Raw genomic sequence first — 72089 nt, 5'->3', positions numbered from 1 at the left:
TCGTTTACACAAATATCAAGCATCCCCTGACGGCATAATAAAACCAGCTGTATGACCCTCATTACTGCAATATCGGGTCCTCAGTTAGCCACACCAAGTTCACAATGTTAACAAAATACTATGTCGCTAAGGTTAGCCCTCATTTACAGAAATCTCGAGCCACACCGTTGCTTGGCGACAAAAATACTATGGCGCTATGGCATAATGGCATAATGGGCCCCTTTTTACAAAGTTATCGAGCTCCACGAGAATTGGGCGCCATAAATACTATGTGCCCTACTGGTCTCTAAAGTTCCGGCCAGGCGAAAGCCGGTCTCGAACCCAGAGTACAGTAGTGAAAGAACTCTCACAAACGTGAGCTGGTGCACATAGTCTTACCTGAACACACATCCATTCTCAGCCGGTTACAAGCGCTCTTCTCAGGGATAACATGGGATAAATGGGCAACATAAAGATAAACACTAGGATATGTGACTAATCAGGTAAGAATCGGCTAAATTAAAATATAAAAAAATATCTAACAGAAACATCGCTGCATTCAAAGTTTAACAAACAGGGATTTATTACATAAAATTAATTATATACAAATGAAAGAGCTTTCAAAATGATTGGGTAAAATAACGTCGAGCCGATGACAACCAGTTCACTGCCTTCCCGAAAACAGCTGTGCTGTAACAAGCATGTTACAATAGTATAAGTAACGAATTCTAGAAAAACGAATATCTACTGAAATACACATCAAACTGTAATTCCCATAAAACTGACAATGCCTCGTACCATCGAACCCCGGTGTAAACAAATATCACCCCAAAATGTACAGTGTCCCGACTCGGTCACGAACCCTAGTCCCATGAAGTGTAAGGCGTATAATATTCATAAACAAATAATATAAAAGAACCCAACCAACATATCCATGGGTATCAATATCAAACGGGTCAGTGTAAAATTAATGTAGAGCAAATAGAACAAAAATATCTCCTCCTGCTTTCAAACATCACGGTCGTCTCTCCCCTTAACAAACTCGACAAGCTGCAGTCAGGAAAATGACCAAGTTTCAAGACTGTGACGTCATGCACAACGACCCTCACCCTGCCACCACTTCACCAGCGACAGTCCACATAATTGATGAGCTCAGCTGACTGCCAGCTAAAACATCTCGCCTCTCAAAATACTTCACGTAATCTGGCTGCCAAAAAGTACTCTTTTCGATACACCTGGGCGATCCGCCCTCATCTCAGTGTCACTCGCCATATCACAAATCTAACTTCCGCCTCTCATGGGCTCAACCTTGGTGCTACAAAAACACAAATCACTAAGCGACAGTCACATGGCCCTCATAAGGCATCTCCAATACATCAAATACACTCTCTAACTGTGCGGGCTTTCTCATCTCAAATACATACAGCCAGCTATCTGCATAATGCTCATATCTCTCAAATATTCGGACTCGCTCGCCCTGTCAGTGAAGCTGGGTGAATTACGGGTTCCATCCTGGTCTCAACTATACGTATCTATGTCTGCAGAAACAAACGCCTAAATGCACTACAATAAAAAGTGCCTGCCTGTTAGACTAACCTACCATGACCAAAGGCGTTCGGGCTGACCCATCAAGATAACACGTACGCTAATATAATACACTCCAAATGTAGTATAAACACACTAACAAGGAATCTACAAAATATCATCTACCCTAAGGTACGGGGTTCGAGCTTGAGGCCTAGCTCTTAATTCCAAGGACAATTTTCCTACCATAACTAATCTGTTGACTGACGGCCCCCCTTTTCCTATCTAAATTTAAATGACATGCTTGAAACAGAATTGGAAAGCTCTGACCTTATGTTATTGATGACATGACGGAGCAGCCCTCCCTGTGGACCACTGAATTTACCACATCATGACAGACTGCAGCGCTTGCACCTGATACTGTTGACCACTTGGATACATTCTTCCTTGCGTGACTCCTTCGTACAGCTCCTTAGGTAGTTGACAGATATCCCCTTCGACGTCGCGCTGATCAGGTGCTCCCAACGTTCCTGGATCGATGCCCGTTGTCGTGTTGGCTTCAGCTCCTGGTTGTGGCTTCCTCGCAATGATGATGTCAAAAACTCGTTCGGACTTGATGCTGGGGTAACTGAAAACAAATTCATTCATTACAGACTGTCCAAACTCGATGCCTGTTTCCACTACTATCGGGTCTCACACGTTACATTGACCAAGTCTTGTTCAGAATATTAAACCTGTTACACAATAGTTTCTTCATTACTCTAAGTCACTGTTATTTCATCCCTTCATTCGGACAACATGTAGTTCTTGAATGACCCTGAGCCTATATTTATCCTAGCCTTACGTCAGTTGCAACTTGACCTCACAGAAATATGAAATACTAGTTCATCAGTCTCTTACAAGCAGTACCTCATCTTCCCATAGCATATCCTCACAAGTAAAATCAAGAATTCCGCTGAATATTCAGGTTGATTACTTACTTCCTCGCAGGTACAGTCGTACTAGTAGTATGTGCAGCTCGAAGACAAAGCGTTGTTCTCAGTACCAACATGCAGTATGACGACTTGTTCAAGCAGCCTTCTGGTCAAAGAATGAGACTGATATGCCAGGCGGCCTTATTTTTATAATCCAGTTTAGCGTCATCACGCCGCTTGATCGCGTGCAGGCTAAGCGCGCCCGCGACTTGCCGTTCTCCCGCGCAACTCCCGCCAAGTACTCCATTTAATGGATGCATTTATGATTGCAGTCCTAATGCATATCAAAATTAAGCAGAAATTATGCCGGTTGCAATTCTTGTATAAAATCCAATGCAACTCTTCCGTAACCAAAGACATTAATTTAATTCTTTCTTCCCTCCTAATATAAGTTTTGCCGGGATCTGGGAAGCGTCCCCAATCTTCATCAAGAGGCTTGGCTTGGGACATAACTCCCTTTAATGAGGTTCTGGAGATTTCTCATAATGACGCTCTAGCTCACTTCACACAAGAACGCGTCTTCTGGACTCCTTTATGAAATATGCTATAAGACAATGACTTCGTGGGTGGTCTCATGTAATCCCAATCTTAATACTAAAATTGATGCTATTGGCTCATGAACCGTATGGTTCAATACACACATACATACATGCATACATACATACATACATACGTACATACATACATACATACATACATTTTTATATATAGTAAGATAAGATTGGTTACCCTTATTCGTTTTATCATTTTGATTGCTTCGTTTGGAGTTTTTTATTCCGTTTCTTTTTGAGAGATCATACTGTAGTTTTACAGACTCTGTTTGAATTTTGAATGCTATCTACATGAATATTTGGTACACAACTTTACACCAAGAATGGACAGAAGAGATACTGAGCTGTCGCAAGCTAATTGCACACTGTGTAAAAGGAATTTTAAGATTATTACTGGTCTGCGTATACACTTATCAAAGTCGCATCGAGACAAATCAAACCCTTAAAATATAGTTTATCATGTTAGCCACACTGATTAATTACTACTATAATTGACGTTAGACTCACCATCAAAGTCATCTTCGGACAGTGGAGTCAATTCTAACCTGGGTAGATATCATCGCCCTAATTATAAAGAATGTGATTCAGAATCAGATGATAGTTTAAATTCTTCTATCCATAATATATTTGAAACTATCAGCAACGGCGGTGAACACCATAGCCGTGAACGGGAACAGAGTAATCCTGAATTGGAAGAATCTGATGCTTTTCCATATTGTAGTAAAACATTTCGTTGTGTCAATATTCATATAATTCGTGCTCATACCGATATACAGTACACTGGCTAAGTATAACCCAGCGATATGGGGTGCAGGATGATCCGATACCCGTCCTGTCAATACTTATAATTCGGACGCGAATTCCGATGAAGATAAGTTCATGTTTCGGGAACAAAAGTTCTTAGAAATTAAAAATGGAGTTAAAGATGAAGAAAAATTTGACAGTGTAATAGAGAAGTTCACTGAATTTTTGCGTAAGAAAACATCTAAATGCAAAGGTCCTGAACATCCAGCTGTAAAATGTTTCAGAGCTCGAAAAGCTAGGCAAATTGAACGTGAACCTTCAACATATGATATTTGTAGCAATCCTCAGCGCCGTGATAAACGATTTAGGGATGAGAAACTAAATCAGTATAAATATGATCTAATTCAACATTATTACTATTATAGAAGAAGAAGGTTGTTGAAACTATTATGACAAATACTGAAAGTAAACAGTATACACTTCTGCTTCAGAAGTATATGACTTCTATTCAAATTCCATAGGGACAGAAAATACTGCTGTTCTAAGTAACTACACTTCTTCTGGGATAATGAATATGACTGTTCCGTGACAGACGAGGAGATTCAACAAGCTATGAAGGGAATAAATGTTGATACTGCTCCTGGCCCTGATCGAGTATTTCTTATGATCATAAAGGAAATCGAATATTCGAAACTCATCAGTATTATAGCAAATATAACTATAACCTGGGAATATGTTCCGCGAAGTTTTAGGAGAGGTCGTACTATCCTGTTATTTAAACCAGGAGATCCAAACGTAATTAGTAACTGGCGTCCAATAACAATTTATTCTATTTTAAGAAGATCATTGAAAGAAGCCTGGAAAGAAAAATTAGACCTTCCATTGACTTGTCAATCCAGCAAAATGGTTTTGTGTCTGCACCAGGTACATTCATAAATTCATCTTTGGTCAACAGTTGTCTTCAAGACGCGAAACTAAAAAAAAAAAAAAAAAAAAAAAGAAAGGAAGAATTGTTGCATCACTTTTCTAGATGAATCCAAAGCGTTCGATAATAATGGCCATAGTCACTTGGAATATGCACTAAATTCGGCATCTGTTCCCAAGAAGCTGAAGTTTTTAATAATATCTCTTTTCAGGAATAATTGGTTTCATGTGAAAATAGACGCGATCACTCCAACTAAGGGAATTGAAATTCATAGGGGAGTAGCTCAAAGATCACCTCCATCGTCTCTTCTGTTTAATTTGGCAATTGATTTCAACTTAAGGGAGTTAAATGACTTAGAACACGATTCTCATTTCGGCTACAATCTTGTGCAAGATATCGACAAAGTGGCAGCGCTAGGTTTTGCTGATGATATTGCGTTAATGTCTAAAGATAAAATATCAGCAGCGCGGTTACGTGAATGACGGTGATCCACAAAATATCATTGTAATATTTGTCACAAATCGAAGATAGTAATTGCTTTTACTCAAATAAAGTCTCAAATCCCAGGTTAATTAAGAAATAATACGAAATATTTTATTTTAGAGAATACATACTTTACTACCTTACAACAACTATTTCTGCTACGTCGCAGCGCTTCCGTAAGTGTTTTGTTTGTCCAACACTCTCGTCTGTGATGTCTTTGCTCACTGAAGTTCTTTGGTGTCGATTTATTGATTTTTCTCATTCGATGTAATTTGGTGGTTTGTCACTTCATGTGCATTAACTGATTCATTAAACGATGCATTGGTCCAGGGATCGTGCTATTTTTCAACAAAATACCCGCACTCCCATTCGCTAGAAAGAGAGCTCGTTGGTGCCAGCCCTGGACCTCAAGAAAGAAAAAAAAAAAAAAAAAGGAAAAAAAAACGACGGCGCGAGCAGCGGAATGCAAACCATGGACTCCTATTCACAGCCAGTAAATACGTATACATATTTCTTGCTAGTAACGATGGTATTTCTTAATCAACCTGGGATTTGAGACTTTATTTGAGTTAATCAATGATTACCTTTCGTTTGTGACAAATATTACAGTGATATTTCGTGGATCACCATCGTTCACGTAACCCAACAGCGCTTATGATTGACACAGCAGGAAAATGCCTTTCCAAAGTAGGGCTTACAATGAATACTTCTAAAACAAAATCTATAGTTATTGAGAATTGGCTATTGATAAACTTTGTTATTAGGACTATCAGTGGACTTCAGGTGTCATTTATTGATGAGCATTAAAACATTAAATATTTGGGTGTTACATACAACAATAATATTAGATGAAAGGAACATTATAACTAAACTAAACGATAATTTATCGAGACTTGTGAACTCAATTTCTTTTAAACCACACCAGAAAATTTATATTATTGATTTATCCTTTATAGTGTGCAACCTTATCGTAACTCAGACGCGGGTTTTTAGATGATGTCGATAAATTAATCAGAAGTAGAGTAAAGGAAATAATTGGTTTACCAACGGATTGCCCACCCTGTATGCTCTACAGCTCAAACAAGGTCGTGGATTGGGCATTATAACAGCGTCATGGGAAACTTTCCTTCAACAAATTAACATCTGTAACAGACTGGACTCTGTTGTTGTCCCACTTATAGTACAAACAAGAAATTTACAACAAGACGTGAAGGGTATTCTGAGAAGCCTTCGCTTCGCTCCCGATGAACAACCTAAGGTAAAGTCCGGCTCCATGGCTAAATGGTTAACATGCTGGCCTTTGGTCACAGGGGCCCCGGGTTCGATTCCCGGCAGGGTTGGGAGTTTTAACCATAATTGGTTAATTTCGCTGGCACGAGAGCTGGATGTATGTGTCGTCTTCATCATAATTCCATCCTAATCACGATACGCAGGTCGCCTATGGGAGTCATATTCAAAGACCTGCACCTGGCGAGCGGAACATGTCCTCGGACATTCCCGACACTAAAAGCCATACGCCATTTAACTTATTTCCCTTACCAGACGCTTTCTATCGAGCCATTTTATGCTGAAAAAACACAGCATCAAAACACCACAATCCATCCATCCATCCATCCATCCATCCATCCATCCATCCATCCATCCATCCATCCATCCATCCATCCATCCATCCATCCATCCATCCATCCATCCATCCGTCCGTCCGTCCGTCAATCAATCAATCAATCAATCAATCAATCAATCAATCAATCAATCAATCAATCAATCAATCAATCAATCAATCAATCAATCAATCAATCAATCAATCAATCAATCAATCAATCAATCAATCAATCAATCAATCAATCAATCAATCAATCAATCAATCAATCAATCAATCAATCAATCAATCAATCAATCAATCAATCAATCAATCAATCAATCAATCAATCAATCAATCAATCAATCAATCAATCAATCAATCAATCCGATTTTAGTGCTGTCGCCCAGGTGGCAGATTCCCTATCTATTGTTTACCTACACTATTCTTAAGTAATATCAAAGAATTCGGAAATTTATTGAACATATTTCGTGTTAAGTTTATTCCAGTCCCTAACTCCCCTTCCTATAAATGGATATTTGCCCCAATTTTTCCTCTTGAATTCCAACTTTTTCTTCACATTATGATGTTTCCTACTTTTAAAAGCTCCACTCAAGCTTATTCGTCTACTAATTTCATTCCCACCTTCTCTCTACTGACAGTTCGGAACATACCACGTAGTTGAGCAGCTCATCTCCTTTCTTCCTAGTCTTCCCAGCATAAAGTTTGCCACATTTTCCTAACACTACTCCTTTGTCGGAAATCAGCAATTAAAAACGGGCTCCTGACGTGTTCGGGACTGCAACATGTAAAGCCTAGATGAGTAGTTCTCGAACTGTGGTGCGGGAACCCACCTGAGACTTTTAGCGGGGTGTGCGAGCAGCCTTCTTGGAAAAAGTGAACAAAAATTAAAATATATATATATATAGACACGACATGGGTTTTTGGGCTTCTGCCATGTCAAGTAAACAAGGCTCCGCGCCTTCAGAAGAAAATCTCCGGAGTTCACGAGGAAGACTTATTGGGAGCCTAATGTTGTCGTCAGCTCCCGCTTGGAGCGCTGTGCCAGCATACAGCGAGCCACCTGGTGACGAACGAACGTACCACTACAGCTCCAACTGTAAAGCAGTCTTAAATAATTCAAACCCTAACTATTGTAGAAGACTTCCTCGTGAACATTCGGGATTTTCTTCCGAAGATGCGAAACAAATTTCTCTGTGAAACGTGAAGAGTTTCACCGTGGTTTCTTGACACGGGATAAGCCCAAAAGCCCATATCATGTCTACAAGTACGGGCCGTGAAGCATCAATGCTAACAAGTTAAATATGTAGATATGGAGCAAAGCTTGGCTTTAAAGCTTCACCTGGACTACAACACATCAGGCAAGTGTGTCGCTCCATACAGGCACAGCCCACTGAAATTGTGATAGTTCGCAATGTCTGAATTCCAGAATTAACACATTTGATTTTAAGGCTAAAATCTAACGTTTTTTTAAACTTTCATCCAAACAGGGTATCCTGTGTTACTCCCACTGTGGATGGAGGCGGTAGAATAACACCCACGGTATCCCCTGCCTGTCGTAAGAGGGGCCCCAGGGGCTCTTAATTTGGGAGCGTGGTTTGGCGACCACGGGGCCCTCAGCTGAGTATTGCCATTGCTTCCACTTACTTTTGCCAGGCTTCTCACTTTCATCTATCCCATCTGACTTTCCGACCCGGACGATATTAGGTATCAAGGCCTAGAGAGTCCTTCATGTTCACGCCCTTCGTGACCCTTGTCTTCCTTTGGCCGATACCTTCATCTTTCGAAGTGTCGGGTCTCTTCCATTTTTTCTCTCTGATTCCTTTTATATAGAGGAAGGTTGCCTATTTGAACATTTTAAAACATTAATCACCGCTACCACAACTACCACCATTCATAATAGTTTAAGAACCTCAGGTCAAGATCTCTCTGATGGTTCTGAAACTTCTGAGAGACGGCGCAATTAGAATAACAGTCAAGAAACTGTACTATTTGGGTCAGGTGAGTGAAATGACGTATGGCTTTTAGTGTCGGGAGAGTCCGAAGAAAAGTTGTACTTGCCAAGTGCACATCTTTTAAATTGACGCCTGTAGGCGACCTGTGTGTTGTGATGAGGCTGACATGATGATGAATACGACACATATATCCAGCCCCGTGCCCGAGAAATCAACCAATTATGGTTAAAATTCCCGATCCTGCCGGGAATCGAACCCGAGACCCATGTGACGCTAACCATTTAGCAATGAAACCGGACGTTTGAGTCAGGTGATGTGACGGGAGCACTGTACCGCTGACAATTCGAAGAAGATACAAATATGGGAACGTGTGTTAAAGGCACATATCCTGGCTGGCTAATTAATAAAAAAGAAATTTGACTTTACCACTCCTGATGTATTATGATGTAGTGGAATTATGTTGATTCTTTTTCACGTACAATCTGTTTTTTTCAGGTACTGTGTAAATTGTATTTATTCACAAAATATTTTCTATGGGTTGAATAACCTAACAGCTATTAAAAATTAGAAATCTCCTGATGTATTCAGGACTCCATCTCACTGATGTTAGCCAAACTTCACAGGTGGGAGATGGTCCATGAAGGAGAAGAGACATTAATTTGGACAGCAGAGGACAAGAACCTTGAGAGGCTACAGTTCCCGAACTTGATGACAAGCTTCAGAAGTGTAATTTTTTATTTTACTCACAAGAACATTCATATATTCACATGTGTAGAAGATTTTTTAAAATGAATTGCATCACTTTCTTCGCCATTGCATTTAACACTTTATTTCTTGAGGTAGAGTGGTTGCATTCTGAGTCCAAGGTGGTCAAGTCGATACCAGTCCAGTCCTATGAAGTTGGAACATACTAAAATAAAACACTCAACATATGTGTCGGGGAAGTGGAATCACACCTACGGTGTCTACCGCCTGTCGTAAGAGGCGACTGAGAGGGACCCAGCGGCTCTTAACTTGGGAGCATTTGGTGTCGACCACGGGGCCCTTGGCCGAGTCCTGGCATTGCTTCCACTTACTTGTGCCAGACTCCTCACTTATATCTACCCTATCCGCCCTCCCTTGATCAATAGTTGTTCTTCTCCGATCCCGGCGGTATTATGTATGGAGGCCTAGGCAGTCCTTCGTTTTCATGAGCATTGTGCACCTTGTCTTTCTTTATCCGATTCCTTCACTTTTCGAAGTGGCAGGCCCCTTCAATTTTTCTCCCTGATTAGAGTTAATAAAGGATGCTTGCCCAGTTTTTGCTCTTAAAATAATAATCACCACCACCACCACCACCACCACCACCATCAACACCACCACTACCACCACCACTCCCGTTCGTCGAAAAAATCACCAGAAATGGTGGTATACAATTTCGAATCGCTAGATTACGTGCCAAGAGCCTGGATTCAATTCCAAATTTTTTCCTACTGCTCATATGGAGTGACGGAATATGATGCAGTTGATGGTGACTCGTCCGCCAGATGGAGATGTTGGTGCTATTCGGCAGGAGTACGCTTTGTGCCGTCACCGGGTGTCACCCTCTCCCTTCCTGCTCGAACGGTAGAGTGCTGGCCTTCTGACCCCAATTTGGCAGGTTCGATTCTGACTCAGTCGGGTGATATTTGGTGTTGCTCAAATACGACAGTAGATTTAATTTCACATTTAAGAACTCCTGCGAGACAACATTCTGGCACTTCGTTGTCCCCGAAAAACCGTGAAAGTGATTAGTGGGAAGTGAAATCAATAGCATAACAAATGAAGAGTTCCTTTGTAACATGTTTGAAGGAACAATTGCTGGAAAAAGAGGAAGAGGACGATCCAGAGTATTTTATTTCGAGAACCTGCTTCTGAGGATGAAAACAAAAACCATGACAATGTGTAAATACAAGAAAACACCTCTAACACACTTCAAAATTGGCCCTGATGAAATTGGACAAGTGAATCAGTTTTGCTACCTAGGAACTGTGATCAAGAGTGATAATCGGAGCATATCAGAAGTCACAAAGAGGATAGGAATGGCAAGGAGAGAATTCCAAGATAAAAAGCATCTGCTGGCCAACAAACACATAGATATTCAAACTCGGAAGGCCTTTGCAAAAACCTTTGCATGGAGCGTGCTGCTGTATGGTTGCGAAAGCTGGACATTATGAATGCAAGAAAAGAAAAAAAACTAGAGGCAATTGAAATGTGGATCTGGAGAAGAATGCAGAGGATAAGTTGGACTGAAATGAAGAGCCATACCGAAGTCCTTAGAGAGATAAGAGAAGAACGGAATCTAATAACTGAAATTGAAAAACGGAAAATAATATTTATTGGTCACATTCTGAAATGAGGAGATAAAGGATAAATTAGGAATGAAATCAGTGTATGAAGCTGTGCGCGTAAACCGGCTTCGGTGATGGGGGCAACTGAGGTGAATGGAGGAGGGTACGTTACCTAGGAGAATAATGGACTGTTAAGAAGGGTAAGAGAAGTAAAGGGAGCCCAATTCGACGATAGTTAAGACATGTCGACGATAGTTAGACTCGGTCTCTAACGATTTAAAGATTAAACTGGTTTAAACTGGTTACAAATAGAGGATGTGGCGGCGGTTAGTAAATTCACAGAGGCTTACAGACTGAATGCTAAAAGGCATAGCAGTCTATAATGAAGATGTATGTATGTTTTATTATCATCATAATCATCGTTATCTTTGTATACCTGAATGTATGGGGTGTTTGAAAAGGGACTCCCTAGTTTTAATGTGTCCTAGAATCTGTACAAAGTGACATACACTCTTCTAGTTTCTGGTGTGTGATGCATCAACTCTCCAAGTTTGACTCCTCTGCAGTTGGCAGATCTGCTTGACCTTGGGACGGTGTCAGTGTTGTTCAACAATCGCTTTCCAGGAAGGTGGATAGGCAAGGCTGGTCCAATACCTTGGCCACCACGCAGCCCACTGTACTTTTCCTTTTGTGGCCACATAAAAGATGTTTTGTACGGTGTAAAGATCTGAGACATCAATCATTTACAGGAAAGGATCATCGTGGCGTTTGGGACAGTTACACCAGAAATGTTGGTGAATACATGGCAAGAAATGGAATATCTTCTCGACGTGTGCAGGGCAACAAATGGATCCCACGTTGAAGTCTACTAACATTAAACAAAACTTGAAGGAACTCTGTTTCATGGTATGTACTCACTGATGTACTTTTCATCAATTTCCCCATTAAATGTGTACTTAAAACTAGGAAGTTCTTTTTCAAACACCCTGTATTTTTTACAGCAGTATTAAGAATCCTTTACATTCGTGCTGTGTAATTTGATACTGGTGTAAATTACTTCACCAGCTATGGAATTCTGACGCAAATTAATTCGCAAAGGGAGATAATTATCCGAGTACTAGGTAGTGCCTACTACGAACCGAGTTCTTAATAAGAAAGCAAATTCCTTTGTGCGCACCGGGAATGTAATATCATTTATTGAGCAAATTTATGTTTCACTTCGCGCAAAAGAATTTCCCAATATCTTCGGCATATTCATTTTTAACTTAATTGTCCTGCATTGGTGAGTTCTCTATAGGTGCCGTTGTGTCTGTTGGAAGTAAAATGCTATGTCTTAAACACGATTTATAGTGTATGTAATTAATTACTCCTCATGAAGTATTTTCTCTAACAAATGAACATGGGCTCTGTAATCGCGTTAATTTAAAGTAGCATTTTTGTTCTCGTTCTTCGACGGCATTCCACAGCTGAAAATATGTTTTCTCCATTAATTTATACAAATTCATGAAGCTCAATCCACACGTTAATCAGGCATATTGGCTTTTGTTTGTTCTAGTTCGGGAAATACAGCAAGAATAGTGTGAAGTAATTCAATGTCGCAATGTCTAAAAAAGTGAAAAAATATGATTGTGACGATCATCAAGTGCCCGCTTTGTGGAAAGTTTCAGCACCATCTCATCAACGGTGTCCACTCCACCCTCCCTGTGGGTAGGGGTGCTAGAATAACACCCATGGTATCCCTGACTGTCGTAAGAGGCGACTAAAAGGGACCACAGGGGCTCTAATCTTGGGATCGTTGGTTGGCGAACATGGGGCCTTGAGCTGAGACCTGGCATTGCTTCCACTTACTTATACCAGGCTCCTTACGTTTATCTATCCTATCCGATATCCCTCAGTCAACTACTGTTCTTTTTCTGACCACGACGGTGTTAAGTTTGCGAATCCTAGCGAGTCTTTCATTTTCACGCCCTTCATGCCCGTGTCTTTCTTTGGCCGATACCATCATTTTTCGTAGTGTCACATTGCTTCCATCTTTCCCTCTGATTATTGTAAATATATATAGAGAATGGTTGCCTATTTGTACTTCCTCCTAAAACAATAATCACAACCTGTTCACTTCACCCTTTGTCTCATTGTAATGCACATGAACTATCAACCGCGGGAGGATAGAGGGGGTCTTCTGTGCCTACCAAAAGAAAATTGTCAAGATAAGTAATTATGCGCTTAGGTAAGCGGATTCAAAAGAGACGATAACTTTCCCTATCGTAAACGTAAACCACCACTCCCCGCCCCCCCCCCCCCCTCTACTGTATTACGGTTAACAGACTACTAACATCTTAGAAGGTATTTTAGTTGACTCTCTTAGGCTAGTCACCCTGTGCAGAGTTGAAGAAAGATCTTTGTTCATTTGATAACTGACCATTAAATAACAGTTCAATCGTAAATACTGGAAGAATTTGGTCATTTCAAACTTCAGTTTGGCGTGAGTGTCATTTCCACACACCATTATGTCATTTTAATGTTACCAAACGTTATGTACCGAACGTGTCACTGCAAAACAGCCAGCAATAGCAAATAATAAAATTGAATACGCAGTTGTTACCGTGATAAATGTGTTCATATTTTTGAGGTGTACACAACATTTGTTCCGGATGTATATCCACTTTGATACATGTGCATTTTTTGTTTTTACCGCCGATAGCCAAACCTCAACATACAAATTTGTAGTGCAACACAACGTCACTCACGAAGTACAATGATATCGATAACGATAGGATTTAAAAACATATTTTTAATTGATTCATTGAGGGCACCGAAGGAAATGAAACTAACATCATATATAAACGTTTGAAAGTATTTCGCGAGGATTGCTGTCTTTATTTCCTTTCGGAACCATCAATCATCAATCAGTCACCACTGATATGCAGTTAGGGCAGTCGCCCAGGTGGCAGATACTCTATGTGCTGGTTCCCTAGACTTTTCTTAAATAATTGCGAAGTATTTGTAATTTTTTATATCTCCCTTGGTAAATTATTCCTATCACTAACTCCACTTCCAATAAATGAATAATTGCCCCAATTTGTCCTCTTGAATTCCAACATTATATTCATCACTCAGACATTCGTTTAATAATGTCATTCGACGTCATCTCTCCACTGACAGCTCGGAACGTACCACTTAGGCGAGCAGCTCATCTCCTTTCGCCAAATTAGTCCCAGCTCAAACTTCGCAACATTTTCGTAACAGTACTCTTTTGTCGAATATCACCCAGAATAATTCGAGCAGCTTTTCTGTTGTGGTTTCCAGTTCTTGAATCAAGTAAACCTGGAAAGGGTCCCATACATTGGAACCATATTCTAGTTCGGGTCTTACCAGGAACGTATATGCCCTCGCCTTTACATCCTAACACCTAGTTACATACAGTGATCCCCATGAGAAACTCTCAAATTATGAACGCAGTAATTAAAACTGAGAAGACTTTTCCTCTTGGTGAAACTTACAACTTGACTTTTCATTTCATTTTCATTCATACCATTGTCTGCTGTCCATCTCACTACGTTGTTTAAGTCGCACTGCAGTCGCTAACAATCCGGCAACTAATTTACTACTCTATTCAGTATAACATAATCTGCAAATATTGTTATTTGTGCTTCCAGTTTTCTGCTCATATCATTTACATATACTGTATAAGAAAACATTAACGTCCAATACAACTGCCTTGGGAACGGGAACTCCCCTCTTAATGATTACAGGGTCCTAATCTAATTCTCTGAGTTCTATTTTCTGGAAATATAGCCACCCATTCAGTCACTCGTTTGTCTAGTCCAATTGCATTCAACTTTGCCAGTAGTCTCCCATCTACCCTATCGAATGCCTTAGATAGGTCAATCGCGATACAGTCCATTTGACGTCCTGAATCTAAGGTAGCTGCGATAACTTGCTGAAGTCCTACAAGTTGAGCTTCAGTGGAATAACATTTCCTAAACCCGAAATGCATTCTATCGAACCAGTTATTAATTTCGCAGTCATGTCTAATATAATCAGAAATAATACTTTAATAAAGCTTGCATAGAACACGAGTCAAACTGACTTTTCTGTAATTTTCGGCCTGATGTTTATGACCATTTTATTTATACACAGGGGCTACTATAGCAACTCTCCATCCATTTGGTATAGTTCCTTCATGCAAACAATAATCAAATAAGTGTTTATGATATGGTGCTATATCCCAACCAATTGTCTTAGTATTGCACTTGTCCCGGGCTCGGCAGGGCACTGATTACTAACTTAATTTCACAAATAAATGTTTGGATGGAAATTTTATGGATGAGGAACTTCAGAAATCAATCCCGAGCATCGAAGTCCATCCTCCCTAATTTCACTGGCAGAACGGCTAAGCTGAAGTGCATACGGGTCAATGAACTCTTCGCAAATAAGTGAGCACTTAATCTAGCTATTTGAAAGTAGGGTGCTATTATACGATGAATACACTACACTACTGAGTAAGAATAATAGTTTGTTCCCAATTCAAAAAATAAATTTAATACACTGATAGATTAACAGGAGAAATCGGTACCCACGAGAAAATGCCATATTATAAAACACACGAAATAGAAATGATATGGGAAATGCCGCTAACGTCCTTGTGAGTCTTTCTAATTTTCTGAATATCGTTTTGGCATTCCCAAATCAGCTCATTAACACTAGATACATGTATATTACACTTAACAATCAATAGGGATCTGTCCCTCTATCTAACATCGGTACCCGCTGGTATCTGTTATATTAATACCTAACAACACATGAATTATACACACAGAGATGGCATTCTTGTGATGAAAACAATATTATATGACAGAGTTCGTATTGTCAAGATACTTTTATAACATACAGTTCCGCACAATTATTCAACCACGAAAATCATGTCATCGCTTGTCGCAAATAGTTTCTACTTTATAACAGTAATTATATATCACACTATCGCATATACGCGCTTCTCCGGGGTACTATCTTATTCTACTATTTTACAAAGCGGACCAATACAACGCAGGTAACGTGTATGTCACCATAAATCACCATAAAACGATGTAATACATAAATGTAAACACATGAGAATGAAGCAATCACCTGTAAATACATTAACATACGATATAATTCACACACTTTAATGCCTTCTGGAAATGTGACTCTTCGCAGGTCTCCTGGTGTCAATCCAAGGGCACTGATACCAAGTGGTATCGAACCCATGTTAGTCTGACCTCGAGGTGCGTCCTGAAATCCCTATTCCGAGCTCATTTTAATATAACCTGGGAGGATTACTTCACCTATCGGATCATGGAACATACAACGCTGATGGTAATACATTATTGACACGTGAATAATCAATACAATGCGAAAGTGTGGGGAAATTCTTAAGTGATTCTTGCGAGCATTGTGACAGACATGACGGAAAAGCCTCTAAGACCCGGTCTTTTCGCCCCCTGTCCTACATTCTAAAGGTCATAAATTTCTCTCTGTCTAAACCAGCCTGCTGCCAGCTGAAGTGAACACTTTCACTAATCCCGAGACATAAATACATATTTTTCAGTTTAGTTCTCTCGCATTTCTCCAGGCAAATAATCATTCATTGCTACCTTCAGATTTTATTTTATCAATGCTTCGACCATGTTTTATTATTATTCTCACATTTCAGTCTGCCATATTAAAACATATTCACACTTACCGTTTCTCCCTTCACTTCGCACATGTGTATCTCAAAACCCACGTTATTTGCATATTGAGAAGATCCTCAATCGACAGGTATTTTAATTAGCAATACGTTCACTCGCACCTCGAGCGATTATCTCCTTCTTCCAGTTGTCAGCATCCATAAAATTAAATTGGGGGGTAGTTTGAACCATGCATTATGTCGTGAAACATTTCAATAATATGTATTTGAAAACAGCGACGACCCATCTCAACCAATTAGACTTGGAATGGATTATGAAATTTGCTGAATTATCAATCCCACCCTTGCGAATGCTTCACTCAACATCAAATACTGTGGGGCCTTAAACACTAATTCATGCAAAAATCCACGGAATAAATTCGTGATTACCCATAATCAAAGAAAACAAATAAATAAAACTTATAAAAAACCTTTCCCCATTGAAACACGCATATTGCGTCACCTACACATTATCAAATTGCATGCTGGAAATTTCTATATTTACAAATTTAAGTTTAATGCTACCCTTATGATTTTCATGCGCAGAAGTATGATGAAATGTACTTAACATTGCTGCGTGTAACTGCGCTGTTGTCAGAGGGTACACTTATTGGTTTAGGCCTCCATCACTGGTCCCGCGTTAGCAGATAGTCCTTGGTTCGTCTTCTTCAGGGTGGGGTTCATGGTGTCCTGTTCTGCAATCACCTACTGTCGGAATTTCTGGATGTTCCCCGATTGAATTAATACAGGCACACTGGCATGTTCTGGTAGAATAGAATCCCAGATTCGACAAGCACTCACTCACATGTGAACAAATCGGAAACTGGTTATTGAAGCCTTGTCTATATGCCTTCAAATAACATAATATGGCTAGACCCACTCGTAAGATCGAATGGACTACCCGAGTAGGGGTTGCAGTCCCTGGAGATCACTACTCGATTCCCCTTTGTTGTAACACAACACAGGTATTGGCTATCTTTATTCCTACACGAGCGTCACTTGTTCAATTATATAGCACTCCCTGGCTAGTCGAACAAATTTTACTGGTTAAGATGAACGTCTCACATTACTGCATACGCCTTACTCACGGCACAATAATTATTGGTATTCTATAGTCAATAACTCACTACGTCTTGGCGATTATTGAAATGTTACCCTTTCTTTGAAGATTATTTGTGTGGGCCAATACTAACTTCACTAGTGTACACCCACTTAATATATATTGGGATTAGAAGCGCATATATTTACACAGCACAATTATGATATCGCACTAGAAAAATGTGATTATGTCAGAAACGTGTATCAGTCTGTTCTGCCATTTCCTTTATAGGGAATCCGGGTCGTCGTCTATGGAGAGGTTAAACTCCGCCCTCAAGGCCCAAATTGGTCCGTTACTAATGATGCCTCGAAGTCGTATGAATATTCATTTTGTAGATTTATTCTTTTTACTGATCTAGTTTCATGTAAATCGTATCGCTGAATCTATAGTAATCTTAAAAGCTTTCTCTTGGATATTTGCTCGCGAGGCATTATGAGGTGAGGACCCCCTTATTTCCTTCACGATAGGCGCGCCCATCTGGTTTCCATTATGTACATTTGTCTAATGTGCGTCATTACTAATACGTTCGTTAAGTAGTACATCTTCTGACATCATTATATAGTGTAAATTATGCTGATTCCAATGAGCCTTACTTGTAAATTTCTAAGGCTTGTACCATAATTTTATTATTACTTGATGCGCGAACATTGTGAGTTGGCATCCGTGAATATACAGCGAAATCGCTGAGAATATCCAGTTCTCAAGTTAAAACCCTGCAAATTAAACTCCGCCTCCTGACCTAGGCAGTCCCTGCGCGTGGCTTGCTATGTCTTTCTCGTTCGCCGAATAGAGAGCGTAATTTCAAAGTTTCGCTGTACTGGGAGTTCTCTCCCTCTGTACGCGTAATTAGAGCTTCACCCTCCAAGCTAGCGCAGCGTCGCTCGTATCCCGGACCGGGCGTTAAATGTTTATTACGACCAAATATGTCGTAGATTGACGCGAAAAACGGCCTCAAGACATGTCTATTAGCATGGTGTTGAACGGTTACAGTATATTCCCAGAAATCTTATCAATTCCAACTGATTTTCTACTTCTCAAATATACCCTATGGTGAATTTCCTTGACATCGTAGGCATATTTCAATATTTCTTTAGTATTAGTCACCTCCTATATCTCGACATTATCGTAGTAACCAACCATGCTAGTAGCACCATAGCGTATTGAAAGAGGAAGTGAGTGCTCTTTCGTAGTTAATAGGCGGTGGCGGCAGATTGCGCTAGTGGAGCTATGGGCGAGCAGCGTTGCTCGCGTTAATACAATAAGCGGGCGCGGCACTATGCAAAACGTACACGAAATAAATTATCTAAGACTTCCAGTTGCCAGAATGACCTTTGAATTATTTCCTTTCATGTGCCAGGTATGTACAGTCTAGAAATATTTCAATAAAGGAAGCTGGTAAACACACTAATTTAATGACTTAAAGTTATCCTCTGAAAAGGTTTGAACATCAGTAATTCTGAAATGATTTACAAAGTATTGAGATATAGTTGAAACTATTATGCATTTCACATTATCTAAGACATACAAAAAGTTTTAACTCACCCTCGAAAGCGTTAGTTTTCCGAAACCTTGGAGAACTTCAGGGACGATTTCGCTAATTTAGACGATAGCAGCTCTTTCCTTGTTTATTTTGTACGGAAGAAGAATCGGCACTTAATGTAATGAAACACCAATTTTCCCACAAGGTCATATCTGTGATCACTGCTGCATCCAAAGTATATGGGTCGGACAAGTATAGACTCTATGCTGTCGTAACATGCAAAAAATATACCTCCCCATAAATTTTGTTTTGACCGCAATTTTTCTGGGACGACCTTTTCTACTTGCATTAGCAACCTAAACACACACGGTCAATTATTGCAAGCCTTTCTTCGTGCCATACTATTTAATGACTGTATATGTTGCCAGTGGAAGCTCAGGTGGCTGTTCAAAATCTAAGCACTCAACATATTTGTCACTTTTACTTGCTAAGTAGCCTGCCAAGTGAAACACTGAATTTTGTTTGGTGATGTTTCCCTCGTAAGGAAGTGTTATTTCATTTTCCCAGTTCGTGAGTACTATTTTTTTTAAATTTTGACCTCTGCTGAATCTTTAATTTCGTTATTCTTATGTTCACTTTCTTCAGCTATTGCACAGATATGACTAACAAATGAAGTGATGGGGAAGTCTATCACTGACTCGCAATTTGCGGTCGAAATTTAAGGCGAGTTTGGTAGGTATATACACAGACCGCAGCATGTGTAAATGTAAAACGTCCACAGTTGAAGGGTGATCGTCACAACTAAGCAAACACAAAATACCGAAATAGCGCTCCAAAGGATTTTGACTAAATTTTTGCCCTCTGGACATACCTAAATCCTCTGCTCCACAAGTATTCCGCCAATTCCAGAGTACTTTTAAAGGTTACTCTTTAGGATTCCAAAGTTCTTGAAGGTGCAAATGTATTCTTCGGAGATGTGATGTTTTCCAAAAATTCAAGTAATATTTTGTGAGACGGAGAACGTTTATAAAGCGCTTTTACGGGCAATGTGGTGTTAAGAGCATCTGCAAGATTATTGATTTCTCGTGTGAAAATTTCTGTGTGCTCACTATAACTGAATTCTTTAGGCTTGATTACTCTAGACAGCCTAATTGCGTCGGCTACACTAATACTGAATAACTGAAAAGCTGACCTGGCGTTCATCCTCTGAATTGAGGTTGGGTCTATGTGAGAGGATGTTATCTTAGAAGAACATCGAAGACAGCGAACTCAGAAGAATTGTCAATTTGATATAACTGTCTATAAAAGTTGTAATTCGCCTCTTTGCCTTTCTTTACAGAAAAATAACGTCATCGTTGAAATAATTACGTATGCACTTCAAAATAGGCACGGAATCAGAAAATGCCCACACTCGCCTTTGATGATCTGCCGGGTTTTCAATGGAGAATTTTATTTTAACATTCTTCCCTGAAATTCTCAAATTCATCCAAGCCCTTTTATTACACTGACTTCCATCACACGTAAAATAAATTACTTTCTCCCCAGCTTGTTCCAATTGAATTATGACCTGAATTATTATTTTTGAAAATAGTTCTCCAGGAGTTGCATTCTTATTAGCATACACTGCTTCAGGCTGGATCCAGCTGTGCAACAAAGGGGAAAATTAATACAAGCGCATGATCGGCAAGGACGTTCTTTTTGTCATAGGGAGTTTCATCTCCTAAATCAACAAATCTGTGAACTGTCAGTGTAGTTGTATCAAATCTGATGTCTACTCTCAATTTCACTTCATCAAAAATCACTATACCTAGTCGCTTATTTTCATCTTGCTCGTTGAAATAAAATTCTTTAATTGCATTCACGGCATTTCCATTAACACTATAATTACATTTGAACCCTTTGCGTAGTCGTCTCAAAAGAGCTTCGTAGGGAGAGGAAGTAACTCATGCTTCAAACAATATCTGTAACACTTAGGGGATTTGATTTTCAAAAGAAAACTATATAATATAAATTCATTAGAATAGCGCATAACTTTCGGGCTCTTGCTACAGTTTTTGAGTAGTGTGTCCATAATTACTTTTTGTTTCTTGCTGAGGAACTTAAGACTGTCTTCAGCTTCATTCGACACATTGATCGGTTTTAATTTAGCTCTGCATGCAACTAATTTCTTTCTGGTTCTAATTAAATTCCTACCAAGGTTTAGAATAGTTCTAGAAGTATCAGCGTCACTATCATCTTCCTTACAGGGCAAACAGAGACCAGGTTCTTTTATTTTTGCATTATCATCACTATTAAGTATTTTAGATGTCGAGGGAAAATTTAGTTCATTACATTCAAAGCTACAACTGTATATTGTAATTTCCAACATGCATTTTGAGCAAATCTCGTTTTAATGGGGTTTTCGAATTTTTCGGGACTTGCTTAAATGGGACGGCCGATATCTTCATTTTTCGAAATGTCGGATTGCTTCCATTCCTCCCCACTGATTAGTGTTATATAGGGGATGGTTGCCTAGTTGTAATTCCTCTTAAAATAATAATCACCACCACCACCATCACCCAAAACGATCGTTGCGATGCAGTGGCAAATCTTCGAACTGTAGCCTCTAATTTCTCCATTGCTGTAATGGGAAGCGAGTCGAAGTGCTCTCACTTCCTCTTTCTATTCGCTATGGTAGTACTCTGAAGCCTTTTCAGTCAACAAATGGATAACAATCACCAACATTCGTTGCAATATTTAAATATAACGATGAGTAAAGTCCATCGGAAGTCTGGTTCTTTCTTCGCCGAAGGGCACGGCAACACCTGGTGCAATACTGTTACAGTAACTGTCGAGTCATCACTCTATCATTGCATGCTTTTAGTGATTAGTAAATGTTTAGGGAGTTCCAAGTTTGCTTGAGGCTATTTCAACACAACAAGTAACATTTATAGCTGTGTGGGAGTGACATCATATCTGTTTCTAGCTCAGACGTGGCGGTGTTAGTATATAACAACTTGTGTCTATATATCTATATATAGGGCTGTATCATATAGCAGCTAACCAGTCGGAAGGAGAGTTAGGCCACAATAGGTCACTGATCAATCAATCACTACTGATCTGTATTTAGGACAGTCGCCCAGGTGGCAGATTCCCTAACTGTTTTTTTTCATAGCCTTTCCTTAAATGATTGCAAAGAAATTGGAAATATATTGAACATCCCCGTTGGTAAGTTATTCCAATCCCTAACTCTCCTTCCTATAAACGAATATTTGTCCCAATGTGTCCTCTTGAATTCCAACTTTATCTTCATCTTGTGATCTTTCCTACTTTAAAGACACAACTCAAACTTATTCGTTTACTGATGTCCGCCCAGGCCACCTCTCCAATGACAGCTCGGAAGATACCACTTAGTCGAGCAGCTCGTCTCCTTTCTCCCAAGTCTTCCCAGTCCAAACTTTGCAACATGTTTGTAACTCCACTCTTTTGTCGGAAATCACCCAGACCAAATCGAGTTGCTTTTCTTTGGATTTTTTCCAGTTCTTGAAACAAGTAATCCTGGTGAGGGTCCCATACACTGGAACCATACTGTAGTTGGGGTCTTATCAGAGACTTACATGCCTTCTCATTTACATCCTTACTATAACCACTAAATACCCTTATAACCATGTGCAGAGATCTGTAACCTTTATTTACAATCATACTCATGTGATTACCCCAATGAAGATATTTCCTTATATTAATACCTAGTTATTTAGAATGATCCCCAAAGGGAACCTTCACCCCAACAACTCAGTAATTATAACTGAGAGGAGTTTTACTATTTGTGAAACTCACAACCAGACTTTTAACCCCGTTTATCATCATACAATTGCCTACTGTCCATCTCATTATATTATCGAGGTAATTTTGCAGTTGCTTACTACCTTGTGACTTATTTATTACTCTGTACAGAATAACATCATCTGCAAAAAGCCTTATCTATGATTCCACTTCTTTACACATATCATTGATATATATAAGGAAACATAAAGGTCCAATAACGTTGCCCTGAGAAATGTATTATTAATTATTACAGGGACAGGTAAAGCTTCGCCTACTCTAATTCTATGTGTTCTACTTTTTAGAAACATAGCCACCCATTCAGTCTCCCTTTCGTCAAGTCCAGTTGCACTCTCTTTTGCCAGTAGTCTCCCATGATCTACCCTATCAAATGCCTTAATCCACGATATCTGCTATACCTTGCTGGAATTCTACAAGTTGAGCTTCAGTGGAATAACCTTTCCTAAACCCAAACTGCCTTCTATCAAACCAGTTATTAATTTCGCAAACATGTCTTATATAATCAGAAAGAATGCTTTCCCAAAGTTTACATGCAATGAATGTCAAACTGACTGGCCTGTAATTTTCAGCTTTATGTATATCACCCTTTCTTTTATACACAGGGGCTGCTATAGCAACTCTCCATTCATTAGCTATAGTTCCTTCGTGTAAACAATAATGAAATATGTATTTCAGATATGGTACTCTATCCCAATCCATTGACTTTAGTATATCCCCAGAAAGCTTATCAATTCCAGCAGCTTTCCTAGTTTTCAAATTTGTATCTTACTGTAAATGGCATTGTTGTCATAGATAAATTTTAATACTTCCTCAGTATTAGTCACCTCCTCTATCTGGACATTATCCTTGTAATCAACAATCTTTACATACTGCTGACTGAATACTTCTGCCTTTTAAATATCGTCGTATGCACACTCTCCTTGTTCATTCATTATTCCTGGAATATCCTTCTTGGAACCTGTTTTTGCCTTAAAGTACCAATACACACTCTTCCATTTTTCACTAAAATTTGTATGGTAGAATTTATGCTTGCCATCATGTTATCTTTAGCTGACTTCTTTCCAAGTAAGTTACTTCAATTTCTCCTTACTACCACAACCATTTCTAACTCTATTTCTTTCCAACCTGCACCGCCTTCTTAGTCTCTTTACTTCTCTATTATAATATAGTGTATCCTTACCACCTTTGAAGGTAGAAACCTATTTTCACTATCCACAATTGCTTTAAACCCATCCCAGAGTCTGTTTAGATTTTTATTTGCCGTTTTCCACCGATCATAGTTACTTTTGTAAAAACCCTCATGCCTGTTTTATCAGTCATAGGGTACTGCCTAATAGTCCTAATTTTAATATCGTCCTTTCTTTCAAATTTGTTTTTAACTACCACCAAAACTGCTTCGTGATCACTAATTACTTCGGTTTCTCTATAGAGCTCATCTGGTTTTACCAGCACCACATCCAGTGTATTCTTCCCTCTAGTTGGTTCCATCACTTCCTGAATCGGATGCCCTGTCCATGTTAACTTATTTGCCATTTGTTGGTAATGCTTCCTGTCGTTCGCATTACCTTCCCAATTGACATTTGGTAAATTGAGATCACCCGCTACAATCACGTTCCTTATCATTTCCCACATAGCTGATTATCTTATAAAATATTTCTGAATCAACGTCTGCGCTGCTCTTGCCCGGTCTCTACACTCCAAAGACATAGAGTTGCCTATTATCTTTAGAGATGAGCCTTACGCCTATAATTTTATGTTTGTCATCTTTAACTTTTTCGTAGCTTACAAATTATTCTTTCACCAGAATGAATACTCCCACTCTTACCATTCCTATCCTGTCTCTACGATACACACTCCATCCTATTACAATTCTCAGCCATGATTCAACTCCTATTACAATATCCGGTAAGTATATATCTAATGAATTACTTAATTCTATGTCTTACAATACTTATACAGTTGAGCACTAACATTTTTATGTTATCCCTACTTGATTTCCCGTTCCGTGTTCTCTTATCACCACTTCCTAGGCCACACCGTTGCCCTTAATGTACCTCCCTATAATCCTTCTAAACAAATTTCTAACTTATATGTACCACTGCGTTTTAAGTGAAGGCCATCTGAGCGCAGATCCCTATCTACTACCCACCCATTAGGATCTAGAAATCTCACTTCTAGAGAGTCAGGGAGATGAAGAAGAAGCGGTTGCATGGATACGTAATCGTCAGTGACCAAATGGATTATGTTCGGAGTGTGTTTCGTGTATCTCTTCGGTCGAGTTCTTATCTCAATTAGGTGACAGCCGAACATTGAATTGTCGTAATGCAGACTAACAGTTATCAGTGAATTACTTGTAAATTTGATTGTGAAGTGTGAATATAATTCCAAGTCATGCTATATCTCGTTTGTGAAACTAAAAGTATACAACACCGAATTAGGTTTGGGATACCTACAGCTGATACCAACTCAAAGGATTACGTCGTAATAACATTCAAAGTTTTCAAGGTACAATTAAGTGAACCAGTGAGGGACAAATTTCTTGTACAAGTTTTAAATTTCCGGTCTAGAGGATTTCAAATGTAATGCCTACAGTTTTGTTCAGTTAGTATTTCAGAATTTTATATCATATGTTTATATTGTAACAAGTCTAGGCATTTCAATTATCAGTTTAAAGAATATATTTTGTATAGTGTCAAATACAATTAATTGTTTCATTTCAATAGTAGATCAGATAACTTCACATTTTAATGGGGAAATCAAACTTCAATGCCCCTTTTCCAGAACCTATATGTTACGATGTCGAAGTAAGCTCATTACATTACATTACCGACCAAATGTCTCACGCTCCAAGACACTTGAGGTGGCAGTGTTGGAATAACTCGCTGAGTCGGGGGAACAGCCAACCCTGGAGGGTGAACGGATTAAATAAATAATAGACATGTCATATCTTACTATAAATAATTTTGACACATCGTTACTCTAATCATCCATGTCCGACTCATGCGGTGATTTTTTCGTTTTGTTGTATGTTGCTAAGAAACATGTAAGGGCTGTGTACATGGAATTATGTGATAAAACATCAACGTGAATGTTATTTGTAGCAGTGAACAGTCCACTAATTTACCATAGTCGTAATAATGGTCCTACGGTCCTGTATCAATAAAGGTAATACGAAATTTAAGATATATTGTGACATATATGGGTTATTTATCTGTTGTAAGTGGATTAACATTAGTCAACAACAGTTTGGAAGGTACTAGCAGTACGGTACAGAGTTATTTTCCGTACTTTTTTGAGTTCGAGAAGATGGCAATTTCGTCACAGTTCGAAATAACATATTTGTCGAGATTCATAAAAATTGTGTACTGTAATTTTCACGTTATGTTCAAACAAACAAACAAGCAAACAAACAAACAAACATGCATGCATACTAATGTAGCGCAACGGTGTGTTAAAATAGAACTACGACTATTACTGTCTCCTCGCATACGTTCATTGATAATACACAATTACACGCACAAACACTAAATCACAATTGATCCGTCGAACGGTATCGATACACGGTCGACTCGACCAACTTCAACTCTACACAAGCCTGTCTAACTTACCACCGTGTGTGTACATTTCTGACTAAGTTTCTGTAAAACTTTGGATTTGTCACGATATTATATTACCACAAGATATCCAGAAAGTTCTAGAATTAATACACAGACATCCTTGGTAAACCAATGTTCCAGAGTTCTCTTGAATCAGCCCAAGCACGCCTAGTAGTTTGCTGATTGTACTTGTAACACATAACGAAAAATTGTTTTCAAGTTATACACATAACCTAACGAATGTGAATACATAGGCTACATCCATAAATTCAGTCAGACAAAAATTGAACAGGTGGTACTGCAAATATTTATATGTGACGGAAAAATATATCTATAAAGGAGTCAGGTGATCCGACATCGTGGTTAGCCGGTTCGAGTCCCGTTGGTCGAAAAGTGTTCACCTTCCGAATGTTTGCCGACAGGGTAGGGAAGATACAAATTCTAATAACTAGATCCGCAGTGCTCGTATGGAGTGGGGGCTTATGACGCTATCGATGGTGATTCATCCATCGGATGGGGACGTAAAGCCTGGAGCATAGCTTCCTGGTGTTACTCGAGAAGAGTACGCTATGTGCCAACACCGGGTGTTGCCCTCTCCCATCTTACTATCATATATTCATTTCATCTTATTAACTCCTCTGATGAGGTTGACGTCAGGAACGGCATCCGGTCATAAAACCTCGATACGAAGATTTATCTCACTTCAAACCTGAGCCCGTAGAGAAACGGGACATACAAGCCCAATAACAATGCAGATATCTCGCATATTGAAGTGTCTAGTTGAACCAAACGACTGGCCAATAATAATTTTATATGAATAATTCAATTACGGGTTGGTTAAAACTCCATTACATTTAACAACTTTGTTGAACCTGAGTTCACTTAATCCACAATAACCTCACATTTAATGAATTCATTGAATAGGGTGGCGAGTTAATTCTAGTATTTTTTACACGATTAAATTAGAGGATTATTCCATTAACTCTCTATGCTAGACACAATAATGTTATTATAATTATATTCCTACGATGTTATAATTGGAATACTCCCCGGAGTAACCAACAAAGCAGCAATGTTTCAGGAGAGAAAAAAATTAGTTTCGGAGTCTATTACATGGCACACACTACTTGAACCAATTGCACAGAGTATTTCAAATGTCCCCATTGCCTCCCCCCTCCCACACAACCTATGCTGTGAGAGATCCGAAATAATTTCAAGATTACGTTTAATACAGCTTCACCACCGAAACCAACAACAGTGCGTTTAGCGAAGAAGCGATTTGGAGTGGGTTCCATGAAAGACAGACCGCGCTCTGGAAGATCATCCCCCTGTGGGTGGGGGCGGTAGAATAACACCAAAGGTATCCCCTGCCTGTCGTAAGAGGAGACTAAAAGGGGCTCTGAACTTTGGAGGGTGGGTTGGCGACCATGGGGCCCTTAGCTGAGTCCTAGCATTGCTTCCACTTACTTGTGCCACGCTCCTCACTTTCATCTATCCTATCCGACCACTCTTGGTCAACTCTTGTTCTTTTCCGACCCCGACGCTACTAGGTTTCCGAGGGCTAGGGAGTCTTTCATTTTCACGCCCTTCGTGGCCCTTCAATCAATCAATCAATACTGATCTGCATTTAAGGCAGTCGCCCAGGTGGCAGATTCCCTATCTGTTGCTTTCCTAGCCTTTTCCGAAATGATTTCAAAGAAATTGGAAATTTATTGAACATCTGCCTTGGTAAGTTATTCCAATCCCTAACTCCCCTTCCTATAAATGAATATTTGCCCCAGTTTGTCCTCTTGAATTCCAACTTTATCTTCATATTGTGATCTTTCCTACTTTTATAGACGCCATTCAAACCTATTCGTCTACTAATGTCTATCCACGCCATCTCTCCGCTGACAGCTCGGAACATACCACTTAGTCGAGCAGCTCTTCTTCTTTCTCTCAATTCTTCCCAACCCAAACTTTGCAACATTTTTGTAACGCTACTCTTTTGTCGGAAATCACCCAGAACGAATCGAGCTGCTTTTCTTTGGATTTTTTCCAGTTCTTGAATCAGGTAATCCTGGAGAGGGTCCCATACACTGGAACCATACCCTAGTTGGGGTCTTACCAGATACTTATATGCACTCTCCTTTACATCCTTACTACAACCCCTAAACAGCCTCATAACCATGTGCAGAGATCGGTACCCTTTATTTACAATCCCATTTATGTGATTACCCCAGTGAAGATCTTTCCTTATATTAACACCTAGATACTTACAATGATCCCCAAAAGGAACTTTCACCCCATCAACGCAGTAATTAAACCTGAGAGGACTTTTCCTATTTGTGAAACTCACAACCTGACTTTTAGCCCCGTTTATCAACATACCATTGCCTGCTGTCCATCTCACAATATTTTCGAGGTCACGTTGCAGTTGCTCACAATCTTGTAACTTATTTATCACTCTATAGAGAATAACATCATCCGCAAAAAGCCTTACCTCCGATTCCACTCCTTTACTCATATCATTTATATATATAAGAAAACATAAAGGTCCGATAACACTGCCCTGAGAAACTCCCCTCTCAACTATTACAGGGTCAGACAAAGCTTCACCTACTCTAACTGTCTGAGATCTATTTTCTAGAAATATAGCAACCCATTCAGTTACTCTTTTGTCTAGTCCAATTGCACTCATTTTTGCCAGTAGTCTCCCATGATCCACCCTATCAAATGCTTTAGACAGGTCAGTCGCGATACAGTCCATTTGACCTCCAGAATCCAAGATATCTGCTATATCTTGCTGGAATCCTACAAGTTGAGCTTCAGTGGAGTAACCTTTCCTAAAACCGAATTGCCTTCTATCGAACCAGTTATTAATTTCACAAACATGTCTAATATAATCAGAAAGAATGCCTTCCCAAAGCTTACATACAATGCATGTCAAACTTACTGGCCTGTAATTTTCAGCTTTATGTCTATCACCCTTTCCTTTATACACAGGGGCTACTATAGTAACTCTCCATTCATCTGGTATAGCTCCTTCGGCCAAACAATAATCAAATAAGTACTTCAGATATGGTACTATATCCCAACCCATTGTCTTTAGTATATCCCCAGAAATCTGATCAATTCCAGCCGCTTTTCTTGTTTTCAACTTTTGTATCTTATTGTAAATGTCATTGTTATCATATGTAAATTTTATTACTTCTTTGGCCTTAGTCTCTTCCTCTATCTCGACATTATCCTTGTAACCAACAATCTTTACATACTGCTGACTGAATACTTCTGCCTTTTGAAGATCCTCACATACACACTCCCCTTGTTCATTAATTATTTCTGGAATGTCCTTCTTGGAACCTGTTTCTGCCTTAAAATACCTATACATACCCTTCCATTTTTCACTAAAATTTGTATGACTGCCAATTATGCTTGCCATCATGTTATCCTTAGCTGCCTTCTTTGCTAGATTCAATTTTCTAGTAAGTTCCTTCAATTTCTCCTTACTTCCACAGCCATTTCTAACTCTATTTCTTTCCAGTCTGCACCTCCTTCTTAGTCTCTTTATTTCTCTATTATAATAAGGTGGGTCTTCCTTTGGCCGATATCTTCATTTTTCGAAGTGTCGGATCCCTTACATTTTTCCATCTGATTAGTGTTATATATTATTATATTATTATATTTGCCTTTAGCCTCCGTGGCTCAGACGGCAGCGCGTCGGCCTCTCACCGCTGGATACCGTGGTTCAAATCCCGGTCTCTCCATGTGAGATTTGTGCTGGACAAAGCGGAGGCGGGACAGGTTTTTCTCCGGGTACTCCGGTTTTGACTGTCATCTTTCATTCCAGCAACACTCTCCATTCTCATTTCATAGCATCTATCGTTCATTAATAAATCACTTTGGGAGTGGCGACCCCATCGTACTAACAGCCTATATTTGCTTCATTCATTACATCCCTGACCCGGTCAATGACTGGAAAACAGGTTGTAGGTTTTCATTTATATTTGCCTTTATTTGTAGTGGCGAAGTTAGGGCTCTGGTCCTCTCTTACACTTAACCGGATGGTTGCATAGTTGTACTTCCTCTTAAAACAATAATCACCACCACCACCATCTGGAAGACCAACAAGTGCAGGCTCGTGTGCGGAAGTTGAAACATCGGTGGAACGGTCGCCGGTCGTCCAAGTTTGGGAATTGTGTCGCATACCTCCAATACTGCGCACACGCCGGTTCTCCGGGTCTCGATCAATCAACGGTTTGAACGGCTTTAGGTGTAAATTCTTCCGCATGTGTCGCTGTAATGTCACTAGTGGAACGTTTCAGTTCCTCTGATCGCTTGCGTAGTGACCATTACGGGTCTCAAAGTTTCCAGTGTGATGTAGTTCATGAGCCCAGGTACTCATGGCAATTCGTTGCTCCCTGGCATAATTACATTCATCGGCCGTTACTTCCTCGAACCAATATCACCTGCAAGAAGAAAATACACAGTTGCAGCCCTCCAGGCAAGCAACTCAATGTTGGAGAAATCCTAGGGATACGAGCTACGATTTTTTATTTTTTTGCTATTTGCTTTACGTCGCACCGAAACAGATAGGACTTATGGGGACGATGTAACCGGAAAGTCCTAGGAGTTGGAAGGAAGCGGCCGTGGGCTTAATTAAGGTACAGCCCCAGCATTTGCCTGGTGTGAAAGTTGGAAACCACGGAAAACTATCTTCAGAGCTGTCGACAGTGGGGTTTAAACCCACGATCTCCCGGATGCGAGCAACAGCTGGGCGCACCTGACCGCACGGCAAAATCGTCCGGTGCTACGAATTTTAGATAAATATAATAAGTTATAACTAGCAGTTTCCCACTGGCTCCGCCCGCAATGTACAAAGTATGGTGTTGTTCGTTACTATCCTCACGGATGTATTTGCACAGTTTCGAGTCAGTGAAATAAAGCACATGTTCTGCTGTGGTAATAGAATGATATAATATGTCAACAAAAAAAATGAAAATACATCACACAAAGAAATTTATATTAAACGTTCCTTGGAACGACACTACGCACCGAACAGTTAAAAACTCCTTCAAAGATCTTCATCATAGGGACAAATGTACTCATAACATTTCTCAAAATCTACCAATTTAGATAATTATTACCTCAAAAGAAAGCGCCGTGAAACTGCCGTGAGACGATGTTATTGCTAGCCACGCACTATGATCACGCACACCTGCTCAGAGCTTTCTCATTGTTTGAGTTTGAGGTGAGTCCTACATACAATTACTTTATCATTATGCCGAATAGAGCCACAACACACTCAACATTGGATCGTTAACCGCGTTTTCATATATTCACAGGTTCCACATTTAACTAAGAAACATTGGTTTCATAAACATAATAAGAGCCACTTCAATGTTTCTACCTCATAGGCCTAGGACATAGAAGAAGATTTTATCCAGAAAATTCCATAAGGCAAACCTTCACGATTTTCAAGATGGTTCTGCAGTATACACATTGTGGTGGAATGGAACATAACATTTTATCAATCGCGCAACAAATTTAAGAACTCTACAACTGCTGGTCCATAAGGATATCATTTAACCAATGAATTTTTATAATACGACTGACTTGCAAGTCCTTTACTTGTCATAATAGTTTTTATGAGCAAAGGTTTTAATAGATTTAATGGGTTTTCTTACCAAACATTTTAAGATATGAATTTTATATATATGGCTGCCTATTTTCCGATAACAGCTGAAGATGACGCAAGTACGCGTTGAAACTAGTCCTGTGATATTTAATATGTTGTAATTGAATAACAGCCTTAAAATTGTATTGAATAGGTGGAGATATCAAGTTTATTTATTGTAAGACAAGGTTAGGTTAAGTTAGGTTAATGACGAAATTTCCTGCATTTGAACTGAACTGATCTTTATACATGCTGCTTTCCTTTTCGGAAGAGTTCTTACAGATTTTTCTTGCTTCTTAGACATCCTATTCGAATTTTATACGTAAACTTAAGTATTGGACGAAATAAGAACGTAATTCATGAAACGCTGCGCTCATCATTTCACGCCACAGTTCTACTTACCTAGTATTACCCAAAGAGATTTACAAATCCGCAGAAAAAGAAAAAATGCTTTAATTTTATCCGCAAATGAAACACTAGTGATTTTAACTGTAAGACGTTGTATCGGCAAGTAGGTTGTCTAAAATGTGTGGTAAGCGATAGTGAATCGAACCCGACATTTATAAAATAACTATAAATCACCACTTTCAGTATTAATACGGGAGGAAGAGTCAAGTTCTTCCCTTATTATATAGGATTACGTGCTCATGAGTATACAACCATCGCCTTTGTTGAAAATGTTCTGGAACCTCTTGGACATTACAGTACCTTAGACGAACTCTACCGCCTGTAACCATAAGAAATGAAAACAAAACGAACCGACAAGTTAACACTTAGATGCACTCATTCTGGCCACCCAAATTCTTTTTTAATCCAAAGAAAAAATCACCTTTGTTAGACAATAAGAACTCCGGCAATGTAATCATTCAGCGCTAGAATTCACGCACTAATTTGCCAGTTGGAACGCTAGAATAATCGATCTGATTGGACGTTCCAGATAAATACCAGCAAACTTGAGACCTACTGTGAGACTTTGAAAATAGCCACTAATTAGCAAACTACTGCCATAATTTTTAAATATAACTGAATAGGAAATCAGAAAAACAATACAAGTCCATTTTAGATTAGTTTGTCTTACGAACACAGTCACGCATTATAAACGTAAATGCGCCGCAATGACAAAAGTCCAATGATTTTCTGTCCCTAATTTCGCAATTTAAAAATCATGTTATTTTGAGAAGCAACACAAATACAGGACTGACTCTTACTAAGAATATGGTAAACGAACATGGAAATATTAGCAGTAAAATATTAATGTGGTGTACCAACAGTGTGCACAATGTTTTAGGATTTTTAAAGCACAGAAAATTAGAGATATTAGAACATCTTAAGAATATTAATGAAAGCTCCTGGGAATATTCTATTAGTTGATGTTGAGAAATCCAATAAACATTATGGATGTTAAAGGTGTTAGAATCAGAAACGATGTAAATTATTTACGGTTTGCGTGAGAAGCAGCACAAGCCCAACTTATATAATAGATTATAAACAATAATATTTTCGTCTATGATTCTTAAAATTTGATGGTGAAGTATCCTGTTTTTTGGAAAGGTGTAGCAACATCATCCTTGCATATTTAGGTTGGGTTGGAAACACACGTTTTTTTACATTCCTGGAATATATGCCCTTGTGGACTTGTGTCGTTTCACAAACAACCATTTCAAATGTGCGTGTATATTTGTGCGTATTGATTGGGTCATCCTAAATGAATGTAGTCCACTAAAGAAGTCAGTGTATTATTCCTAACAACATGAAAGGATCGAGATATTCAATAAATATGAGCAGGTTTCTGTAGCGACACAGATGAGCAAACTTCTTGTATTTCCGATTGGTACTAAATTGAGGACCAAAGGTGGAAAAGGGTGAAAGTGCCAGAAACATGTTTTTGAGTCTTCTTCTTCTTTTCCTACAGCTTTTCCCACACCTGTGGGGTCGCGGGTGCGAACTGGGTCGCACATGTGGATTTGGCCCTGTTTTACGGCCGGATGCCCTTCCTGACTCCAACCCTATATGGAGGGATGTAATCACTATTGCGTGTTTCTGTGGTGGTTGGGAGTGTAGTGTGTTGTCTGAATTTGAAGAGGAGAGTGTTGGGACGGACACAAACACCCAGTCCCCGAGTCAGGAGAATTAATCAGAAGCGATTAAAATCCCCGACCCGGCCGGGAATCGAACCCGGGACCCTCTGAACCGAAGGCCAGTACGCTGACCATTCAGCCAACGAGTCGGACAGAAACATGTTTTTGAGTAAACGCCGATAATAGTATTTCCGAGCACAATGGTACTTTGACCCTTCTCTACCAAAGAAGTGGTCCTATCGGTAAATGCTGCATAACTGAAGTTATATTGTATAACATATCCGATCATTAATGTCTTTTCCATTTTTACCGTACCGTCTATTATAACAGAGATATTCGTGAATTTGGATTTTTGTTGCTAAGTCCATATCAGCGCCGAGTCACGAGAAAATCGGTAAACAGAATTTAATGACAATCGGTGGGGTATAAGGAACTAAATCATGCGCTATAAATAATTTTATAAGATCCCCTAATATCACAGATTCGGAAGGAAAATAAATGTGAAGGTCTACAATATACGTAGAAAGCTCATAAAATTTATCAACAATAACATTACATTGACCATTGTTTGTTGTGATATGCTTTGTGTCTTCAGCTGCCACTCATCTCCGATAGATGGGTTTGCTGTTGCGTATCGAGTATAACTGTCTGCCTGAATATTGGCTGGAAGTAAATGGGTAGTTAGATTTCTTCCATTGGCATGCCATTCCACTAGTTCATACATTTTCTGATACTCATGGTACGTAACACACTGATTCATCATAACAGTCCAGCTATTCTGTTCCTACTCTGAGCACTGATTAGAATTAGCAGTGCACACAATTAAAGGAGTAATGGCAGAGGAGTGTCCGCGGCTGTCTGCAGCCTGGTCATTCCTGCATTGGAACTTTGGACTCTTAGATCGGTACCTTAGTACTGTTCGTTAAAAGTGAGAAAATTTGCGGCTTTTCATTTAATCGAGTATTTTATATGATAAAAGTAGTATAATTGGATGGTTCTGGCGCTTCCTCCCGCGGGAAATTTGAATTTTTGGCGCAAAATTTGAATTTTGGCGCGAGATTTGAATTTGTAAACAAAGCCACGTGCTTTTTGACAGCTGACATCGACAACAACATATCGCTAACCTCACTGCTGCCATCTTGACGGGCCTAAACCTCAGTTGTGCCAACTTAACCTAACTAGCGTGAGGTAAACAAAGCCACATGCTTTTTGACAGCTGTCATCGACAACAACGCATCGCTAACCTCAGTACTGCCATCTTGACGGGCCTAAACCTCAGTAGTACCAACTTAACCTAACTAGCGCGAGGTAAACAAAGCCACGTGTTTTTGACAGCCACGTACTTTTTGACAGCCACGTGCTTTTTGACAGACAACAACGCATCGCTAACCTCAGTACTGCCATCTTGACGGGCCTAAACCTCAGTAGTACCAACTTAACCTAACGAGCGCATGGTAAACAAAGCCACGTGCTTTTTGACAGCTGTCATCCGCCATCTTTAAACCACAGAGCACTGTGCTGCCCTCTTTATCGCAGTAGCTGCAAATTCGTCACCTGTCATCCACAGTGCTGCCATCTTGGCGAGCCTAAACCTTAGTGCTACCAACTTAACCTCACTAGCGTGAGATAAACAAATCCACGTGCTTTTTTGACAGCTGTCATCCGCCATCTTTAAACCACAGAGCACTGTGCTGCCCTCTTTATCACAGTAGCTGTAAATTCGTCACCTGTCATCCGCAGTGCTGCCATCTTAACGGGCCTAAACCTTAGTGCTACCAACTTAACCTCACTAGCGTGAGATAAACAAATCCACGTGTTTTTTTGACAGCTGTCATCCACCATCTTTAATCTATAGAGCTCAGTGCTGCCCTCTTTAGCTACTTACCTTTGAAATGTGATGGCGGATAATTTGAAAAATGCTTTTTGACAGCAGTCATCTTTGAGCACCGTGCTGCCCTCTTTAGCTAGATACCTTTGAAATGTGGTGGCAGGCAATTCCACATGCCAGCAGCCATCTTTAATCAAGAGAGCACCGTGCTGCCCTCTATGTGGTGGCGGCAATTTGAAAAATTCTACATGCTCTTGTTTGGAAACAAACTTACGCGCTTTTTTGACAGCCGTCATCCGCCATCTTTAATCAACAGAGCACAGTGCTACCCTCTTTAGCTACTTACCTTTGAAATGTGGTACGTCACAGCTGTCATCCGCAGTGCTGCCATCTTAACGGACCTAAACCTTAGTGCTACCAACTTAACCTTACTAGCGCGAGATTTGAATCGGTAAAAAAATCCACGTGCTTTTTTGACAGCTGTCATCCACCATCATTAATCCATAGAGCACAGTGGTGCCCTCTTTAGCAACTTACCTTTGAAATGTGGTGGCGGATAATTTGAAAAATGCTTTTTGATAGCAGCCACCTTTAATCCAGAGAGCACCGTGCTGCCCTCTTTAGCTACATACCTGTGGTGGCAGGCGATTCCACGTGACAGCAGCCATCTTTAATCAAGAGGGCACCGTGCTGCCCTCTTTCTGGCGGTGGCAAATTCCACGTGCTTTACAAACTCACGTGCTTTTTTCTGACAGCTGTCATCCGCCATCTTGCATCACAAACCTCAGTGCTGCGCTCTTTAGCTAGTTACCTTTGAAATGTGGTGGTGGCAATTTGAAAAATTCTATGTGCTCTTGTTTGGAAACAAAGCCACGTGCTTTTTGACAGCTGTCATCCACGATCTTTAATCAATAGAGCACTGTGCTGCTATCATGCAGGCAATTTCGTCAGCTGTCATCCGCCATCTTTAATCTACAGAGCACCTTGCTGCCCTCTATGTAGTAGCGGGCAATTTGAAAAGTTCTGTTAGCTGTCATCCGCCATCTTTAATCAAGAGAGCACCGTGCTGCCATCTTTAGCTAGATACCTTTGAAATGTGGTGGCGGCAATTTGAAAAAATTCTATGTGCTCTTGTTTAGTAAACAAAGCCACGTGCTTTTTTGACAGCTGTCATCCACCATATTTAATCAATAGAGCACTGTGCTGCTATCATGCGGGCAATTTCGTCAGCTGGCATCCGCCATCTTTATAATCTACAGAGCACCGTGCTGCTCTCTGTAGTAGCGGGCAATTTGAAAAGTTCTGTTAGCTGTCACACGCCATCTTTAATCAAGAGAGCACCGTGCTGCCATCTTTAGCTAGATACCTTTGAAATGTGGTGGCGGCAAATTGAAAAATTCCACGTGCTCTTGTTTAGTAAACAAACTCACGCGCTTTTTGTCAGCTGTCATCCACCATCTTACATCGCAAACCTCAGTGCTACACTCTTTAGGTACATACCTTTGAAATATGGTGGCGGATAATTTAAAAAGAAAAATTCTACGGCAGCCATCTCTCGACGCTAATTGCACAAGATGGGCGGCTATACATGACTCCTTAAATGTGCTTACGCAAGATGGCCGCTATACATAGGTTCTTATGAGATGCCCTTGGGATGTTTGCGCAAGATGGCGGTTGCTCTTAAGAGGTGGCTTAAGGGTCCTTGCACAAGATGGCTAGAGATGCCCTAAGGATGCTTGCGCAAGATGGCGGACGCAAGATGGCGGCTATACACGACTCCTTATGAGACGCCTTAAGGGTGCTTGCGCAAGATGGCTGCTGCTCTTATGAAGAAACCTAGCTTAGAGGCTAACGTGTCGTGCTAGTTCGATTCATTAAATTTGGGGCTTAAATGCGTAATGTTAAATATCTCGGAAACGGTACATCGTAGAGCAAAATGGACAAAATTTTTCTACCCAATACCTCGGTTCGCAGTATGGGGAACAAGTAAAACATAGTCTAATGATGAGATCAACGGTTCGGTTCTAACGTAGGCCCTTTGGCATTAGCTCTGTTTCAGCTTGTAATGAAGCAAGTCTTCGTAACATGATCAGGTCTAGCTATGGTAGAGAGTATAACGTACCGTGCAGGTTCGATTCATTACATTTGGGGCTTAAATGCAAAATGTTAAATATCTCGAAAACGGACAAAAATTTTCTACCTGATACCTAGGTTTGCAGTATCAGGAACAAGAAAAACATAGTCTAATGATGAGATTGACGGTTCGATTCCTACTTAGGCCCTTTGGCATTAGCACCTATCTATTTCTACAAGATGGCGGCTATACATAGCTTCTTATGAGACAGCTTAAGAGCGCTTGCACAAGATGACTGCTGCTCTTATGAGACGCCCTAGGGGTGCTTGCGGGAGGAAGCAGCGACAAGACGATGACTATACACAGCTGCTTATGATACGGCCTGGAGGTGCTTACACAAGATGGTGGCTGCTCTGATGAAGAAAGCTAGCTTTGCATCGTGCAGGTATTTTTACAGCACTAAACCTCATACCTTTGAAATGTGGTGGCGGGTAATTTGAAAAATTCGACGTGCTTTTTCATAAGCTGTTAAGGCCTCCTCTTATGTCAAGGCATAGCTCTATCGAACAAGTTTAAACCTACATCGGAATAGCTAGAGTAAGCACGTGCTGCAGTGATGACGTCATTAAGCATGTTTAGACTTGCAAATCACAGAAGAAACGTAACAAGGCTGGGATCGAAAACTGCACTCTATGCCGTTAACTTTATCATGTGATCGGAACATTGATGGAAGTGTTTAGAACACTAAATAAGTAGAACCGAACACTGTACTCGATGCAACATGTGTTTGGAGCACTGAACTTTTCAAGATGATAGCAGAGAGTTCAGCAATGTTCTGTTGTTGGATTATAAATTCCGCGCTACAACATGCATAAGGTGGCAGCCTTGAGGTTTACTGCCGTAAAGATGACAAGAGTGAGATTAACAATGTTCCGTTGTTGGATTTTAAATTCCGCGCTATAACATGCATAAGGTGGCAGCCTTGAGGTTTACCGTCGTAAAGATGGTAGCAGTGAGGTTAGCGACGCTCTATTGTCCTTCAGATTGAGGTTAGGGTTCGTCAAGAAGACAGCTGTCAAAAAAGCACGTGGCTATGTTTACCAAACAAGAGCACGTGGTCGTGACGTCACGGTCACGTAGTATGCTGCCTCGGAATACAAAGTTCATTGTCTACACCTACGTAGTAAACATTCTGCTATGTTCACAAGATTTTTTACACATAACTATTCTTTATGCTTTAAGTTCATGCACATAGGCTATGCTAAGATAGCAGCACAAACACATGCGAACTTTGTGTATTCTAATGGAATAAGGTTAGTACTGCGTGCATCATGGATACATGATGTGTACACGCTTTTAAACATGGCTATACTTAATGCTGCTGCTTTGTTTACAAGATTTTTATACTTTGCTATTCTTTATGCTTTAAGTTCGTGCACACACAAGCGATAGTCGTACGCTCTGGCAGGAGAAGTTTAGTACGATATTCGATACATACATTATCGATAGGTGATGTGTACACGCTTTGGAACATAGCTCTTCTTTGTGCTTTAAGTTCGTGCACATGGGTTAGGGATACACAAAAGCGATTGCTACGTGCTCTAGCGGAAGAAGTCTAGTACGATAGTCGATGTATGTAAAATCGATAGGTTATGCTAAGATAGCAGCGCACTTACATGATTTTAGCACAATCTAGTGGAAAAAGTTTAGTATGATAGTCGTTTCGTGCAAAATCATTAGGTAATGTGTACACGCTTTGAAACAAGGCTATTCTTTGTACTTTAAGTTCATGCGTACGGGTTATGCTAAGATAGCAGCACAATCTAGCGCAAGAAGTTTAGTACGATATTTGATGCTTGCAAAATCGATAGGTGACGTGTACACGCTTTAAAACATGGTTATTCTTCGTACTTTAAGTTCATGCGTATAGGTTAGGCTAAGATAGCAGCACAGTCTAGCGTAAGAAGTTTAGTACGAGAGTCGATGAATGCGAAATCGATAGGTGATGTGTACACGCTTTGAAACATAGCTATTCTTTGTACTTTAAGTTCATGCGTCTTAGTTATGCTAAGATAGCAGCACAATCTACCTGAAGAAGTTTTTGTACGAGAGTCGATACATGCCAAATCGATAGTTGATGCGTACACGCTTTGAAACATGACTATTCATTGTACTTTAAGTTCATGGGTATAGGTTATGCTAAGATAGCAGTACAATCTAGCGGAAGAAATATAGTACGATATTTGATGCATGCAAAATCAATAAGTAATGTTTACACACTTTGAAACATGGCTATTCTTCGTACTTTAAGTTCATGTGTTTAAGTTATGCTAAGATAACAGCACAATCTAGCGGAAGAAGTTTAGTACGATATTTGTTGCATGCAAAATCGATAGGTGATGTGTACACACTACGAAACATGGCTATTCTTTTTACTTTAAAGTCATGCGTATAGGTTATGCTAAGATAGCAGCACAATCTAGCGGAAGGAGTTTAGTACGAGAGTCAATGCATGCAAAATCGATAGGTAAAGTGTACACGCTTTGAAACATGGCTATTCTTTGTACCTTTAAGTTCATGTATATAAGTCATGCTAAGATACCAGCACGATCTAGCGGAAGAAGTTCAGTACGAGATTCGATGAATGCAAAATCAATAAGTAATGTGTACACGCTTTGAAACATGGCTATTCTTTGTACTTTAAGTTCACGTGTATAAGTTATGCTAAGATAGCAGCACAACCTAGCGGAAGAAGTTTGTGAACATTGCAGAATGTTTACTACGTAGGTGTAGACATTGAACTTTGCATTCCGAGGTAGCATACTACGTGACCGTGACGTCACGACCACGTGCTCTTGTTTGGTAAACATAGCCACGTGATTTTTTTAGACAGCTGTCTTCTTGACGAACCATAACCTCACTTTGAAGGACAATAGAGCGTCGCTAACCTCACTGCTGCTATCTTTACGGCGGTAAACCCCAAGGGTGCCACCTTATGCATGTTTTAGCGCGGAATTTATAATCCAACAACAGAACATTGCTAAACTCTCTGCTATCATCTTGAAAAGTTCAGTGCTCCAAACACTAGTTCGAAAAACGTAACTCATCGCACCTCGGGGATTTTAATAGGTAAAACGTAACCCCTAGGTTCCATTCCTTGTTCTGAACATGAACCCATTTACAAATAAAGATTAATTTTCTACACTTAACAAAGTACAAGCGTTCTTGCTGATAGCGATCGATGAGGTTGTTGTTCCTTTAGCCCTTTAGCCCTTTAGCCCATTAGCCCTTTAGCCCTTTAGCCCTTTTGCCCATTAGCCCTTTAGCCCATTAGCCCCTTAGCCTATTAGCCCAACAAGAAATGTGCGGTAAACTAATCTTCTTACAACAAAGGTATCCCCTGACATGTTCTAATCACATGTTGTATCGAGTACAGTGTTCGGTTCTACTTATTTAGTGTTCTAAACACTTCAATCAATGTTCCGATCACATGATAAAGTTAACGGCATAGAGTGCAGTTTTCGATCCCAGCCTTGTAACGTTTCTTCTGTGATTTGCAAGTCTAAACATGCTTAATGACCTCATCACTGCAGCACGTGCTTACTCTAGCTATTCCGATGTAGATTTAAACTTGTTCGATAGAGCTATGCCTTGACATAAGAGGAGGCCTTAACAGCTTATGAAAAAGCACGTCGAATTTTTCAAATTACCCGCCACCACATTTCAAAGGTATGAGGTTTAGTGCTGTAAAAATACCTGCACGATGCAAAGCTAGCTTTCTTCATCAGAGCAGCCACCATCTTGTGTAAGCACCTCTAGACCGTATCATAAGCAGCTGTGTATAGTCATCGTCTTGTCGCTGCTACCTCCCGCAAGCACCCTTAGGGCGTCTCATAAGAGCAACAGTCATCTTGTGCAAGCGCTCTTAAGCTGTCTCATAAGAAGCTATGTATAGCCGCCATCTTGTAGAAATAGATAGGTGCTAATGCCAAAGGGCCTAAGTAGGAATCGAACCGTCAATCTCATCATTAGACTATGTTTTTCTTGTTCCTGATACTGCAAACCTAGGTATCAGGTAGAAAAATTTTGTCCGTTTTCGAGATATTTAACATTTTGCATTTAAGCCCCAAATGTAATGAATCGAACCTGCACGGTACGTTATACTCTCTACCATAGCTAGACCTGATCATGTTACGAAGACTTGCTTCATTACAAGCTGAAACAGAGCTAATGCCAAAGGGCCTAAGTTAGAACCGAACCGTTGATCTCATCATTAGACTATGTTTTACTTGTTCCCCATACTGCGAACCGAGGTATTGGGTAGAAAAAGTTTGTCCGTTTTGCTCTACGATGTACCGTTTTCGAGATATTTAACATTATGCATTTAAGCCCCGAATTTAATGAATCGAACTAGCACGACACGTTAGACTCTAAGAGCAGCAGCCATCTTGCGCAAGCACCCTTAAGGCGTCTCATAAGGAGTCGTGTATAGCCGCCATCTTGCGTCCGCCATCTTGCGCAAGCATCCTTAGGGCATCTCTAGCCATCTTGTGCAAGGACCCTTAAGCCACCTCATAAGAGCAACAGCCATCTTGCGCAACCATCCCAAGGGCATCTCATAAGAACCTATGTATAGCGGCCATCTTGCATAAGCACATTTAAGGAGTCATGTATAGCCACCATCTTGTGCAATTAGCGACGAGAAATGGCTGATGTAGAATTTGTTTTAAAATTATCTGCCACCTTATTTAAAAGGTATATACCTAAAGAGTGTAGCACTGAGGTTTGCGATGTAAGATGGCGGATGACAGCTGACAAAAAGCGCGTGAGTTTGTTTACTAAAGAAGAGCACGTGGAATTTTTCAATTTGCCGCCACCACATTTCAAAGGTATCTAGCTAAAAATGGCAGCACGGTGCTCTCTTGATTAAAGATGGCGGATGACAACTAACAGAACTTTTCAAATAGCCCGCTACTACAGAGAGCAGCACGGTGTTCTGTGGATTAAAGATGGCGGATTACAGCTGATGAAATTGCCCGCATGATAAGCAGCACAGTGCTCTATTGATTAAAGATGGTGGATGACAGCTGTCAAAAAAGCACGTGGCTTTGTTTACTAAATAAGAGCACATAGAATTTTTCAAATTGCCACGGTGCTCTCTTGATTAAAGATGGCGGATGACAGCTAACAGAACTTTTCAAATTGCCCGCTACTACATAGAGGGCAGCACGGTGCTCTGTAGATTAAAGATGGCGGATGACAGCTGACGAAATTGCCCGCATGATAGCAGGACAGTGCTCTATTGATAAAAAATGGTGGATGACAGCTGTCAAAAAGCACGTGGCTTTGTTTCCAAACAAGAGCACATAGAATTTTTCAAATTGCTGCCACCACATTTCAAAGGTAACTAGCTACAGAGCGCAGCACTGAGGTTTGTGATACAAGATGGCGGATGACAGCTGTCAGAAAAATGCACGTGAGTTTGTAAAGCACGTGGAATTTGCCACCGCCACAAAGAGGGCAGCACGGTGCCCTCTTGGTTTTTTTTTTTTTTTGCTATTTGCTTTACGTCGCACCGACACAGATATGTCTTATGGCGACGATAGCGTAGGGAAGGCCTAGGAATTGGAAGGAAGCGGCCGTGGCCTTAATTAAGGTCCAGCCCCGGCATTTACCTTGAGTGAAAATGGGAAACCACGGAAAACCATGTTCAGTGCTGCCGACAGTGGGGCTCGAACCCACTATCTCCCGATTACTGGATACTGGCCGCACTTAAGCGACTGCAGCTATCGAGCTCGGTACCCTCTTGATTAAGGATGGCTGCTGTCACGTGGAATTGCCTGCCACCACAGGTATCTAGCTAAGGAGGGCAGCACGGTGCTCTCTGGATTAAATATGGCTGCTATCAAAAAGCATTTTTCAAATTATCCGCCACCACATTTCAAAGGTAAGTAGCTAAAGAGGGCACCACTGTGCTCTATGGATTAAAGATGGTGGATGACAGCTGTCAAAAAAGCACGTGGATTTTTTTACCGATTCAAATCTCGCGCTAGTAAGGTTAAGTTGGTAGCACTAAGGTTTAGGCTCGTTAAGATGGCAGCACTGCGGATGACAGCTGTGACGTACCACATTTCAAAGGTAAGTAGTTAAAGAGTGTAGCACTGTGCTCTGTTGATTAAAGATGGCGGATGACGGCTGTCAAAAAAGCGCGTGAGTTTGTTTCCAAACAAGAGCATGTAGAATTTTTCAAATTGCCGCCACCACATAGAGGGCAGCACGGTGCTCTCTTGATTAAAGATGGCTGCTGTCATGTGAAATTGCCTGCCACCACATTTCAGAGGTATCTAGCTAAAGAGGGCAGCACGGTGCTCAAAGATGGCTGCTGTCAAAAAGCATTTTTCAAATTATCCGCCACCACATTTCAAAGGTAAGTAGCTAAAGAGGGCAGCACTGAGCTCTATGGATTAAAGATGGCGGATGACAGCTGTCAAAAAAACACGTGGATTTGTTTATCTCACGCTAGTGAGGTTAAGTTGGTAGCACTAAGGTTTAGGCCCGTTAAGATGGCAGCACTGCGGATGACAGGTGACGAATTTGCAGCTACTGAGATAAAGAGGGCAGCACAGTGCTCTGTGGTTTAAAGATGGCGGATGACAGCTGTCAAAAAGCACGTGGCTTTGTTTACCACGCGCTAGTTAGGTTAAGTTTGTACTACTGAGGTTTAGGCCCGTCAAGATGGCAGTACTGAGGTTAGCGATGCGTTGTTGTCTGTCAAAATGCACGTGGATGTCAAAAAGCAGTGGCTGTCAAAAAACACGTGGCTTTGTTTACCTCGCGCTAGTTAGGTTAAGTTGGTACTACTGAGGTTTAGGCCCGTCAAGATGGCAGTACTGAGGTTAGCGATGCGTTGTTGTCGATGACAGCTGTCAAAAAGCACGTGGCTTTGTTTACCTCACGCTAGTTAGGTTAAGTTGGCACTACTGATGTTTAGGCCCGTCAAGATGGCAGCAGTGAGGTTAGCTATGCGTTGTTGTCGATGACAGCTATCAAAAAGCACGTGGCTTTGTTTACAAATTCAAATCTCGCGCCAAAATTCAAATTTCCCGCCAAAAATTCAAATTTCCCGCCAGAATTCAAATTTCCCGCGGGAGGAGGCGCCAGAACCATGCAATTATACTACTGATAAAGTTGCTTTTAATCACTACATTCCTACTGACGTCATTGTAATGACCTATGTTAACTTCAGTTGCGAAAACCACAATGAGAGTCTTTCTGAGAATCCCATAGCGAAGCACGGGTACATCAAGTAGTTTCTCATAAAGACAAGAAATACTTCGCTTGCCCTGGGGAACACCCCTTGTAAACACGATGTAGAAACTATGATGCATGTCTAATTTGTTTATAAACGCTAATATGTTATCTCCTTGTTTATATTGCCTGAATAACTATTATTATCCTTGCATTTATTTTATTTTTAAATGAATGCAAATATATTTGACGAGATTTTGCTTGTCATTGCCTCATAATGCTTTTGTGCATGAAACGCACAGTGGCGAACAATATTCTTAGTAGGAAATAGTTTGAAACGAATTTGTGAATGACAACTTTGTTACTGAAGAGGAGAACTCGAACCATATCCCGTTATATAGTTTGTGAGTAAGATTAATATAGGCCTTAATAATTTCAGACGATTGTCCTTTCATGAAATTCGTATTCTGCTTTTACTGCCGTTTCCGTAAGGTGACCATCATAGAGAATGTTTCCCTTTCCATTGTACGAGTTACTGAATCTTGGATGTCGAGCCTCTGTCGAAGATTCCGCGCCAGGGATATCTTTCGTACGTCATACAAATATCAAAATATTAGCAGTACAAATAAGTTTTCAAAACCGATGTTAACTAAAAAGGATTTTGATTTGTTTATTGTATGGCGTTTAGTGCCTGGATTATCCGAGGACGTTTTTGCTCCTCTAGGGTAGATCTTCCTATTTGGCACCCATGGGCGCGTCTGGATGTGGGATGATTTAGGGAGGGTGTGAAACAAGGTGTGGCACATAGCCCAGTCCAGTCGAATCACCATCAACAGCGTCAAATGCCCTCGCTCCGTACGAGGACTGCGGAGAGGTTTACAACTAAACACAGACTTTTGATGCGTAATCAAGTGTTTCAAACATTGTATACCACCATCTCTCCCCCCTGCGAGCCAAAATTCTGAAAGTGAAATTATTTTCCCCAACGGGACTCAAACCTCCTGACCACGGTGTCAGACCAATAATAGAATTGATACCTTAACGACCATGACCACAATCTCGCTGTGAGTAGAATACTTGGTCTGCCTGTAGTAAAAGGCGACTGAAAGGGCATCCAGGAGGTTTCACATTGGGAGCGTGGATTCCCTAGCTGAGTCCAGCATTGCTCCCAGGTTATTGTGTCAGGCTCCTCGTTTTAATTTTTCCTGTCTGACCTCCCTTGGTCAACTCTGTTTGTCTTGCACCCCGATGGTATTAGGTGCATGAGCCATAGGCAGTCTTTCATTTTCACACCTTTCATGGCTCTTCTATTTCGTTTGCCGATACCTTCATCCTTCGAAGTGTCGGACCACTTCAATTTTCCTTTTACAATTCCACAGTGTGGTTTGCTTCAGATCTCCGTATCACCTTACCCTGTGTTAAGGTTTTCATTTCTAAGTAACAACTACAGCCTACATCTTCATACCTTGGTCCACCCCTATTGTTCTTCCCCCTACACTGCTCAAGTCCTGGGTGTCTTAACAGGTATCATTCTCGCACTTCTTCTTGTCAAATTTAGGAAAATCGCTCTCCTCTCAACAATTCTATTCAGTATCCCTTCATTCGTGATTCGATCTATCCATCTCACCTTCAGCATTCTTCTGTAACACAATATTTTAAAAGCTTCTTTCCTCGTTCTTTTTGAGCTAGTTATCGTCCATGTTTCACTTCCATACAGTGCCACGCTCCAGAAGAGACCCTTCGAAAACATCTTTTTAATTCCTGTATCAATGTTGGAAGTGAGCAAATTTCTTATGAAGGGCCTTCCTAGCTTGTGTTATTTTATGTCCTTACTTATGCCGTCGCTAGATTTCTGCTACGCAAGTGAAAATATATATATATAACAAGCTGCTTTACGTCGCACCGACAAAGATAAGTCTTATGACGACGATGGGACAGGAAAGGGCTAGGCGAGAGAAAGAAGCGGCCGTGGCCTTAGTCATGGTACAGCCCTACAATTTGCCTGGTGTGAAAATGTGAAACCGGGATAAACCATCTTCAGGGCTGCCAACAGTGGGATTCGAACCCACTATCTCCCGGATGCAAGCTTACAGCTGCGCGCCCCGTAAACGCACGGCCAACTCGTCTGGTAGTGTAAAACTTAATCTACTTCCTTTAATACTCCATTTCCAACCGAGCGAGTAGGCCGTGCGGTTAGGGGCGCGCAGCTCTAAGATTGCATTGGAGAAGTTCGAAGCACCGTCCATCGTCACTACTTTCCCAATCCTAGCCCTTTCATTTCCCTGCGGCGGCGAAACTTTCGATATACTGACGCAACGTTACACCGCCAGCAATAATAATAATAATAATAATAATAATAATAATAATAATAATAATAACAATAATAATAATAACAAAAAAATTGCCGTAGGCTGTCAATACTCTAACGGCCGCAGGATTTTGAACGCTACCTAGACTTACTAATTTTGTTGTTTCCATTCCTCATACTAACGAATGACAAGCCTTTTCGTTTAATTCCTTTTATTCTTTCATCATTCACTTTTCTCCCTTCAACGCTTACTTCTGCACTTATCTTTTTTTTTTGCGGAATCCTAATAAAATCTTTCATATCTATTATTAAATTAGTTAGTCTGTACAACTGACCACAATGCATTGACAACGACAGCTAACCTCCAACTGAGCGTGGGAGTCAACACGGTGCCATCTTATAATAGAGTATGCGTGAGACGTCAAATCTTTAGCACAAATTTTGTCTTATTTTGAAGCGGCATTCCATGGAAACTACGTTTTAGATTTTTTTTTTTTTTTTGAAACGGGTAGTCTCCTGTTTTATCTGTCATTTGATACGTTAAACATAACGGTAAGTTAAATTGTCTCGGCGATATACGCGTTCTACCCAAACACTAAAAAGGTCTTAAAATGTTTCTGTCCATCTACCCGTTGTCGTCGAACGTAAGTCTAATTTAAAAGAAAGTTCTTTTCCTAATATAATATTTCCTCCACCAGCCTACTTTCATTAATGAAGTTGGAAAGAAAGCGTACAGAACTCTTCACGTGTTTATGAGAGTATTTAGGGGTTGTAGTAAGAATGTAAAGGGGAAGGCGTATAAGTCTCTGGTAAGACCCTAATTAGAGTATGGCTCCAGTGCATGGTACCTACACCGGTATTTCTTGATGCCAGAACTAGAAAAAGTGAAAGTAAAGCAGCAAGATTTGCTCTGGGTGTTGTCCGACAAAGAAGAAATGTTGCGAAAATGAAAAGACTTGGGGTAAGGCGACGTGATGCTCGACTATTACAAAGGGCACTAGGAAAGTATGTTCCGATCTGTCAATGGAGAGAGGGTGTAGAATAACATTAGTAGACAAATAAGCTTCAGGGACACTTTAAAACGCAGGAACGATCACAATACGAACGTAAAGGTGGAATTCAACACGACAAATTGGGGCAAATACTAATTTACAGGACGAAGAGTAAAGGATTGTAATACATTATCAAGGTAAATATTCAATACATTTCCAAGTTCCATGAAAACTTTTAAGAAAATGTTACGCAAACAACTGATCTGCCACCTGGTCAATAGACCGAGATGGAGATCATTGATTGATTACACTCAATTACTTTTGTTTAGGATTTATTTATTTTCATCTTGTACTCGTTCTCAAAGATTGTGTCCATACCATTATGTTACTTCTGCACATCTTCTGCAGTCCCAGATAAAACACGAATTTTTTACTAGCTGATTTACGTCGCACCGACACAGATACGTCTTATGGCGACGATGGGGGAGGGAAGGACCAGGAGTGGGAAGGAAGCGGCCGTGGACTTAATTAAGGTACAGCCCCAGCATTTGCCTGGAGTGAAAATGGGAAACCACGAAAAACCATTTTCAGGACTGCCGACAGTGGGGTTCGAACTACTATCTTCCGAATACAGGATACTGGCCGCACTTAAGCGACTGCAGCTATCGAGCTCGGTCCAGATAAAACAACAATATCGTCATTTCCTCTCATTGGACTGCGATTCCCTTTCCAAACTGTAGCCTTGTGGCACTCCTTTAAGGAATCAAGTTTCTTTTTCATAGTCCTCGATTTTTATCACTGCGAATTGATTTTTATACATATTTTATACTAGCAAATGTGCCCGTGCTTGGCTACGTTTCTTTTCTTACATCATATACGGATTTCTACATAAATTACTTTACGCGCGGTAATTGAGATTTTATTAAATATATTAAAGTGCACAACTCCACTTCGAGATACACTACACCTAAACAGTACATCATATTAACAAAACAGTTTGCACCATCTGACGCCCCCATTATCCTTCTACATACTTGGTTCTAAAACGTTTTCACGTATTTCCGATATTTATGGGTTAAACTGATTTCGACGTTTTGCATTGTGTTTTGCATACTTATGTATAAGCTAGAATCATGAAATTTTGTCCATATGTGGCCTTCGATCGTGCCAATGTGCGCGCCAAGCGTGATGCCTCTATCATTCCTATAAGTGTGTCAAACAATGAAATATATGGTAAAAATCACCAAATTCACGAACAATCAATGAGACAGCCAAATCTAACGTATACGGGAAAGAAATACGATAAAACGTCAAAGAACCAAAGTTGTAGATCACTCCAAATTGAACTGAGATTGTGCCATCCGTTTTGTGATACGACTTACCGTTTAGCAAACAGAACGCTCAAAAAGGAATGTCTGCACAGTCAGTAAAATTGTCTCTATATTTCGGTATTTTTGGGGGTTAAAAGTGAAAAATTTGAACATCTTAGAATTTTTCCGTCGGTTACATGCTAAAATTCATAATTTCGCCAAATTTCAATTTTCTAGCTCGTATGGCAGATTATGCCACCATCTCGATTTGGGGGGAAGGGGGATAAAAATGAGGAAAATCACGAATGTTTTTTAAGCCCACGGAACCTATAGTTTGTCGCTTTGGATAAATTATACGACTCCGTTGTTATGCTGAGCCCAACATTTGAAGCCCCCAGCGTGCCCCTTCGGTGAATTTTTAGAAGTTTGAATTTTTCTAGGGATGCTGGGGTCATCAGCTCCTCCGGTACCAAGTTTCAAATTTCTGAGGTGGAAGTGCCTCAGTAACCACGTCTATTTTCATTTTTATACCTTTATATATAGATCGTTCCAGACCGACTTGCTTTTATATATATAGACTAGCGAGGTACCCGTGCTTCGCTAGGGTATTATACTGAAATTTATAATTGAGTGCTTATTGTTTTAGATATATAATCCGCCGAAATTCGCGATCTGACTCGTTTTCTGCGAGAATCCGCCAAAATTCGCGATCTGACTCGTTTTCTAATAGATTACGGCAAGTTTCCTCCCCTTTTTCAGTCTTTCTTTCCAGCAATCGATTTCGTACTTCCCAGGCTAGGTCCGGGTATTCCACCCGGTCAGTTGGGTCCCTAAATCTTTGCCATCTTTTCCTATAAGCATTTTTAATATGGATCAAATCCTTCAGGAGATCTGGCGTGGTGTAGTCTTGGATGCCCTGGCGGTACTGAACCCGCGGCCGGACTGCATTCTTAGTCATTACCCGTCCAGGACCCGTTTCCAGCGCGATCCGCACATTTGACGACGGTCGAGAATATTATTTTTATTATTATTATTATTATTATTATTATTATTATTATTATTATTATTATTATTATTATTATTATTATTATTATTATTATTATTATTAGATGTTCTGGACCCCACAGCAAGATGCAAGTCCGCTACTTGACGGTAAATTACATCTGCTGCCTTTGTCATTTTTGACAATGTGACCAGCACCATTGTCGCGCGCAGGCAAGTGTGCGGGATCTCTGACGATACGAATGACATACTTCAGTGCATTATTGACCTTGTTATAGAGGTAAACAATGGAGAATCTACTGTAATCTAAGAACGTTCTCCGAAGGAAAAGATGGCTGTTGAAAACGAACCCCGGAAGGCTTAAAAATGATCGGTTTATGATCAGAATAAGTACATCGAAAATCTACCGCCTGTTTCCAGTCATTCGATAGGGTCAGGAATGGAATGAATAAAGCCCCATCTATCGGCGACAATAGGAATTGTGCCGGCTGCCGAAGCACTCCTCTGGGGCAATGATCGATGAATGACAAATGAAATGAAATATTGGACAGTGTTGCTGGAATGAATGATGACAGGGAAAACCGGAGCATCTGGAGATAAACCTGTCCCGCCTCCGTTTTGTCCAGCACGAATGTCACATGGAGTGACCGGGATTTGAACCACCTGAATCCAGCTCCCAGAGGCCGGCACGCTGCCGCCTGAGCAACGGAGGCTCCTTATAAGTACATTATGAACAGTAAAATCAATTGGTCTCACCTCCTTTTACACCCCACCGCCGTTAAGTTTGTTAACCCCCCACCCAAGAAAAAAATTAAAAGAAGGTGTGTTCCTTTATGTTTAAAGGAGATTCCAAACATCAATGTTCACGTCTATTACCTTCAGTTTTGAGATATAAGTATCCCCATAAAAATAATTCAGTTTTTTAACTTCCTTTCACCCCCGCCCCCATCCAAGTGAATTTTCCAGCAAAATACTTGTTTCTTTAATAGTAAAGGATCTTCTAAATACCAACTATCACGACTCTAACTTCTTCAGTTTTTGATTTATGTGTCCTCATGAAAGGAATTCAACTCCTTTTCACTCCCGCCTACCAAGATGGTTTCCCCCGCAAAAGGCGCTTTTCATTGTTTTTAAAAGAGATCAAAATGCCAATTTTCACGTCTGTAACAACTTTAGTTTTTATTAGATGTATGTATTCTCATACAATTAACTCAATTAATTTTTCAATTCTTTCACACACCCCCCACTTCATTGCATTTCCGAGAATACGTGTTTCTTTATTTTTAAAGCAGATTCCAAATATCAAATTTCACGTCTGTAACATCTTCATTTTTGAGATATCAGTAGCCTAATTAAAGTAATTCAACACCATTTTCAGTCACTTTTACCCCTCCCCACCACCCAAGTGGTATTTCCGAAATCTAAAAGTACACGTTCCTTTATTTTTTATAGAGATAAATTAATACAATTTTTCACTTCTGTAACATGTTAAGTTTTTTGAGATATACTGTAGAAATTCTCATTTTAAAATTTCACCCCTTTTTAGTTTCCCATAAGTGGAGTTTCCAAAAATAAATCACCTATGTTTCTTTACATTTACAGGTGATTCCAAATACCCACTTTTAACGTCTGTAACTTTTTATGTTTCTCAGATATTCTGTAGATATATATAGTCTTTCAAAAAATTAACCCCAATTTTTCACTCCTGTTTAACCGCTATTAATTGGATTTTCCAAAAGCAAAAAAATACGTGTTTCTTTATTTTTAAAGGGGATCCCATATACAAATGTTCAGTTCTGTAATATCTTCAGTTTCTGAGATATATGTACCCTCATTAAAGGCATCAACCCATTATGCACGCTATTGGGATTTACAGAAAAAAATACATGTTCCTTTCTTTTTAAGGGAGATACTAAATATCGATTTTTACATCTGTAAACTTTTAAAGTTTTAAGATGTAGACACACTCATTTTAAAAATTAACCCCCCTTTTCACCGCCCACTTTTTGGATTTTCCAAAAACGAAACAATACATGTTTCTTTATTTTTAAAGTAGATCCCGAATACCAATTTTCAGGTCTGTAATATCTTCAGGTTACGAAATATAAGTAGCCACATTAAAGGCATTCAACCCCTCTTTCACCCTTTTCCCCCCTTCCTATTGGGATTTTCCGAAAACACAAAAAATGTGTGTTTCTTTAGTTTTAAAGAAAATTCTGAATACCAACTTTTACATCTATAAACTTTCAAAGTTATGAGATATAGATACACTCATTTTAAAAATTCACCCCCTTTTCAACCCCCCACCATTAATTGGATTTTCCAAAAACAAAAATAACACGTGTTTCTTTATTTTTAAAGGAGATTCCAAACACCAATGTTCAGGTCTGTAAAATCTTCAGTTTCTGATATATAAGTATTCTCTTTAAAGGCATTCAACCCCTTTTTCACCCATTTTCACCCCTCCTATTGGGATTTTCCGAAAACAAAAAAATACGCGTCTTTTATTTTTAATGGAGATTCTAAATACCAATTTTTACAACTGTAAACTTTAAAAGTTTTGAGATATAGATGCACTCATTTTAAAAAATTCACCCCCCTTTTCACCCTCCTATTAATTGGATTTCCCAGCAACAAAAAAATACGTGTTACTTTATTTTTAAAAGCGATCAAAAGTACCAATTTTCAGGTCTGTAATATCTTCACTTTCTGAGATATAAGTACCGGTATCCTGATTAAAGGCATTCAACCCCATTTTTAACTTTTTCACCCCTCCTATTGGGATTTTCAGAAAACCAAAGAATACGTGTTTCCTTATTTTTAAAGAAGATTCTGAATACCGATTTTCACATCTGTAAACTTTTAAAGTTTTGAGATATAGATACACTCATTTTAAAATTTCACCCCCCCCCCCTTTTCACCCCCTTAGCGACGGAATATCCAAAAATCCTCTCTTAACGAGCACCTACATCTTAATATGAATATATCCGCAAAATTTCATTTCATTATGTCCAGTAGTTTTGGCTCGGCGATGATGAATCAGTCAGTCAGTCAATCAGTCAGTCAGTCAGTCAGTACAAGTTATTTTATATATATAGATATTGTACTAACAATATCGTATGAATACAGGTCATATAATGCACCAGGCAATTTCCACTCCAGTGTCTCTGTTTATCCCGTGAAATTTGCTGGAACAGAGAGCACTATAACGAGGAACTTAGGGAGAAGCACCGGTATTGTTCTTGACCATTGTCGAGCTCGCATGGTAACGCTACATTACATCTGTTTGAGCAGGGAATGAAAACAGCACTTGGTGAATTGCTTCTCCTCCCTGGCGCTACCATATCGACCGAGAACAGGTGAGAACACGCTCGGCTTGGCCTGCACTCTACTCCAGGGAATTCGGAATATTATCTCGAACAAGGTCAATTGGTAATAAATATTGCTTCGAACATGGGTTAATAAAAACCATCACGTCTTTTGAATTCTGATGAACTGAATTAATCACGAATGAATTCGTCCATATTATAACTTTATCGGTCTGGATTGGTTTATCGGAAGTCTAATCTGCCTTATTCACGTTCAGGTGCAACACATTTTCTTCTTTTCCTGTTATTACCCGCTAGGGACCACGGGCGAATTTCAATTCTTCACCCTTTGATATTCCCTCTGACTTTTTTTCCAATACTCCTTCACCCTTTCGCTGTGTTTCTTCGTTCTCTGCTCACACCACTTTGTACCAGTTTTATTTTCCACTTTGCCTTGGAATCCTCCCTTACTTATTTATTTATTTACTTATTTATTAATGACTTCCTCTACATGGCGAGGCTCAGGCTATCAAGTCTGCTAATACGCCAAACCATTTAATTACTGTATGAAAATTAAAACCTACAACCTGTTTTCCAGTCTTTGACCGGGTCAGGGATGTAATGAATGAAACATGTATAGGCTGTTGTTACAATGGGGTCGCCACTCCCAAGGTGTTAATTATTGTATACACCTCCATAAACATAGTATCTGAGCATTATAACTACTGAAATTAAAAGTAAATTTAATATAATTTCAAGAAAACATACAATGTAATTTAACTGAAATTTAAAGTACCATAAAAATAATTTTAATTATACGAATGTACAGTATTTACTATTATTACAACTAAATCTCGAAAAATTTAAACTATGATGTTACTAACTACACATTTACATTTAATTTATTAATCTAATATTTGATGGTGCTTCTTTGAGTAATTAATCTCAATGTACGTAACATTTCCGGCACATTCTTCTGAATAGCTTATGTTACTTTAAGACCATCTCGTTTTTTGATTGCTCCTTCTCTTATATTATCCAGTTCCAAATACTTCTTGGCTTCTTGAATCCGGGTTGTACTTGACTTTTTCTCCCAAAGGTATCTGAATATCATTTTCTGTTAGTCTGTGTTTATCCATCCTAAATATATATCTAAAGTATCAGTCTCATTTTTCTTATTGTTTCCGTTATGTTTTCTATGTTCTGATAGATTTTATTATCTATATATTAAGAGAGTTTACTAAAACGGCTTTGGCAAATCCATCCATCTGTTCTTCTGGACCAATTTCTTCATTTCTGTTTTATTCTCTCCGGAGTGACATGCCGATGAATCTTGAGAAATTTATAGGTCTCCAAGTTTAGCTAAGTTTCAGTAATCATAAAATAAAATCGTTAAATGATCACTCCAGTAATTGCAGGCGAAAGCTTACCCTAACCTGGAATACATTCTGTACTTAGCAGGTTGCTAAGCGACTAACACCTTCATTAATATTCTAATGATGTCATTTTCATCTCTACTAATATTATAAAGAGGAAAAATTTGTATGTTTGTTTGTAACGAATAGACTCAAAAACTACTGCACCGATTTTTAAAATTACTTCACCTATAGAAAGCTACATTACGAGTGAGTAATATGGGCTGTATTTTATTTTCAAAACAATTCGAGGTGGGGGGCACGAGGGGAGATATAAAAATAATAGGCTAATATAGGCAAAATATCGAATTTTTCGTATAAGGACGAGACAAAGCTGAATTTAATCCTCTTGGCGCAAAGAACAAAACTCGGTAAGCCATGTTTTAAGACCCTAAAACCAATCGTTACGGAGATATTGGCACCACACTATCCCTGCCCTAGGAATCGGATAAAGTAATGAACCATGGCAACGCCAGCTCCAGGATTCTACATCAGCGAAATTATCTATATAAATAAAATCGTAACTACCGTGTGTTGTACATTGATTATTTTGGCGAAATTTCTGTACAGTTATCCGTTTCAGGTGCAATAATGACCATCTGCATAATTTTTAGCTTTGGTGTCTGTTTGTTTGTTTGTTTGTCTGTTTGTCTGTTTGTCTGTTTGTCTGTTTGTCTGTTTGTCTGTTTGTCTGTTTGTCTGTCCTTCTATAACTTGAAAACTACTGGATATATTTCCACCAAACTTCATATTTAGAATCCACCTGTCCTTGGGTAGGTTTTGGCGCAAATATCGTTTCTAAATCCCTGAAATGAGTGGGGATTTTTACGAAACCGAAACCGTGAATTTGCACTCCCTCAAAGTATACACAACCGAACTTAATGGAAATCTACCTGCCTTAATGAAAATTAATTTCTAAACCTTTTTTTCTCATGTGCATCATTTCGATAACAGGATTTAATAAGGCAGATATCATTAACGGACCGTTTCTCGGTACAAATCGCAGCGGACTTAACGCAAGAGCGGGTGCGTGTAAAGCGTATTTCTTACAACTTGAAAACTACTGAAGATATTTGAACCAAACTTTATATATAGCATCTATCTGTCCAAGGGTAGGTTTTCTTCGTGTCTGTTAGATAGTTTGTTTGTTTGTTTGTGTGTTTGTTTGTTTGTTTGTTTGTCTGTTTATCTCTCTATAACTTGAAAACTACTGGATATATTTCCACCAAACTTCATACTTAGAATCCACCTGTCCTTGGGTAGGTTTTAGGGCAAATATTGTTTCTAAATCCCTGAACTAATTGGGGGTTTATACGAAATTAAGTCCGCTGGGATTTGTATACACAACCAAACTTAATTGCAATCTACCTGCCTGAATGGAAATTAATTTCTAAACCTTTTTTTCTCATGTGCATCATTTCGATACCAGGATTAATAACGGAGATATCATTAACGGACCGTTATTCGGTACAAGTCCCACAGGACTTAACGCAAGAGCGGGTGCGCGTAAAGCGTATTTCTTACAACTTGAAAACTACTGAGATATTTGAACCAAACTTTATATTTAGCATCCACCCCTCCAAGGGTAGGTGCTAAGGTTTACACCATTTCAAATTCCTGGAATGGATTGGGGTTTTATAGGGGACCGAAATGGTGATTTTTACTCTCCCACAATATAAAGAGTACAAGACCAACCTGACTGGATATCGATCAAACTGTTTGGAAATCCAATTCTAATTTCTTTTTCTCATGTGCATTTTTCAACGGGAGGATTAATAAGGTAGATAACATGAAAGGTCGGTTTTCAGGCTAAGTCTAGCGGACATAGACCAAAAGGTATTGTACGTGGAGCAGATTACTTATCTATCTAGATAAATCATATCGTAACGACCGTGTGCCTGTGCATTGACTATTTGGGCGAAATTTTCGTACAGCTTTCCGTTTAAGGGGTAATAATGACCACCTGCATATTTTTAGCTATAGTTTCCTGGAAGTCCTAAATTTTACCCCCATCCTCGCCAAAAATCAAGATTGCCTCACAATCTGCCACACGAGCTGAATAATTGAAATTAAGCAAATGTATACGTTTTAGCCGGTAACCTACGGAAAACTTCCAAGATCTTTAAATATTTCACTTTTTATGCTGAATAATATCGAAATATAGGCAATTTAATGACTGTGCAGACCTTCGTTTCGAGGTATTTCGCGGCTAAACGGTAAGTCCTATCACAAAACGGATAGCACGATCTCCGTTTAATTTCGAGTGATCTACAAGTTTGGTCCTGTGATATTTTGTCAACTCTCTCTCTCTCCCTTATAGTGTAGATTTGGCTGTATATTTCGATGGTTCGTAAATGTCGTGCTTTTTACACGTGTATTACTTACTTTGACACACTTATAGGAAAGGTAGAGTCATCGAATTTGGCACGCACATTAACACGACCAATGGCTATATGCGAACCCAATTTCATTATTCTAGCTTCCACATAAGTATGTGAAAAATAATGTAAAATGATGAAAATGTACCCAGATTTCACCCCATTCAAATAACGTAACTCAATCGAACCCATAAATATGTGAGATACGAGAAAATGTTTTAACACCAAACATGTAGAGCGATAAAAGGGACGTGAGGGTTCAAACCGTTTGTTGGTGTGATGTACCGTTTAGGAGCAGTAAATCTCGAAATGAAGGTTTGCACTTTCAAACGTGCCCATGCTTATCTGTAATCTATATAAATATAATCGCAACGACCGTCTGTCTATACATTGGCTATTTTGGCGGAATTTCCGTACAGTTATCCGTTTCAGTTGTAATAATGGCCATCTGCATTAACTTTGGTGTCTGTTTGTCGGTTTGATTGTATGAGTATTTATAACTTGAAAACTACTGAATATATTTCTACCAAACTTGATATTTAGAATCCACCCGTCCTTGTGTAGGTTTTAGGGCCAATATTATTTCTGAATACCTAAATTTACTGGGGGTTTATCCGAAACCGGAACCATGATTTTGCACTTCCTCAAAATATGCACATCCGAAATTAATCGAAATCTACAATCCTTAATGGAAATCCATTTCTAAAACTTTTGTTCTCATGTGAATATTTCGACAGGAGGATTAATAAGTGAGATATCATGGACGGTTGGTTTTGCAGGTTAAGTCCAGCGGACGTAGCCAAAATGTGTTGTACGTGGAGCAGATTCCTTATCTATCTATATAAATAAAATCGTAACGACTGTGTATGCCTGTACATTGACTATTTTGTTGAAATTTTCGTACAGATACCCGTTTGAGGGGTAATAATGATCGTCTGCATATTTTTTGGTTTAATTTCCTGAAAGTCATAATTTTTACCCCCTTACCCAAAATCCAGATTGCAGCATAATCTGCCAGACAAGCAAGAAAATTGAAATTTGTCAAAATTATACGTTTCAGCCTGTAACGAACGAAAAACTTCACAGATCTTTAATTTTTCATTTTTTATCCCCGATGAATATCAAAATAGGGAAGCAATTTTAATGATGGTGCAGACCTTCGTTTCGAGGTATTTCGTGGGGTAAACGGGAATTCCTATCACATAACGGATGGCACAATCTTTGTTGAATTAGGAGTGATCTTCAACCTTGGTCTTATGACTTTTTGTCGTATCTGTATCGCTTATACGTTAGATTCGTCTCTATTTCTCGATTTTAAGTAAATATGGACTCTTTACCTATATAATTCATACTTTCAATCACTTACAGGAAGCATAGTATGATCAAACTCTACACGAACATTGGCCCACCCAGTACCCACATGTGAGCCAAATGCTATGTCACATAATTATCCGAAAAGTAATGCTATGTAAGATAATCTTACACAAATTTCAACCTATTCAACGTTTCTGACTCAATCTGACCCACGAATAGATGAGATGCGAGAAAATATCATAGGACCAGCCATTTGGATCGCTGAATACTGCGCCTTACGGTACAATCCTTTGTCAATATGACGTACCGTTTAGCAGCAGTTAATATGTAAATGAAGGTCTGCAATATTGTAAGCATGCATATACTTTCGTATGTCCATCTATATATATTCACTGATGTCGATCTGTAGCGATCGAGAAAAGGTGTGTCTGCATTTGTAATCAGTACTCCCTACAGCGAGTTTGACTGCTGGCTGTAGGAATGGGGTCGTTCTCCAACTCCTGTGTAACTGGCAGTAGTAAGGAGGGCCTACCATTTTAATGAATAATTCACTTCTCGATTTGTCTTGCAGAATGGAAGGGATCGTGCGGTTTTGTTCGAAAGTCCCCTACCCTATTGTGTTTGGCTCTAGGCCAGGGTGCCCGCCAGTATAAACAAATGTTTCAATCTAAAATTTGACTAGCATTAGGCACAGTGGCCTGCTATTTTCATGGAAACTAACTAATTCTGTGTGACTGACAGTAAGCTGGCTGGCAGCAGTAATAAAAGGCCTGTCATTGTGATGATAACTGCACAACTCAATTTTGACTGGTGGTAGGGAAGTTGCCTGCTATTATAATAAAAACTCCTCAACTGTAACTGTCTGAAAGTAGGAAATGGTTCTGTCCTTGTAACTAAAACTCCCCAAATCGATTATGACCGCGCAGTAGGCAATGGGGCCTGCAATTATAATGTAAACTTGCCAACTCGATTGTGAATGGCAGTAGGCAAGTGAGCCTGCCGTTATCATCACAACTCCGCAACCCTCACTTTACTCTGGAAACAACGTATGAGGACCTCCCCATGCTATTTCTGGGATAAGGCTAAGAGACATGCAATTTGAAAACAATCTCATGTACTGCACGCACAGTCTTTACGTCGATATCCGTCGATATCCGTCGATTCCTTTAAAAATAAGAGAACACACATATTCGTTTTCAAAAAATCCACTTAAGTGGGGGGGGGGGTGAAAAGAAGTGAGGAAGGAGGTGAATTATTTATATGAGGATACATATATCTCCAAAAATGTAGTTGTTACGGACTTTAAAATTGGTACTTGGAATCTCCTTTAAAAATGAACATACTCGTTTTGGAAAATCCACTTAAGGGGTTGAAAAGAATAAAAAAAGCGGGTGAATTTTTAAAATGAGTATCTTCTTCTTCTATCGCTTTACCCACACCTGTGGGGTTGCGGGTGCGAACTGTGTCGCACATGTGGATTTGACACCGTTTTACGCCTGGATAATCTTTCTGACGGCAACCGTATGTTTAGGGATGTAATCTATACTTCTATACTAATATTATAAAGAGAAAAAGTGTGTATATTTGTTTATAACGGATAGACTCAAAAACTACTGAACTGATTTTAAAAAGTATTCCACCTATAGAAAGCTACATTACCAGTGAGTAACATGGGCTGTATTTTATTTTCAAAACAACTTGAGGGGTTTGGCGACGGGGGAGATATAAAAATATTGAAATAATAGGCTAATATAGGCGAAATCGAATTTGTCGTACAAGGACGAGACAAAGCTCATTTTAAGCCCCTTGACGCAAAGAACAAAACTCGGTAAACACTTCGGGCCCGAAAACCATGTTTTAAGGCCCTTAAACCAACCGTTATGGAGATGTTGGAACCACACTATCCCTGCTCTAGGAATCGGATAAAGAAACGAACGGCCGTAACTATGGCAACGTCAGCTCCAGGATTCTACAGCAGCTAGATTATGCATGTACGTTGGGGCATAACTGCCAACCAAAATTGATACACATATGAATTACCGGTATTAAGTGGAAAAAATAAACTGTTATGTAAGACGCTCATAGCACTCCTTTGGGCGGGGATGGAAAGGGAGTGAAGTATAAAAATAATAGCCCCCCCAGATGTCCGTAGTACAGCGACAAGCGGTTGCCGAGGGGCCTCCGTTTTTACGTACTGGCTTACGTTTCAGCACTTTACGGAGTCTGTTACCTATAGTTTAAACTATTTTCTATCAAACCATGGAGAAGTGATAACTGATGTTATTAGTGCCGATATTTTGGTCCACTTTTACGATCATTGTAACCATGAAAACAACCTATATACTGTACAGAATTGTCAAGATGGTGCGCCCATGACTTGAAAAAATTTCTCAAATTTATACTCAGATTCAGTTGAGTGACTAGCCTTGAGAATTCTCGATAATCATAGTAGTTTCTTTTATGCATCACGTATTTCCTTGATCATTTGCAATAGTTACGAAATGTCGGATCAAACAAATACCTTCAATAATATTTATATGTGTGGTACTATCTAGCGGAAGTATACTTACACTAAATCTACAGCTTTGTGAAGGGAGCAGGTATATCTAGGTGGGAATGAAGGAAAAACATGGTAGCAAAAGATCTTAGAGCTCAACGCTAATTAGGAACTAATATTTAGAGGCCACCATGAAGAAAAGAAGAAGAAGGTACACTATTAATTCCAAACATGACAAATAATTTGTACGTACTTAAGTAAATACACCAGTGATATAAATATCTAATGAAGTCAGTCACACCGATAGTATGAGTAACTAAAGCCATTTTCTGATAACCCGTACGAAGGACGGGTACATCTGCTAGTCCTTAGTAATGGCATTGAATGCAGCCATGTTTCATTACTACCTGTGAAGCCAGAGAGTATACACTTCTGATCATGAAAGAATTACTTTTCTCTGCTATATACTCCTTGATCCTCTGACCTTCCCCACCTTCTGAATATACTCAACAGATGGCAGAACGTTCCTAATAATGTACATACTGCTGAGAGGAAACAGTTTACGTACGTACAGACGGGAAGGTATCAAGTCGACCAGCCTTCTGTATGACCATTAATAAAGCGCAGGGACAAACTGTTGAAAAAAGTGGGTGTCTAGTAATCCGAACCAGTAGACTTTCTAGTCACGGCCAATAATTGTATATTGCACTATCTCTGGCAAGATCGTTGAAGTCCAGATACGGCCGAATGGTTGAAGCACAGATTTTAATGAATATTGAGTTTGCACGACCGCATTGTAATCGAAATCGACTTTCATCCTATTAGGTCGTGTTATACTTACATGTATACAGATAATGTTGTATGGAAACAAGTGTTAGAAACTACATTACGAATGAATCCGTCATTGTGTACCGGTATTAAGCTAAATGTTCATAAAAGAATCGAAAAGGGCAGGTAAAGCAATATGACTGTGACAAAAATCATCTTAGATATGGCCCCATCCTCACAGTCATGCAGGTCGCCTACAGACCGTTTACTAGATTAAGACCTGCAACAAGCCAATCCGGAGGCCATAAGCCATTATTGTACCTGTATGAATTGTAATACCCTAATACCAAATGTTCTTTCCTTGTGTATTCTTTCTTCTATAGCAAACTTCTCCTAACAGTTTTCTTGAATTATCTCCCCTAGTTATTTGAATTTTTTCACTTGCTCTATTCGATTTTTGTCGAACTCCTTGACTGAATGGTCAGCGTTGAGGTCTTGGGTTCAGAGGGTCCCGCGTTCAATTCCAGGCGGGGTCGAGGACTTTAATCTCAAGTCTGATTATATTTTCTGGCTCGGGGACTGGGTGTTTGTGTTTGTCCCAACACACTCGTCGTCATATTCGGAAAACACAACACACTACCAACCACCATAGAAACACGCAATAGTAATACATCCCTCCATGTAGCGTCGGCGTCAGGAAGGGCATCCAGCCGTAAAGTGGGGCCAAATGCACATTTGAGACATTGTTTGTACCCGCGACGACACAGATGTAGGAGAAGCGATAGAAGAAGTGTTGTATAATTTTTTTATTTAGTTAGTTAGTTATTGTTAAAAGTAAAGTACACAGGCATAACCGCTCATTGAAATACTGTGCCTCCTTGACACGTGATGGCGCTGAGAATGTTTACGTAACACGAGGAAAATTCGATCAGTTAGCATTTCGTGTTCGGATCAGAACAGCTCTTATCTTCTTATCATTCTCATCAACCCTAAGGTTGGTGGGTAAGATGCATCTCTTCCAAGCGCTTCCGTTCTTTGGCCAGCAGATTCAAGTGACATTAGGTGTGCTTGTCTTTAATGTTGTCTGACAATTGCACTCTAGGTTCTCTTTGATCATTCTACCTTCCAGTTTCCCATCAAACAGGGTGGTGCACCAGTCAGATTGACGAAGCAGTTAACAAATGTTAAATGTTTCATCTGAGGTGCGTGTCACATTTACTCGTTTAAGAACGTTCTCTTTTGACACTCTATCAGTCCAAGGTATTCTTAGGTGCCGAGGTCAGCAGCACGTCTCAAAGGCCTTGAATTTGAACACTTTCGCTAACAGCTCTTATACTGTGGCAAATTCCTCAACTACACCTGAACTACGCCTCAACTCGACCTCAGATTCGAAATTCGTTGGGGGTGTCATGAACTTTTCTGTGTTACCAGGGCTGACCTCTGAAATATGGATGCATCGTAGAATCTTCAGGATGTATACCGTCACCAACAAGGAGGCTCTTCGTTGAGACAGAAAATCACTGGAGTATTAAGTCTGTTATTTTAGTCACATCTTCAGAATCAGTTAGCCACCACTGATCCGCATTTAGAGCTGTCGCCAAGGTGATAGAACCACGATCAGTTGTTTACCTAGTCTTTCTTTAATGATTTCAAACACTATGGAAATGTATAGAATGTGAATTATTCCAATCCCCCACTCCACTACCTATAAATGCATATTTTTCCCAATTTGTCCTCTTGAATTCCAACTTTACCTTCATATTTTGATCTCTCCACTGACATCTCGGAACATACCACTTAGTCGAGAAGCTCGACTCCTTACTCCCAAGTCTTCCCAGTCCAAACTTTACAACGTTTTCGTAACATTACTCCTTTCTCGGAAATCACCCAGAGCAAATCCTCTTGCTTTTCGCTGGATTTTTCCAGTTCTTGTATCAGGTTAGGTTCCCATACACTGATATAAATAAATAAATAAATAAATAAATAAATAAATAAATAAATAAATAAATAAATAAATAAATAAATAGCCTCGTGAATCCCCTAGGGGCTATGGCCTCCTGCAATGCAGGGACAATGCTCAGTTTAACTCATCAGGTGAACAGGTCCTGGAGAGCATTATTATGATGGTTATTGGAGTAATCTTAAGCTACGAATTACAGTCGAAACCTGTTATAACCTGTTATAACCTGTTATAACCTGTTATAACCTGTTATATAATGTGGTCTGGTCTGAAACTTATATGCTCTCTCCTTTCCATCCTTACTACAAACCCTAAATCTCTCTATATATAAATAAAATAAGAGTTTTGTCTGTGCATTGCTCAGAATGTAAAAATAATGTTATGTCATTATCAGATGTGTCCACAGTAACAAGGAAATGCCCTTTTTTATTTCCCCTAATATCTGTCTGTCTGTCTGTCTGTCTGTCTGTCTGTCTGTCTGTCTGTCTGTCTGTCTGTCTGTCTGTCTGTCTGTCTGTCTGTCTGTCTGTATGTACGTTCATCACGAGTAAACGGCTGGAGAGAATTGAATAAAAATCGGTATGTAAAGTCGAGGAATAAGTCACTACAATCTACGCCATAAATAATCTTATTAACACTGAGTGAAATGGTAGTAATTATCTTGTTATTAGTGGTCCTATCCATAAATACTTCATTACTATAGTTATACAGAATTAAATTTCCAATCATTTATGCCATATACATTTTTTTACCATTACTGGCTATGCTAACAGAGATATTCATGAATTTTTATTTTTGTTGCTAAGTCCATTTCAACGCCGAGCCACAAGATAACGGGTGAACAGATTTTAATGAAAATCGTTATGTAGAGTTGCGGAATAAGAAACTACAGTTTAGGTTATAAATAATTTTATTCACCCTGGATGAAATGGTAATTTAGGGGAAGACGCCTAAAATGTAATATTTAAATACCTATGTTATTGGTCCTGTCGAAAATACTGTAGGTAGTACATAACAAAAGCTACAGAGAATACAATTTCCGATCATTTATGTTTTGTTCAGTTTTACCTTACCGCCAATGATAGGAGTGGTATTTTAGAGCAGGAAGGAAACTAAATCTGAAGGTCTACAGTATCGAAAGCTCATAAAATTGATCAACAAAAACGTTCCATTGGCCATTGTTTGTTATAGTGTTCCTTGTCTCTTCTGCTGCCATTCATCTCCGATGGATGAGGTTACAGCTGCGTACCGAGTATAACAGCCTGCCTGAATATTGGCGGGAACTAGCTGGGGAGTTAGATAACTTTATTCTTCAGTATGCCATTCCTCTGGTTCATTCATTTTCTGATCCTGCTGGTACGTAACACATTGGTTCATCATAGTATTCAAGCTATTGGAGTACTGAGGCGCTGGTTGCAATGAGCAGTGGGCACACTTAAGGGTATTATAGGATAGATTTGCAGCGTAGTACTGATAGTTAAATGTGGGAAAACTTCTGGTTTCTCATTTAATTGCAAAATCCATACTGACGTCATTGTAATGTTGTTTTCAGTTCTGAAAACCAGTCTTCCTGGGGTTTAAAAACGTCCAGTGCAGAGTGAGTGTGGCCATTATAATGAAAATTCTCCAACTTGATTGTGACGGATGGTAGACAAGAAGGCCTACCATTATAATCAAATTCCCTACCCCAGTCTTCACATGAGAAAAGACGTATGGTGACTTCCCCGTCGCGTTCCTGGGGTAACGTTATGAGCAATGCAATTAATAGAATCTTACTCACAGCGTGTACACAACCTAACCTAGAATTCCGTATATCAGCTAGTAGCCGCATAACCATATGAGGAGATAAGTAACATTCATTTACAATATCGTTCATGTGATTACCCCAATCAAGAAAACTTTATATTAGCACCTGGGTGTTTACAGTGATCTTCATGAGGTTCTTTCGTCCTATCAACAGAAGACTCTTTATTCCGCTCATCATCACACCAATGTTCGCTGTCCATCTCAAATGACTAATAATACAACTTGATACAACTAATCAAACTGGCAAGAATGAAAGGGAAATGTGGTTGTTCGCTGAGAAGAAACCTTCGGCAGTGTTTGTATATCCACGATATGGCACCTCTGATGCGGTAACACTCTGTCAGGAGGTGACACAAGAAAAAGGTGAGGAGGGAAAGTACACAGAAGATTGCCACTTCATGAGAATCCCGATATCCGTTATCATCGAGTGGTGTATTACGTAATGAAAACACGATACCAAGTTTGTCACTGCCACCACCACCAGGCTCCACAAGTGTGGTATTGTAGTGTCTCATACGAAGTGAACACTGACCTCTGCGAAATCCAACACATATGGTTTGATGGTATAGAACTTTCTGGAAATCATTTGCAATAATTCCGTTATCATCTATATTACCCCTCCTCTCCAGGATACAATGCCCCCGAAGGGCCATGACCTGCTAAGTGACAACTGCTTAGCCCTCGAGCTGTCATGTGATCGGCACGACGAATCTTCTTGGACGTAATTCTTGGCACTACCTAAAACCAAACCAAACCCCATGCCACTACAGCCCTTGAAGGGCCTTGGCATACCAAGTGACCGCTGCTCAGCCCGAAGGCCTGCAGATTACGAGGTGTTGTTGTGTGGTCAGCACAACGAATCCTCTCGGCCGTTATTCTTGGCTTTCTAGACCGGGGCCGCTATCTCACCGTCAGATAGCTCCTCAATTCTAATCACGTAGGCTGAGTGGACCTCGAACCAGCCCTCAGGTCCAGGTAAAATTCCCTGACCTGGCTGGGAATCGAACCCGGGGCCTCCGGGTTGGCAATACCTAGGATGTCAAAATGATTTTTCTATCCTTTATATCCCTAGACTGGTCACGCCTTCAAGCCACATATGAATATGCAGTCCAACAAACCAATTTCCGTTGCGTTCAAATTCCTGTGCATGTGTGTAAAGGAAAATGAAATTTACCGTACTCAGCGCACCGATTTATCGGCTCTGTCGTATTTAGCTGTTTTGATCATTTGTGTGGCTGCTAGAAGGCAGTGGATGATCGTGAGAGAAACTTAAAGCATTAGTCCTCATTTTAATGCACCAGTCCTATGAAATATATTTATTTTCGACAAATGATATCTCTTGAGCGTAAATATTTATGCTGATGTGGTTCGAAGTTGTCATTGTATTTATTTGTACTTCCTACAACGATAGGCTGCCTAAATCTGACACAGTAACTTATATGTTTCTTTGGTATACTAATATTTAAATTGATATTATTATCAGTTTAGTGTATTTTGTTTCGTTGATATTTTGTGTGTTAGCTTGCATTTTCCGATGTGTCATTTATATTATTTCAGTAGTATAGATCCCTTTTGCTGCGCTCACAAGTAACCGATAATGAGAAATGAGCATTCAAAAGAAATAGAATATACAGTACCAGAGACGAATTTCACTCTCATTTTATAAATATCGATAATTTCTTTAAAGCATGAGTTTAAGGAAATTGTACGAAGTGTGCGATTTGCAAATGCTGTTGCTGTAGGAAAATACGCGCCATCATTGCTATCCACTTCACATTTTGGCCGCTGGGACGCTTGTTTTATGTCATTTGAATGTGCTGTAATCATCAGTTGAGAATAGAATGATAGTAAAACCAAAAACATTCGTCAGTATACTTGCATCTGTTTCCGTTCTAGTGGATGCCATAAATATTAAAATAGCGAAGATTATATTAAGTAGTAAATAAGACTGTCTAATATTGTATTGTTTTGTGTACTCGTTAGTTCATCAGTAGTTCACCAGGGGGTTTCCCGCCTCCATGGCTAAATGGTTAGCGTGCTGGCCTTTGGTTACAGGGCTCCCGGGTCCGATTAACCTTAATTGGTTAATTTTCGCTGACACGGGGGCTGGGTGTATGTGTCGTCTTCATCATAATTTCATCCTCATCACGACGCGCAGGTCGCCTACGGGATTCAAATCAAAAGACCTGCTTCTGGCGAGCCGAATATGTCCTCGGACACTCCCGGCACTAAAAGTCATACGCCATTTCTTTGTCAGGTGGTTACTCCACCACATACTTTATGAACATGCGAGATATCTCGCACGTGTCCCTTAGTAATTACATATATTTTTTATTACTCCTTTTTTACACGTGTTTTCGTCATCGATTCTTTCATAGCTTGCCCAAGCACAAAACTGAATAATCCCAAAATTCTTGAATATTCAGAATTTGTTGCCATATGTTCAGTACATTTGTTGCCAAAATTGATTCCAATTATATGGCAAGTGTCGACTATGCTCCTGAAGATATTCGCAAAGTCACAACCGCTGGCCATATATCGGACCGTGGAGAACCTGACATCGATAAAAGTGTCTTATGCAGTGAATAACTTGTTTCATAATTCGTAAGTGAATTACAGTACATAAATCGTTGATATCAATTTATTCAGAATATTGTTTCACTCAGGTTTAATAGACAGTAAGTCCAATGAAATGACATCTGATGTTTCTGTCGCTGAAAACTAATTGAAGACTAAAGACGGAAAGGGGTGAAGGTGCCGAAATATGAAAAATGTATTCTTTTTAGTAATAAGGCCATGACACACATGGTGGTAACTTGTGTATGTGCCTGAGGTCATTAGTTTATTTGGTACAAATTTCAACACGTAGAGCCACAGTGCCCAACTGAATTTGGTGGGGAAGGGTGAATGTCCCACCATCTCGCGCTGCCATTCTTCTGTGCTGTCCGTTTTGTCAGTGTGCTATCAATCATGTATTTTATAGTTTCCGAGCCACTTAGTCAATGAAATGAAATTTATAGAAGCTAAATATTGTCATGTAATTATGTAATATGTTGTGGATTTAGCATACTTATACTTCAAAGGCCGTAGGTAATCGTTAATTACTCATCTTCTTTGGTAGAGAACGCTGAATATGCCATCGTGCTCGCGAACTCTATTATTGGCGTTTACCCGAAAACCTGTTTCTGGCACTTTCACCCTTTTCCATTCTTGGCCCTAAATTTTTATTTCACATAATGTATAATTACGAATTTTTTTCATGTTACTTACGCATCCAAGCTACATTTATTTCTGAATGTTCATATTTCTGGTATTGGTAAGATGTCTTTGATTTTAATATTTAACAGCAAAAACTTTTCTGGTACTGTTTGAGGATCAAGTCAACTTTCAGGCTCAGGCTCAGGATCATAATGATCTGTTTTTGTTTCTTATTTCTGTCCAAATGAAACATTTATCGGAACTCCCCTGCACGAAAACGAAGGAGGTGGCAGATTCCTTACCAATGTTTTAAAAATTATTTCAGTGAACATGGAAATACACGCATGTCCATAAAAAACAGAACACCTTGAAAAACTGTAGGTACGGAGTTCATATTCCCTGGACATGTTCATTTCTATGTTCTGCAGATACGATTAGTATTTCAATCACCTAGGTTCAGCATGTGTCCTGTTGCCTAGTAGACACTGGGTCATCCATGGGCACTGATAACTTGTTCAATGCGTGATGGCATCGAGACGTATAAGGCGTGAATGGCGTATAGCCATCCATGCTGCATTCATCTGCTCCACTGTTCATCTTTGGTGGTTGGCATTAGGTCATAGCGCCGCACCCGTCTTTTCACAATATCCCAAACATTTTCGATTGGCGACAAGTTCGGTGATCGGGCGGGCCAGGGCAACAGTCTGACATCCGGTGACAGCAAAAAGGCATGTGTTCGTGCAGCAACCTGTAGTCGCGCATTTTACTGCTGAAATATGGCGTCTGGGTTTTCGTGCAAAAAGGGTATGACTACGGGTCGCAGGATGTCATTCACGTGGGTCAAACTGGTCACAGTGCCCTCGACACACACGGACTGTGATTTGCGGTTGTACCCTATAGCACCCCACACCATAAGGCCTTGAGTTTCTGTCGATCTTCTCGGGAGGTGGTATGAATGGTGTGACCAGACCCATCTCGTCGTATTTTACGGCCTTCTGTGAGCCATTCTGTACACACCCATTGCACTTCGTCCTACACGAGATGCAATTTCCCGGATGGATGCATCACGTTTTCTAATGCCAATAATGCGCCCTCTTTCAAACTCAATCATTGACGGTACGATTCTCGCGTACATCTGCGAGGCATACTGCACGTCTTCTCAAGTCACACTGATCCATTTCTTTCGGTTTATAGCTATAACAGCAGCCATAGGCACATTTTACTAGTTGGTGGTGACGCGCCGATATATCGATGTGAACCTTGAAACTGAAGGCCGGCATGGTTTAAATGCTAATCATTTCTTCAGAACATACTACTGCACATGTCCTGTGAATATGAACTTCCAGTCTCTAGTCTTTCAAGGTGTCCTAATTTTAAGGTACGAGGGTTGAGTCATAAGTCATGGCAACTATCTTTCTTCTCGCGAACAGGAGACAACACAGAAAATCTAAGACATGCATTTGGAAATACAGGGCATGTGCCTGAAAACAAACTCTGACTTCACGAGATTCTCGTAGGAAAGTGAGAGAACACAGGCCATTGGTCAACATTTCTTTATTATGGTATATACAGCAAATTCACAAGACTACGTACAAAGGACAGGTCTCCACTGGTTACAGACCTTCGAAATAATCACCTAATGTTTCCACTGTGCGTTGCCAGCGGTGGGGCAGGCGCTGAATACCATTCGCTGCATGTGTATCGCTAACGTGAGGCACCTTCCTCCGAAATGCTGTTACGATGTCCTCTCTGTTAGCAAACCGTTGTCCACCTAATGGCTTCTTGACTTTGGGGATTAGATCATAGTCACATGGGCTCAGATCAGGCAAATAAGGCGGGTGTGGAAGAGCCTCCCATTCCCACCGTTGTAAGAGACGCTGAACGATGGCTGCTGTGTGAGCTTTCGCGTTATCGTGTAGGATTATGGCGTTGTCCAAAAGATCTGGACGCTAGAGTCCAGCGCCTATCCTCATATAAACACTGATTCATCACCATTATCCGTACATCTTTGTCCATGGACACTGGACGGCAGTTGATACTCTACCCCGTTTGAACGTCTCCACCCACCTCACCACTGTTGTATAGGGCGTGGCATGCACACCTAATGCTTCCCGCAGCTCTGCATGACATTGGCGTGCATTTCTGCCGCGGAGAACTATTTTAATATACGATCATTGCTCCTACTTGTTGACTTCCATTTT

This window comes from Anabrus simplex, chromosome 3 (assembly GCF_040414725.1).
Source record: "Anabrus simplex isolate iqAnaSimp1 chromosome 3, ASM4041472v1, whole genome shotgun sequence".
NCBI classification, from domain to species: domain Eukaryota; kingdom Metazoa; phylum Arthropoda; class Insecta; order Orthoptera; family Tettigoniidae; genus Anabrus; species Anabrus simplex.
This window is presented reverse-complemented; position numbering follows the sequence as displayed.